The sequence below is a fragment of the Ostrea edulis genome, chromosome 1 (assembly GCF_947568905.1).
Source record: "Ostrea edulis chromosome 1, xbOstEdul1.1, whole genome shotgun sequence".
In the NCBI taxonomy this organism is placed as follows: Eukaryota; Metazoa; Mollusca; class Bivalvia; order Ostreida; family Ostreidae; genus Ostrea; species Ostrea edulis.
This window is the reverse complement of record NC_079164.1, coordinates 14,324,618-14,388,844: the sequence shown is the minus strand read 5'-3', so window position 1 is coordinate 14,388,844 and position 64,227 is coordinate 14,324,618. Positions and strand designations below refer to the sequence as shown.

Below are 64,227 nucleotides of genomic sequence, written 5' to 3'. Positions count from 1 at the left end.
TCGAAATTATCTAACACAACTCTAACGGTTCTGTATCAAATGATATGAAATTCATTAACCAGAGGTCACTGCTTCACAATTTTTGGGGGGGGGGGGCGTCATTTTCTATGAAATACATTGTAAATAGATGAAGAATTTAAAAAAAAAAAAATTTTGACATAATTACGACCAGACATTGACACATGTCAAATATGTTTTGAAATAGTCAATGCATGCTTCAAAACTTAGCGAGGCATTGGGATTTAGTGACTCTTGTTTATTGAATGGGGCATGACCCTGCTACGACAGACATTCAATTTCTTTCTTCTTCTTTTTTTTATGCTCAAAATTTCTGAAAATTTTTAAATGTTATATATCACAAAGAGGGGCTTGATAGCGAATTGAAGCAAATTCAATGTTCCAGCATATAACACAAAAATTAAGGCGTCTAATTTACAGGAAGTTACAAGAATTTATGTGAATCTGTTCAAACTGTGTTACACGATAGAAAACAAGATTATTAAACACTGAGTTCCGCGACCTTAACAAATTCCAGTTACGGCTACATTGACTTTTCACTCTGACGTATGACCTTCACATTTTAATGAGACATACCACCACCAGCACCCCCACCCCCCCCCCCCCCCCTCCTTGTTTTGCACCTGTCGGTTGGTCGGTCTGTACATAAGCCAAGCCTTGTCCGCTCACTATATTGAGAATCATTTGCTTGATAGAAATCAAAATTGGTACAATGGTATATCTTTAGAAGTAAATGAACCCTATTGATTTTCAGGTCATATGCTCAAAGGTCAACCCACTTTGGACATAGGAAGATACTGTCCGCTCATTTATCCTGAGAACCCTTATCTGTCAAGGAAGATACTGTCCGCTCATTTATCCTGAGAACCCTTTTCTTGACAGATATCAAACTTGGTACACTAAAACATTGTAAGGAATGAACCCTATTGATTTTAGGTTCACATGGTCAAAGGTCAAGGGTCAAACTGAATATATTGTCTCCTGTATTTTGAGAATTATTTGGTTGATTGACACCAAATGGTAAGCTGGTACATCCTAAGGAGAAGATGACCCCTATTGATTTTGAGGTGACATGGTCAAAGGTCAATCCACTCTGGATATAGGAGGATAGTGTCCGCTAAATATCTGGAATCGTTTGACACTACTATCAATTGAGTGATACATGTGTATAACTCTTCTCAATTTTGCACCACGGATGGCATGTTTCTGAAACATTTCTCGTTTTGTTAAGGTTCATGGCAGACAAAGAGACAGACGGACAGGAAGACACACATAATCGATGTTTATTTCCTGGAGGTTTAAAAGCAGAACACAGAACACAGCTTATCTCTCCTTTTGGTCTGTTTATTATTATGTTTTCAAAAAGTCTATGAAAAATGTACAGTTGATGACAACTTTTCTTAACTGGAAAATGTTTCGGAATAAAAAGAGGGTGGAGGGTCTTTTCATCATACCCCATTAAGATTGTTACAGATTGATGATGTCACACTTCCTGCCAGTTTGAAGATACAAGATTCATTTAAGAGACGTTAAATATTGGTAAAACAGAACTTCTTTGATCATTGAATTACGTACAATATATATATATACGTTATAACAACATGTACGTGTACACATGAAATATAGATGTACACATGAAATATAGATGTACAAATGAAATGTACATGTACAAATGAAATATAGATGTACAAATGAAATGTACATGTACAAATGAAATGTACATGTACAAATGAAATATAGATGTACAAATGAAATGTACATGTACAAATGAAATATAGATGTACAAATGAAATATAGATGTACAAATGAAATAATTATAGATGTACAAATGAAATACAGATGTACAAATGAAATATAGATGAACAAAAAGAGGAGGGAGATTTTAAAGACGGGTGAAAAAAATTGTTGTTGTTTTTTCTTTCAAACGGTAAAATGTGTTTTGCGTGATATGCTATGAATCAGTACCGAGGGTTTCTTGACACGACTTAGTAGGAACAATTTTATCAATAGATTAGTACCCGACTCCCGCAGGAAGAAAAGCCGCGGCTTTATTAACGATTTGATATAGAACCAAATATTGTATGACAGCGATGTTTACACCTTACAAATAATCATATTACCTTTCTATTTCTACAACAGTTCATTGGTTCTCTTTTTCCTTTTTGTCAGAGTTTCTTAAAGAAAGGATCTTAAAATGTGTTAAGTTTCGATTTAAGTGAATAATTGACTTTCAACAAAAGCGCTCCATCAGTTTGTTTGCATAATGATAGGGAATGTTGAATCCGATAATTTTGTTTAAACAGTTAAACAACAGTTTCCTTTCCTTTGAAGAAATGGTCGATATTCACAGCATCCCGCGGCATCTTTTCCCTGCCTCCCCCTTTCACCCATTGACATTTCTGCACGTGAGTTGTAGGGTACATAGAAACATTCTCTGCTAACTCACCATATTTCTAAGCAGTGCGTTAGTGGCCACGTTAATCAATAATTAAAATTTTCAAAATTAAACACATATCTATGCAGATATGCGTTTGAAAATTTTGTTGAAGTAAAGCCCCCCCCCCTCCCCCTGCAAGGATAAAATAAATTTAGCTAGAGGTCCAAATGAATAAGTTTTTAAAGTAATGATATTGATGCAAACAAATTAACCGACACGGTGTTCAGTTTAAATAATTCTAATTTCGCAACAGAAACTGTACAGGTCCTCTCTTGTAGCGTCTGTGTCCGGCTTCCCAGAGTTCAACAGGAGATGTGATAACGCAGGTATCCCAGTCAGCAGGTGCGCTGGAGATTCGCTTACGTGGCCGACTCTTTTAAAATCCTTTAAATCTTTTTAAAAAGTTGTCTTCACAACCTCATCCTTAAAGTTGCTTTTACCTTGAATAAGTGAAATTATGGAAATACCGACATTTTAAACCTACGCTTTTTATATATCTATTTTTTGTAAATGCACTAAGAAGGCGGTAATTTTCTCATGGTCGTCATCGTCTTTCAGATCGTGTAGGTTATGCACACAAATCGTATTATTCAATGAACAACCTCTACCATTGAATTTTCTTGCGGGGATACAACTGTAGAGTGTTTGTTCAGGTTGTAAAATATTCATGTTGTAATTCCCCATCTGTCTGTAGCCACTGTTAACCCTGCTGCTGGAACCACTGGTACTGTACTGAGATTATATGTAGACCTTGACAGACGAGATCATTTACTGGAACACAAGGCACCCGAAAAGGCTTACGTAAATTTTGTCACTTTAAAAAAAAAAAGTTCATCTATTTTATTGAAAAGTGTACTAAGATTTATAAAGAATACTTACATCCATTTGAGAGAGAGAGAGAGAGAGAGAGAGAGAGAGAGAGAGAGAGAGAGAGAGATTTTCAGTGGCTTCGGCAATCGGACAGAAATTGCTCTGGTTGTGTGGTTTTTCACGTTTCTCTAAACATTGAAGACCAATATATTTGATTCTATTTTTATGTAAACAATATGAAAATATAGCTACATGTATATGTACTTGTTTTCTATATTTCTACATTTCTTTAAATTTGCCATGAATTTACATTTTGAAGAAAAGTGCTCATTAAAATGATTTGCAAACAGGAAATTCGTTTAGATCTGAAAAGTCTGGGTTTGACCTAGAAATTCTGCACCCCTGGAGCAATTCGGCTGTTTTGAAGATCGAGTGGGCTGGTCAAACTGATGTTATCTTTCAGCAGATATAAACGGACAATCATGGTGACTGTTATGATGACCACGTTAGGGTTATAATCGATATTGATTAGTGTGTTTTATGGGCTAAATATTGTGTTATAATCTATATTAATTAGTGTTTTATGGGTTAAATATTGTGAGCACATCGTTTCCTCTTTGGACACTTGTTCTTATTTAATGTAGCCTCAACCCTACAGAACTGAAGCATGGCCAGTTATATGTTGCTATGCAGTGAAATAATTATAATTCATTTGTTGTGTGATTGATATGGATGCTTCGAAATATTTTATTTTCTAATGGACTACATGGAATGGGCGATAACTCGAATAGAACCTGTTACGTATGTTCGAATGGTTGTTGATTTTACCCTTTTTTGTTCTATTATGCTCCATGTGGAGCCTTTGGTGAAATAAAAAGTTTCAAAGTTTCAAAAAACTATAATCAACGAATCCTGGACTTGATTTACAGCAAAAATGACCCCCCCCCCCCCAAATATTATGATGTAACAATATTAGTAAAGTTTGCTTTAATAGCAGTAAGGAAAGTTTGGCATTTCAACAGTATTCAAAGAACAATAACCAAAAAAAAAAAAAAACCCACCAAAAGCTAGACCCCCCCCCCAAAACCCCCCCCCAAAAAACAAACAAAAATACCATAAACAAAAACAAACCAAAAAACAAAAAAAAACAACAACAAGAAACCAAAACAAAACCAAGAAAAAGCAAAAAAAAAAAAAAAAAAAAAAAAAAAAAAAAGAAGAAGAAAGAAAATAATTTTAAAAAAACCCCATCCGACATCATCCTCTACAGATATTTCCATCAAAAACGCGGACCACCGAACAAGGGTATTACAAGTAAATAAATTGGATTTTACATTTAATAAACACACCTTGGTTGTGGGTTGGGTTTTTTTTTATTGGGGGGGGGGTCCTTTTGTTCTAACACGGTAAAGAACTACTGCGGCGGCCGTAAATGGTCAAGCACAAGATCAAAATTTGTGACACTTCACCTAAAGCTGGTGACGTTAGATATTCTGTAATAGGATGTGGAAAAACAGATAATGAAATCTTCAATGAACTGAAGCTATTTCCTTTTGAAAGAACTCGGTTCATAAATAGTCTCGTCTTACAATGAGAAAATTAGACACGATTAAAAACCGATTCTGTAGCTAAACACTAATTCAAGAGAAAATTAGACACAATTATAAACTTTGATTCTGTATAACTAAACACTAATTCAAACAAAAAATTAGACACGATTAAAAACTATGGTTCTGTAGCTAAACACTAAAGAGAAAATTAAACATAAGACACTGTCCGCTAAATATCTTGAGAACCCTTTGCTTGACAGACATCAAACTTGGTACACTAGCACATCTTCAGGAGAAGATGATCCCAATAGATTTCGAGATCACATGGTCAAAGGTCAAGGGTCAAACTGGACATAGGGAGACAATGACATATGAATATACTGCTTGCTCAATATCTTGAGAACCCTTTGCTTGATAGACATGAAACTTGGTACACTGGTACATTTTCAGAAGAGGATGACCCCTATTGATTTTGAGGTCACATGGTCAAAGGTCAAGGTCAAACTTGCCATAGGAATATACTGCTTGCTCAATATCTTGAAAACCCTTTGCTTGACAGACATCAAACTTGGTACATTGGTACATCTTCAGGAGAATATTACCCCTATTGATTTTGAGGTCACATGGTCAAAGGTCAAGGGTTAAACGGAAAACAGTGATATATTGTCTCCTATATTTTAAGAATTATTTGCTTTAGTGACACCAAACTTGGTACACCGGTACAGCATAAGGAGTAGATGACCCCTATTGATTTTGAGATCACATGATCAATCCACTCTTGACATAGGAAGATATTGTCTGCTCAATATTTTGAATTGGTGATACTACTATCAATTAAATGATGCATGTGTATAACCCTTTTCAATTTTGCACCATGGGGGCATATGTGTTTTACAAACAGCTCTTGTTTCAAAATGAATTTAGAATACCTCTACCATCTCATCTTTTTCGTCAGCAAAAAACAATGTAGAACGTTTCGGAAACTGCCACGACGCCACAGTGACCTAATTCGTAGTGGCGGTAGTTATATAGGAAGTCCATCGGCTGTATATTTCTGAGCCGTAGCAGAACAGAAATATCAAAAGTTCTTGTTTTCGTGTTTGTTGCAGGATAATCTCGTTGGTCTCGAAATGTTGTTTAAAATATAAAAGCTTCGGCGTACAAGAAAACGCGATTATTTCTTAAAGCTTCTTCCCAAGAACCACTGAACCAAAAACGTTGAAATTTACATGAAAGCTTCCTGACAAAGAGAAGATTCTATTTTGTTCAAATCATGCCCCCCCCCCCCCCCTTCCCCGGGGTTAGGGTAGGGTAGGTCGACAATAAATAGGGGGTCAAAGTTTAACGTGCTGATATATTATAGAAATATTTGAAAATCTCCTCAAGAATCACTGGACCAAAAAAGCTTCCTGACATATCTAGTAGATTCCTTGGGGTAAGGTGGGGGTCACATTATGGGATAAAAAATTTATATGGCAACATACAGGACATTAATTAAAACAACTTATATTCAACAATAACTACATAAAAACTCTTACAAACAAAGATACATCGGTGGATCCAGTAAGTGCTCTACCAAGCCCCTATCTTTGTTCCTCATGAAAATATTAACAGCTGTGAAGGAGAAACTTCAAACTACTGTGCGACTACATATCCCAGAAGTGGTGTTAATCAAACTAAAGAACTTGAAATCGCAAAACTTTTCTCAGATCAACAACATCAAAACCTGTGACTTTTCAACACTTTACACGACCATTCCTCACGATAAATTAAAGACTAAACTTTTTGACATCATAGATAGTAGCTTCTTCAACATAAATGGAAAACGGAAATATTCATATCTAGTGATCAGTCATCCAAAAAATCTACTTTGTTAAACACCACTCTAATTCCACGCACAAGTATTCTGAAGTTGAAATAAAAAATATGCTAGAGTTCCTCGTTGACAATATCTTCGTGGTCTTTGGTGATCAGGTCTTCCAACAGTCTGTCGAATTTCCATGGGCACGAACTGTGCTCCTTTGTTAGCTGACTTGTTTTTATATTCATATGAAGCAAAATTTATTCAGAAACTTTTATGTGAGAGGAAAAAATCTCTTGTTGTGGCCTTCAATTCGACATTTAGATATATCGACGATGTTTTATCTATTAACAATAACTTTCATTCATATGTCGATTCGATATATCCCTGCAAGGTCGAAATAAAAGACACCACAGAGTTGTCCACTTCTGCTTCATACTTAGATATTTTGTTCAAAGTAGATATTAACGGCAAACTAACAACTCAAATTTATGACAAACGGGATGATTTCTGCTTCTCCATCGCCAACTACCCATATCTATGTAACAAAATATTCCATTATCACCTACATATGGCGTGTATATCTCTCAACTAATTCGACACACAAGAGTTTGTTCTGCGTATAGTCAGTTTTTAAATCGAGGCAAGCTACTGAAAAATAAGTTGATGGTACAGGGGTTTCAACAGTCTCGTTTAAAGTCAGCATTTTGCTAATTCTATGGTCGTTATAGCGATCTATAGTTTGCCAATACAACCCATCATTGGGTCAAATGCTGTCTGACGCGTTTCATACCGATTGTTAGACCGTTCGTGGCACATATTGTGATTACGGATAACTCCATTTACCTGACCAAGATATAGGGCTCACGGCGGGTGTGACCGGTCGACAGGGGATGTGTATTCCTCGTAGGCACCTGACCCCACCTCTGGTGTGTCTAGGGGCCCGTGTTTGCCCAACTATCTATTTTGTATTGTTTATGGGATTTATTAGATTGATCACTGTTCGTTATATTCACCTTTCATTCAAAAGCAACAGGGCCACACTCAAACAAATCCAAATGTTCCCAAGTTGTGTGAATTTAAGGTTTTTATGCTCCTGCGACTATAGTCGTCTTTAATATATGTAACAAAAGTGGCTTCCTGTATACAAAATATTGAATGGCTTGTTTATGGGACATTTTTTAAAAATCATATATATTTAAAACGCCAGTGCCTGTGGTCTGTCTATCCGAAACGTTAACCTTGCTCGTAACTTTAGAGTGTCAGGTGATAGGGCTTGTATATTTTATATGCGCGTTGCTTTTTAACTTGACCTTTTCTTTGAAACCAAAGTTTTTGACATTGTGACTTTGACCTTGAATTTGATCTACTTTAAAGAAAACTTAACCTATTCAATATTTCTTAAACTGTTTAGGCAGGTATTTCAAAATTCGCATAAAGATTCTTTGTGGTAAGACTTTATACATGTATTTCAAACATGATCTTTGATCTTGTCCTTGAAGTTTAAACCAAATAACCTCTAAATAGTGAGTGATAGGGCTATCATATGTCATCTGTACATTCTTTGAGACGGAACCTTTTTTGTATAAAAGTGTCTAACCTTGTGACCTTGACGTTTGACCTACCTTTGAACAATCTGGCATATCCTGAATGGTATAACTTTCATATTGTATATAGATTTCTTCTTGCAAATCCTTTCATTCATACCATGATCTTTTATCTTGTGACCTTGGAGTTTGACCTACTCACCTATTAGATCTTATTAGGGAGAACACATCCAAAGGAATTCTTACAGGCATGATAATGTTAGATTTACAACAGGCGTTTGATACTGTTGATCATGAAATTTTATGTAATAAGTTAGACATTATGGAAATTGAAAGTAACTGATTTAAATCATACTTAACAGGCAGGTCTCAAGTGATAGGTGTAGGGGCAATCTTTCTGACCATAGGGAAATTACGTGTGGGGTACCCCAAGGGAGTATTTTAGGCCCATTATTATTTTTATGTTACGTCAATGACATGGCAACTAGCGTCGATGAAGACTGCAAGTTGATCTTATATGCAGACGACAGTGCAGTCCCGTATTCACACAGAGATCCAATGGTCATTTCAATGAAACTTGGCAAAGTCCTAGAAAATTGCTCTGATTGGCTAGTAGACAACAAGTTGTCACTTCATCTCGGGAAAACTGAATGTATCCTGTTCGGCCCTAGTCGCAAGCTTTCTAAAGAAGTTTGAAGTCAAGTGTCATAATCATGTCATCAAAACAAGTAGCCACTCTAAATTGTGGAACTTTGACTCAGTTAACACACTCTGTGTAGCTGACAGAGTTAGACAACTGCGTCTTAATCATGTTTTTAATATTTTTCATGACCTTGCACCAAGATACCTGCACGAGCATTTTGTCAGAAACAACCATGTTACTAGAGCGGGCTCCAATTTCAATTTCATGGTTCCAAGGGTGGGGGCTTATATAATAGTTCCAATTTTTACCACCATGCTATCATAGACTGGAATTCTTTACCATTTGAAGTTAAGTCTGTTAATAATAAATTAAGTGAATTTCAAATCATTAGTTAAAACACACCTTGCACAAGAAGCCCCCCAGAGGGAGAATAGGGAGTTTGTATATAGAAATTGAACCTCATTCACGTTTTATTATTTATTTTAAATTTTTGATTGTACATTGATCTTACTCTATTCAGGCCACACTATATCATTTATTTACCAAAATATTTTACACATTGTTGTCCATGCGATCCAATTATAATTTATTTATCTATTTATTGACATAGATATATTTTTAATTTCTCAAGGACCTCATTGGAAATAAACAATACTTTTGCTTTAATGGGTTATCCTAGGTAGACTGTGATATATGTACATAATGCAGCAGTGATAATATCTTGTATGTGATGACAATACTGTGATAACACCTGGAATGCTAAGTTTTATACAATTGACATGTGTATTTATTTATTTATATTCTGACGATGTTTTATACAACATGATTGTTCTGCCTGAATAAAACTACTACTACTACTACTTTTAAGAAAACGTAACCTATTGAATATCGCCTGAACTATTAAAGGAAGGGCTTTCATATTCTGTATATAGATTCATTGTGGCAAGACCTTGTGATACCACGGTGTTTAGCTTTGTGACCTTGACTTTGAACTGTGACCTGCTTTATAAGACCTGACTTATTTAATATCTCCTGAACTATTTAGGTCAGAACTTTCATATTTTATATATACCATAAACTGATCATAAAAGCTGTCCAAAATCATAATTATAACATCTGAACTTTACAATATAATCCTCCTACTTCCTGAACTGTCAAGGTCAAATATATATGGCTATTAAAGGGCAAGGTCCTTTCTCAAAGTCAAACTAAATTTGCCACTTTTTTCGGGGTATAGTGTCTCGCAATATATTGAACAAGAGACCCACAGGCCTTATCGGTCATCTGAGTATTCGTTAAAAGTATCACTAGAACCAAGGGCTACGAAATCTAAGATAATTTTCCTGTTCTGCATAAATTAATATAATTTTTAATATTCAGCAGCAGTATGAAGTATGAAACAAGATGTGTTCTTTTAAAAAACACAAATGCCCTCGATAGTGCCCATACTGATTGCATTATATATTATTATATCAATGTTTAAAGTGGCATATAGGCCCGACGGGCCGGGTGTTTATTGATTTGTGTATTGTGATAAAATTGGATGTATGAATATATGTACACATGCCACTATAATAAATAAAATTACTTACTTACTTACTTACTGACGAAAGACTTTACATGATAAAATATGTTATATTAACACTATACATATACGACTATTTGGACCCGCTCTAAAATCAGAACCCGGGGGTTGCGAAGTTCACAATCGTGGTACACCCTTTTCTGCTTCTCTGTTAAAAATATGTAATTAGTTTTTTTATTCAGTATTGATCAGCAAAATCAAAGAAGCCTTTCAAATGATAAATACTTAATGCCCCAACCCTGATACCAAATCCCCCACCCCCGGGATCATCAAAATAAAAAAGTTAAGTAAAAGGTCACCTGCTCCTTCTAAATATTCATTCAGTTTTAACTTATCATCAATAGCATTAATGAAGATCTTGTTTAAATGTTTTACACATAAACACTATTTATCAAGTTTGGTCCCGCCCTGGAGTCAGAACCTCTACTACAGGGATTATGAAATTTACAACTTTGGTAGAAACCTTCCTGCTCTACATGACTACGCATTTAGTGTTTCTTATGCTACAGGACAAGGCAACTCGCCTTGCAACAGCATCAGTAGGAACGGGTCACAAGATCAACTTGAGGAAAACAGCAACACCACTGCCCAATGCCCAGTCACATTTGGTGGAGAGTCCATCAGAGAAGTCGAATCCTTCATTCACCCGTGGAGTGTGGTGGACAGACAGGATGGAACAGACCGGGGCGTCAAGGCAAGAATCTGCAAGACACGAGCAGAGTTCACCATGGTCAAGAAGATCTAGGCCTCAAAGGACATCCGCACGACCACCAAACTGCGGATCCTCAACTCCAATGCTAAGTCCATCTTACTATACAGAGACATGAAGACTGACTAAAACAACCCTGCAGAAGATCCAGACATCCCATAACATCTGTCTTATGCGCATCTTTAACATCCGGTGGCCTGAAAGGATCGCGAACGAGGAAGTGTGTAGGAGAACAGGACAGGGGAGATGGACTTACAAATCAGACAGAGGAAGTGGGGCTGGACTGGACACATCCTAAGGAAGCCACCATTCAGCCCCACACACCAGGCCCTGACTTGGAACTCGCAGGGTAAGAAAAAAAGGGGATGACCTTAACACTGGAGGCGATATGCGGAGAAAGAATTGAATTAAATTCGTGTGACGCCACATGGCAAAAGCAGCTCATAACCGTGTTTATTGGAGGACTGTCGTTGGTGCATGGTCAATGTTCCTTGTGGAACGACAGGGCCAAGTAAGTAAGTATGTTGCAATATTCCACGATCTGTCACGATCTGTAACTTTCATAATACTGTATAAGTATGCGAAAATGCCACGTTGTCATTAACCTCAACTTCCCCTCAATGGATGTGGGTTGCATTGTTCACTCTCTAGATGTTTAAAAAAAATAATGAAGTCAATGGTCGGTGGGGCTGTATACAGACATACCCGTCGGGATCCAATTGAAGCTCATACCACGATGTCTCTCAATCCTGCCGTGAAAGACATCGCTATCACAATCGCATCCTATCACAGCATAGCACATCGGTTCGTGATTAACGTATCTGTATGTACACGATCGTTCCAAATCGGGGACCCGGATCAAGATGATCATATTAGACAGAGGTCCAATCATGAATGTGATGGGGACGATCTTACCAGAACGTATGTGGTCGCATCTTCGTTAGCCAAGGGTTTTCGGTCCACTCCGCTCGGGAGCGGAGTGGACCGAAAACCCTTGGCTAGCGAAGATGATGTGGTCGTATCCGAACAGATGTCGCCTGTTGTGACCTTACCGCATCAAAGCGCAACAAATCGTATAAGAACGACAACTCGCATGAAATTCCAGAAAACCTCCGCAATCAGCTATGAATGGTTAATCATAGCGTTTGTAACGGATCGCACGACAGTAGGTGTGGTAGTAAAGGAGAAGTTCTTTGAAAATTGGTCAATTATTGGTAGGTTTTGCATGCCCCGCCCCTACAATCCCAGGCGCGCGGGAGTGCTGAAATTCACAATTTAAGTAATATTAAAAGTGTTCATGTCGTTCACGCACGGCGGACGGTGACGGACGTAGACCAACAGAGAACCGCTACTTTATATAAGTTAATTGTTGATACCAGGGGGGGGGGGATTTAAATACTAGGAAGGAGTTATTACCATGGACAACATTCTTTTGATATAAGAAATGTAATCATGAAATATCAAATTGGGTATAATAAAACTATCAAATTGGGTATAATAAAACTTTAAAAAACCAAAACAAACAAACAACAAACACCCTGGTAAACTGATCAATTACCTGCATAAAGAAATGTCATGAAAGGCAATAAATCCTGTGCTGGTATTTTTTTATTGTATGTATATTTTACAATAATTTCCCTGAATTTTATGATTAATTCATATATACAAATGTATTTATAAAATAGCGTTTTAAAAAACCCTGTTACCATTAAAATTATGATTCTTTTAATGTTCAGAGAGAGAGAGAGAGAGAGAGAGAGAGAGAGAGAGAGAGAGAGAGAGAGAGAGAGAGAGAGAGAGAGAGATCAAGTTTTCTATTTTTAATATGCCTGAAATATTATTTTAAAAAAGTGGTAAAATATACTTATTGATCATATCAAACTATAATAAGTGGAAAATACAGTATTTAATACATTTTGTCGAAAACCCATAATAAGGCGATGTCACGTGAGGGTGGAGCTACCTTAAAATTGATAATTTTCACCGCGGTTCTCATGAGTCTTAAAATTGTGGGTTAGAGAGAGAGAAAGATTTGCAAAAGTAAGAATTTATTTACAAATCTATACTATACCCATTATTTTTTTTTTTGAGACCCCACCAGAGCACTTGTGGGGTTATTTAACAATGTTCTCTTCGAAATTCTTCCCTTCGAGAAAGGTATTCGGAAAAACATATTCTCATCCGGAATGAGTTTTATAGTTAGAATTTGGTAACGTGATCGGACGATTACAAACTGATTTCTGAAAATGTCAACAGAGACCAGTGTTTTGGCAATATTGATATCTGTATTCGTGTTTTCTCACGATGTTCGGTGTAGGATTTTGAATCCCGTAATTTTGAGTAAGTTGTTACATATTTATCGTTTAAGATGAGGCGAAATAGTTTATTTTTAAGAAAATTGTGTGATCACTTGCAAGATTGTGTTATGTCACATGTGCGTGATGTATATTATGTAAGAGCTTTTAATAGAATGATGTGAAATCAATGACAACGTACAAAAGTTTTACAATGTTCTTATTCTAAGATATGGATATTTTTTGTGTAGTTATTAGCAAAACAATATCGTCTTTTGCGAATTTCCTCTGTTTTGTAATGTGCCTTGGGTTTTGTGAATTTTGTCCTATAAACGATTACGTGATCGTTGTTTGAACATTAAGAATAAGAATTGTTACAGACGATGCACTTTGATTTCTACGAGTAGGTACTGTTAATTAAAGACACGTAAAGAACTACGGGGTTATTTTGTGTTATATAGTGCTGATATGACTTATTTGTTTGCAGCACAGGGTTAGATATTTATATATAGATTGAGAACAAAATGGATAAGAAGCCCCTGTTTTTGCAGCTTTGAATATTGTAATGAATAATACAAAAGAATATATATAATATTAATATCAAACTGTAGTTTTACACTCACCTCAGGCTAAATTTCTGTTGTATTGATACAGATACAGAACATGACAATCTTTATTTTGCAACAAAACCTTATAAAATCTTATGCTCAGCGCTTACGACCTTTTAGAAGGGAGGAATCTTTATCATGCTGCACCTGCTATGACACAGGACCTCGGTTTTTGCGGTCTCATCCGAAGGACTGCCCCATTTAGTTGCCTCTTATGACAAGCAAGAGGTACTGAGGACCTACTCCAGGGTTTGACATTTACGTTTTTTAGCACTAGACCAGTCGAGCTACTTCATATGATTTTTGCTAGACCTGACCTTACATCCACTAGCCCCGACCAACTTTCCAGAAACTGATAGCTTCTTCATATTTAAATGTACATTAAGTTTGCATGAACTAAAACGTACTTAATTGTCTCAAAATAGAGCTTTAGTCTCGTCATTCAATTTAATGCTTTCATTTTCAAACACATTTTCTGTTTCTTTAAATTCTACCCAGCATGGAAATTCTCTAGTCAATTTAAAATAAAATGGCCTCAACTGTTTTTTAAATCTCTATTTCATAAGCCCTGCTTGGTTTCTTCTCAACCCTTTACTTTTTTTCTCTTGGGACATCTTTCCTTGAGGACGAGAAGTCGTATTTGAATGTAGAGACATTCCCGCACATATGTCAACACCGAAAAATGGCTGTTTACGATTAATTTGATAAACGCTTTCTTATATTTGATTCAAATAAACTGGGTTTAAAAAAAAAAAAAGAAAATAAATTCATCTAAAACATAACTTTACACACATTAACATCGAGTAGATGTCGTAAAACATCACTTCCGACCCCGTCTTATTTATTAGAACTAAAAATAGAGATTGTGTCATCGTGCGGTTCAAAATTGCTCGTAAACTCTACAGTTATTCTTTTTTAGTTAAGAATAAAATATCTTATGGTTTAAAGTAAAGTTTCTTGTGTATTTTTTCAACACGACCAGTCGGACTAGTAAATTGACATTTTACCCAACCGGACTTATCATTTAGTAGACTCAGTCGGTTGGACGTGCTTTAGTGTCAAACCCTGTACTCTAACTCGGATCCCCACAGAACTAAATAATTTGGGTTTCCAAATATTGCCTAGATGATGACTATGATAAAATAATCCATACTAACACCATATTATACAAAATAGTTCTTTCGTTAGCATTAGATCGACAAACTATTGAGTAGGGCTGCAACGGGTACCCGAAATAACCGAAAACCGCGGGTCGTGTTGTTCGGGTCAGGTTCGGTTCCATTTTTCTGTATTTCGGTTCGGGTTTGGTTTTAAAAATAGAATCATTATTAGAAATCCGTTTAAACGAAATGTTGTCAAAATCCTCAAAGGTGGCTGTATTTTGATCAATTGTTAAATGATGGCATTGTTGACAAAACTGTAAATAATGACAGTATATATAATATATGACAGACGCATTGAAAATACACTACAGGATCAACATTGTCAATGACAAAACATTGAAAACATGGATGGAAATGAGTAGAAATGACAATGCTGTTTCTAGTACCATGGATGTCGAGTCTAAACCTCAGTCCACGTTCCCGAGTAATTATTGTGACAAAATACAATAAAGATTTTTGATTTTAACTGTATATTAGATTTTTAAAATAATTATATAGACCCGAACCGAAATACCCGAAACCGAAGTAAAATTTTTAGAACCGACCCGACCCGAAATTTTTTGGAACCGTGACAGCCCTACTGTTGAGTCAGTATGTTGTCAATTGAAGTTCTGACATTGTTCTATTTTGGTATTTATTGCCATTTAGTGATATCACTAAGACTTGTTCGAGTATGTGATATCACATTAAATTTTTTTTTTGAAATATTCTTCCACTAGACTTGTGTCAACACATAAGTCTGATTAGAATTAGACCCTATGATCTGCTCATGTAGATCTGCTACACTAGTGATCTATGAGTGGATCATATAGGATCTAATTTTAATTAGATTGTACTTTCATTCACCTATCAAATCCCCGTTTGGATTGAAAATAGTTTCAGTAAAGGAGGCAATGTTAAAATTTGGAGATATAAGACCCAATTTTAGTGCAGAAAAAGTTGTGCTATGCCTTAATAGTTTTCTAGTTTTTTAAATTAGATTTATCAAGAAGGAAATTTCACAATATGTGTAGTTTCATGATACTGGCTTCCTGTATACTTTTTGAAGTTTTTTATTTTATTTCCCAGATAATTGGTACATCCATTAATTTCCAAGGCCAAAATATTTATTTGTATATATCCTGTTCAGGGTTTTATTCAGCTTTTTGATGTTTAACTTAATTCATATTTAAGGGGATCTTTTTTTTAGAATGCAGTTGTGAGCTCTCAGAGGAGGGGTGGGGGAATCTTCAGCTTATATTTTAAAACAGATATATATAATTTAATTGATTACTAAAAGTCTGATTATTATCTACATTCAATTGTAAGACTTTGATAATTATAGAAAATGACTTGGAATATTGTATATAAAAATTAATTTTTTTAAAAATTCTCATACAATTTTTATGTAGTTTCTTATGAGATATTTATGGTCAATAACACGAAGCTAAACCCCCGTTTTTAAGGTCAAATCCAAAAGATCCATGATTCTGGCTTCTAAATGCTGAGCGTTTGAAGAAGGAGCAATCACTACTTATGTTTATGTCTTAGGTTTGACACGGCCATGGCACAAGCAGGGCTCAAACCTGTGACTCCCCTGTTATGAAACGAGCGAACGCTCTGCCATTATATTAATTAACTATGCTCCCCGACCCAATGACTACGCGAATCTAAAATTGCATATGTTGCCAATCTCCATACTCACGCATGCCTTAAAACATTTGGTGATATACTACCATCACTTTTATATAAAATACATGTACTAAATATCTGTATACAATTGTGTAATTGTGATGAGAAATAAATTCAGTTCAGTTCAGCCACTGCAAGGATACTACACCTGTGGTGCAGGATACTACACCTGTGCTGCAGGGTACTACACCTGTGGTGCAGGGTCTGATTAACTTCTTGGTCTGACACTGTGACCTATACTCTATGTGTGATCAACGTTCTTAGTTTAGGTCCATTTACCAACCCCCCAAAAATTATGATGAAAAAAGAAATAAAAACCCACAACCAACTTGGATTTTTTTGCCTTGGTAACAGGAAACAAACTTGTATATATATTAGCTTAATTGCCATCATATTTTTGTTCAAGTGAATTGCAAATTTATTTTTTAATAATAACAGTCATTATTTTTATAAATAGACACAGAAAATACATAACTTTATACTAATAGGATGGGTTTTTTGTATGTTAAGGCCACATTTAAAAATATGTTTGTTTCCCCTCTCCCGACCCTAAATTTCAGAGGAAGGTCGGTAGGTAGGTAAAAAGTTTTTTTTTTTTTAGCTAGCAGAATTTTATTTATTATGAAATTCCCATAACCATTAACAATGCCCGATACCAAACGTCGTGAAGCACATCATCCATGTTTCCTCATCAAACTCGTATAGTCAGTTCTCGCGTAAATTCTGCTTTGATTGCCACGTTTTGCAATTAGGGAAGGTGTCGATATTTCGGACAGTACTTCATGTATTTTGGAAATGCTCATTATCTAACCACTAAACTTAGGCATTGGACTACATGTATACATATTGGTTGATTCGACGAACATTGGGTTTCATCAGAATTTTCTCTGCTATTTATGCCACATACTAACACTTAAATAAAGTTAGGGAGAATGTTGCAACTATGGACAATGGTGTTAGTTTTGGACACATGGTGTTATAAAATTGGTAAACTCGGTTGCTGTCTTTTATTTATGGTTCACTGACATTTTATGCTTTTGTTTTTTGCACATTATCTTAATTTGTATATGATAGTGATTTTGATTATATTTTTAAATGATATCGGTAGATCTAGTTTACCAGAAAACGTTTCAACGGGACTTGATTTTGCCGATCAAACAAAATGGATGCTGACATCAACCAATCAGAGCTGAGTTACACATGTACATATAATTAGGTGTTTTCCAGTTTGTAAATATAGCATTAGTTCAGAAATAAGTTAAATTGAGAATGCTTCTGATTGACTGTCAAAAATATCGCATCCGTCCGAAATATCAACACTTTCCCCTACTGAAGAACACAACTTGCACACTGGATGCCCCGAATTCTCTTGTTTCCTCGCTCCTCGTATAGACAACATTTCTCCATCTCGATCTTGCAGATCACTAGTCCGAATTGCGAGCCGAATTCAATGTTAAACTCACTTGTAACTAATCAATAAAACAATCATGATTCTTGTACTTATTAATATCGATTAAAAGAAAATATCAATCCAAAATTCGATATTAAACAGAAACCAACAGTTGTAGTCAACCGAATTTTCACTGCCATTTGAGCAAACGAGACTCGTGACTCAAAACAAAGCTCGACAGTTTGATAAAATGTTTTCAAGAGACTGTTTATGTGATGAAAGAACCCATAAAATCGATATTAGTAAGTACAAGAAGAATCGTTTTATTGATTAGTTATGAGTTTAAAATTGAATTCGGCTTGTAAGTATTTGAAATCAGCCAGAGAATGCCGCCTCCAGCTGGAGGCGGCGAAATTTCTAGATTTCGGACCAGAACACCTCCTGTATTCGTATTATTATTTTTTAATTTTGGATCGAAACCAAAGAAGATATAGAAAATTTTTGTCATTATAAAATACTGATCTGCACCAGAAACGACCTTGAAATTTTCTTAAAATTAAAAAAAAAAACTTCACCAGAATGGCGTAATAAAAACTTATGGGTCGGTGTGAATTTTCAGACTCGGTCGGGCGAGGGGAAACAAACAATATTTTTATTTTGGCCTAATGTAATTGTAAATTTTTAGAAAAACAAATTGAAAGAAAAATGCAAGAATTAGCAAATAATGAATTCTCCATGGAGCATAGAATACCTTCTAATAATGTGTCTGTCTATGGAACAAGGTCTGAGGTCTCAAGGCTGCCCTTAAATCCCTAGTGGGGCCAAGACATGGAATTGTGGGGCCAAGGTAGTGAAACTCCAAAAAGCTGCATAATTTTAATAAAGTGGCATAGTTTTTATGTGAAAATGCTGAATTCATAAATATGCTTTGCTCAAAATAAATCCTGTACATGTGTTCCTATGAAAATGTTGGTATTGAAATATCTTTGAATAGTTTTCTTTTGAGAATATTGGACTAAATATTTTGAGCACAGAGCATTTTTCTCAAAATTAAAGGATTAAAAGATATCTCAATAACAAGATTTTCATAGAAACACATGTACTAGATTTCTTCTAACAAGATTTTCTAAAGTTAATCAAACATCGCTGAAAGTATGCAACATAACTAGACCCCAAAATATGTTCAAAATTTGTTGAAAAGGAAACTAAAGATAGGTTTTTACTCTTCTCAAAACAATGAACAAATTTCAGCAGTCGAGATTGACACTTATCATTTTTGACTTCATCTCCAAAACCACGGGGCCATTTGCAATCAGACTTCCCACAAAGCATCCTTGGGTGAAAGGGATTTAATTTCATTCAAAAGAAAAGTCACACCGTCTTTTAAGGAGAGATATTATCAAGAAATGGAGAAAATTTGGTGGGGTCATTTGAAAAAATCTTTTCCAGAATGAAAAAAAAATGTTTTTTATGAAAGCTTCCTCAGTTATGATAATTTGAATATGTTCAAATCATAGCCCCCAGGGGTAGGGTGGGGCCACAATTGGGGATCAATATTTTCAAGAAAATATTGAAGAAAAACGTTTAGAACACACAAGGTCATGATTTGTCATATTTATATGCAAACATCCGATTGAAGTTTGCTCATATCTTGGCCTTAAAAGGGAGGGGGGAGGTGTTCAAACTTGACATTCGAATAGATATAATTTTTCAAAAATCATTGGCCATGATAAATCATAGTAATATATAAGTATTCTAATGTAGTACAGATTCATTTGATGAGGGATGGGTTTAGATACATAAGAATGGAGGAAATTTGAAGAAGATTAGAAAAAAGGTCTTTTCAAGGGTCACACTAAATCATGTCAATATACAGATGTTCTCAAGTTGAGATAAGAACAGGTTTGGAAGCTTATTTTCTGTAACCGTAATGTCTCCTGAAGTTCCTTACTTCTTACCCGTCAGTTTAGTTTGGAATTTGTTGTCTGTATTACGTGTACAATGATGTGGGTATAAGACACAGGTATTGAAAAGTAATGTGTTGCTGACCTCATTCTACATCTTAAAAATCTGTGCCTGTACTTGTATTCATTCAATGAAACAAATACTGCCTGATTTTAATGATTTCTAGACCCATGTACATAGTTTCAATGTCTCTTCTATTTTTTTTTTTAGTGCCTGGAGATGGGGGAACACAGTTTGAAGCCAAGCTGAACAAGACCACTGCTCCACACAGCTTGTGTACTCTGAAAACTAATGTCTACTTCAGCCTGTGGCTGAATCTGGAAGAGTTAGCTCCTATTGTCATCGACTGCTTCACAGACAACATGAAGTAATTCTTGTGCTTGATATTACAATTTACTGACATGCATGTTGGTGAAAGAGTGGAGTCTATTTCAATATAGTATGTGCATAAGGAAATGTGCAAGAAGTTACCTCTTAAAATGATTTACACATCAATATCTTTACTTGTAACTAGGTAACATGCAATAAGAAATGAATATTGAGAGGTAGTGAAGGTGTTTAAAACAATGGAAGCATGAAGTCATTTGTATAATGAGTGAAGAAATTACAAATGTCTTCCTGTTTCCTTGTGTTCAATTCCCAGTACAAACAACCCAAACATTATATATTCTGATAAAACTTATATACAGTTGAACTTTGGTACAAGGTTCGAAATTAACATATGCCCGTCAGTCTGTGACTGGTTCAAAGTCTGGCGGACTGACTGGGACTGGTTAATTTTCTAAAGCATCATTTTGGAAAATATACTTATGAAATCTTATAAACACATTCAGCTGGACTGGAGACATAAAAAGTTAGCTTCAAGCCCTGTGGTATCTCGAACACCGATATCTCGAATACCATGGATATGTTGACGTGATTCGGAAGTCCCAACTACTTATTCTATTTATAATTATTTTACCCATGATATCTCAAATCCTCAGATATTTATAAGTTTATTCTCTGTCCCATCAAGTTCTAGATAATGAGGTTTGACTGTATATAAGTATGGGCTTTCTTGTCAAGTTGAATGGTCACTTTGTGTGCAAGTGCCTTCATCAGGAAATAAAATCAATGAATCATTAAAGGTTTATTACAGACAAGAAAGAAAGAGTTACATTAATATCCATGGAAATTAGATGCGTGTAGTAAATTAGTTGAGTTTATATGAAAAGTGTTTATTTAAAAAATCAGAATGTAAGCTGCAAGATTTGTATGAAAATATATTGAATTGATATTATCATAATTTAGTACATCCAGTGAATGAGGGTGATCCCCTCTCACACCAGTCGATAATCTTAGGCCCCTGTCACACCAGTCGATAATCTTAGGCCCCTGTCACACCAGTCGATAATCTTAGGTCCCTGTCACACCAGTCGATAATCTTAGGTCCCTGTCACACCAGTCGATAACCTTTAGACCCCTGTCACACCAGTTGATAATCTTAGGCCCCTGTCACACCAGTCGATAATCTTAGGCCCCTGTCACACCAGTTGATAATCTTAGGCCCCTGTCACACCAGTCGATAATCTTAGGCCCCTGTCACACCAGTCGATAATCTTAGGCCCCTGTCACACCAGTCGATAATCTTAGGCCCCTGTCACACCAGTCGATAATCTTAGGCCCTTGTCACACCAGTCGATAATCTTAGGCCCTTGTCACACCAGTCGATAATCTTAGGCCCCTGTCACACCAGTTGATAATCTTAGGCCCCTGTCACACCAGTCGATAATCTTAGGCCCTTGTCACACCAGTCGATAATCTTAGGCCCTTGTCACACCAGTCGATAATCTTAGGCCCTTGTCACACCAGTTGATAATCTTAGGCCCCTGTCACACCAGTTGATAATCTTAGGCCCCTGTCACACCAGTCGATAATCTTAGGCCCTTGTCACACCAGTCAATAATCTTAGGCCCTTGTCACACCAGTCGATAATCTTAGGCCCTTGTCACACCAGTTGATAATCTTAGGCCCCTGTCACACCAGTTGATAATCTTAGGCCCCTGTCACACCAGTCGATAATCTTAGGCCCTTGTCACACCAGTCGATAATCTTAGGCCCTTGTCACACCAGTCGATAATCTTAGGCCCTTGTCACACCAGTCGATAATCTTAGGCCCTTGTCACACCAGTTGATAATCTTAGGCCCTACTGCGTGTCCAAATATTTCCTTTGTAAATGATCCTTGTATACTGTGTGTTTTCTCTAACTAGTGTAACCAAAATTTGAGTGGGTGTTTGATGATAGTTTATTTTATAGATGTACATATTACTCTGTATTGTAGACTTGTGTACAACAGGACCACCCACACAACAAGCAACACCCCCGGGGTGAACATGAGGATTAGTGATTTTGGGGGAACATCTACTGTGGAGTGGTTGGACCCTTCCCATATCTCTGTCAGTAAGTACAGATGTACCGAACATGCTCCAGGATGTTGTGACTCGGTATAAAGTTTAATATGTGTACTTAAGGTATTCCATGTATAATGACCATATCTCATATCTAATAAATGGATGGTGGAATATTTGTAATCATGGTATCATTTTGAAGGGTTATTCAAATAAAAATAATCCACCATAGGAATTTTCAAAATTTTGTTTCCTGCTTGATTTATTTCACCTAGAATTTAACATTGAAGTATATGGGAAAAGCATGTTTTATTACGATATTTTAAAAACAAATTATATTTTCACACTAATCTCTTGGTAGAAAGTTATTACACTTTCCTTTTATGAAAATATGAAATAAAATTAATCATTGACCACACACATTTTTAGAAAATTAGATTTTTCTTAATTTTACAAAGGGCAGACAACTCTTCCAAAAAGTCTTAAGTGCAAAAAAGGTCAGCTTCTAATCATTTACCAGTCATGTGAATTTCATCTGCTTCACTTTCATCATTATTTAAAAATAAACTTTTATGTTGATCTAAATCCTTCAGAATTGTTCATTATCCTTTCATTATACATGGAATACCTTAATTTGTTGAACACATACATTTATAGTATAGTCTTAGGACATTGTTACTTACCACGGTGCATGTACTTTGTATAAATGCTTAGTGCATGTATCAGATGGGGATGAATTGTTTTTGTTTAAAGGAATCTATGTTGTGAGAGTGGCCAGGAACTAAGAGTATTTATTTCCTTTGATTAATTCAAAATGTACTGTTTCTCTCTTAAATTTTTACTTTGGAGAGTATGTAGTTAACTTTTATTTTTACTCAGTAATTTTCAGTCACCAAAATGAACAATCAGATAGAAATATAAGCCATAGATGCTGATGTTTAGGCACATTTTTTTGATATTGAAATAAACACTGGTAAATACATTTAGGATGTGGGATTTTGAGGTTTTTTATAAGAAATATTCAGGTTGCAATGTTGCACATCAGAAAATTTTCTGAAACACAAAAGTGTATTTCTAAGAAAATAGAGAAATAAAAATCCCCCATCTCTGTACAGATTTGCTACATTTATTATTATGTACAGATTTGCTACATTTATTATTATGGTGTATAAATATGTTAAAATATTTTATTTACTGAGATTAGAATAAAGAATTGTATGTAAAAAGGAAAATATAAGAACATCAGGAAATCATGAATCGTATTGATTGTAAAGCCCATTGTTTGACTTTGTCCTGGTTTGATGGTAGTTAGATTTAAAGATATAACTGAGGGAGATAAGGAAGTGCTAAACTGAAGGAGACCAGTATGTTGTAAATTTAAATAAACAAAAGTCCCAACAATGTATTTTTTCTTTTCATTTAACTTTTTTTTTTACTCTCCAGAAGTAAACATAGATTAACATTACTTTCATCTTCTTAATATGCCCCCATCATTAATGCAACTTTCATCATTATATACTTCCAGCTTCTTAATATGCCCCATCATTAACATACAATGTGACTTTCATTATACTTTCGGCTTTTTAATTCGTCCCATCATTAACATAACTTTCATTATACTTTCAGCTTCTTACTTTGCCCCCATCGTAAATGCCTTGGTGTCTTGGGGTTACAAGCGAGGAGTTTCTGTTCGAGGGGTTCCTTTTGACTTCAGGAAAGCACCAAGTAAGACCGTATTGTGAAACATAACTAATTCACACTTTACATCAATATGTAGAGGTCAATGAAATGTTGAAGAAAATGTATAACTTATTAGAGAGGTCATGGAAATGTTGAGGAAAATGTATAACTTATTAGAGAGGTCATGGAAATGTTGAAGAAAATGTATAACTTATTAGAGAGGTCATGGAAATGTTGAGGAAAATGTATAACTTATTAGAGAGGTCATGGAAATGTTGAGGAAAATGACACGTAAATATTGAATGTAGTTGTATGTTTTGTACCTGTGTTAAATGTCCTTCAAAGAGTTGTCCTTCTTGCCTCATATACACTTTGATTCTTATAAAATTCACTTTTAAGATTCTTTTATTCCCTATGTGAAAAATTTAATTTGGAATCAATAGATTTTGGCCTGTCCATCTGTCTATGGTAAAATACTTTAACCTTGGTCATATCTTTTACACCATAAGAGATAGACGAGCTTTTTTATTTGGTATGTGTATTTCTTGTGGCAAGACCTTTCCATTGACAAAATCATTGACCTTGTGAGCTTAACATTGACCTTTGATCTGGTTCCACTTTGTTGTAAGCCGGAGGCATCAGTTTTTCACAAACACATCTTGTTCAAACATTGCAATAGGAAATCTTATATCTGCAAACGGCATAATGACCCTGCATTGTGATGTGGTGAATGTGAGCCAGGAACAACAACTCTTGGTAGAAATTGTACATCTTTATGTGAATAACGTTATAAAAGTAGATGTTCATAAGGTTAGGACCCAATATCATTGAAAACTAGGAAAGCTGTTCATTCAGAATCCAATATCATTGAACACTTGTAGATGCTCATAAGGTCACAATCCAATATCATTGAACACTTGTAGATGCTCATAAGGTCACAATCCAATATCATTGAACACTTGTAGATGTTCACAAGGTCACAATCCAATATCATTGAACACTTGTAGATGTTCACACAGTTAAAATTTAATATCATTGAAAACTTGTAGATGTTCACAAGGTAACAATCCAATATTATTGAACACTTGTAGATGTTCACAAGGTAACAATCCAATATCATTGAACACTTGGAAAGCTGTTCACTCCGAATCCAATATCATTAAACACTTGTAGATGTTCACACAGTTACAATCCAATATCATTGAACACTTGTAGATGTTCACACAGTTACAATCCAATATCATTGAACACTTGTAGATGTTCACACAGTTACAATCCAATATCATTGAACACTTGGAAAGCTGTTCACTCCAAATCCTATATCATTGAACACTTGTAGATGTTCACAAGGTTACAATTTAGCATCATTGAACACTTGTAGATGAGTTTAAGGAGCTGTACCAGAAGATGCAGGCGCTGATCGAGGAGACATACAGAATGAATAACAACACTCGTGTGGTCGTCTTGGGACACAGCATGGGGAACCCTACCTCACTTTACTTCTACAACATTATGTCCCAGGCCTGGAAGGACAAGTATATTGAGGCCCACATCAGTCTGGCTGGAGTCTGGCTGGGAGCTATTAAACCACTCAGGCTGTTTGCTTCAGGTGTGTGCATTTGATTACAAAGAGTTGTCTCTCATTGATATTAAGGCGTAATCAGAGACTGTTGTCAAACTATTCAAAGGTGGTGGAGTGAGTGTGTAGGTGTTAGGAATCACCACGTCCTGTTGTTGTTAGGAATCACCACGTCCTGTTGTTGATAGGAATCACCACGTCCTGTTGTTGATAGAAATCACCACGTCCTGTTGTTGTTAGGAATCACCACGTCCTGTTGTTGTTAGGAATCACCACGTCCTGTTGTTGTTAGGAATCACCACGTCCTGTTGTTAGGAATCACCACGTCCTATTGTTGATAGGAATCACCACGTCCTGTTGTTGATAGGAATCACCACATCCTGTTGTAGTTAGGAATCACCACGTCCTGTTGTTGATAGGAATCAACACGTCCAGTTGTTGAATGTGTACAGTGTTAGAAATCACCACGTCCTGTTGTTGTTAGGAATCACCACGTCCAGTTGTTGATAGGAATCACCACATCCTATTGTTGAGTGTGTACAGTGTTAGAAATCACCACATCCTGTTGTTGATAGGAATCACCACGTCCTGTTGTTGATAGAAATCACCACGTCCTGTTGTTGTTAGGAATCACCACGTCCTGTTGTTGTTAGGAATCACCACGTCCTGTTGTTGTTAGGAATCACCACATCCTGTTGTTGTTAGGAATCACCACGTCCTGTTGTTGTTAGGAATCACCACGTCCTGTTGTTGATAGGAATCACCACGTCCTGTTTTTGAGTGTGTACAGTGTTAGAAATCACCACGTCCTGTTGTTGTTAGGAATCACCACGTCCTGTTGTTGTTAGAAATCACCACGTCCTGTTGTTGATAGGAATCACCACGTCCTGTTGTTAGGAATCACCACGTCCTATTGTTGATAGGAATCACCACATCCTGTTGTTGTTAGGAATCACCACATCCTGTTGTTGTTAGAAATCACCACGTCCTGTTGTTGTTAGGAATCACCACATCCAGTTGTTGTTAGGAATCACCACGTCCAGTTGTTGATAGGAATCACCACGTCCTGTTGTTGAGTGTGTACAGTGTTAGAAATCACCACGTCCTGTTGTTGTTAGGAATCACCACGTCCTGTTGTTGTTAGAAATCACCACGTCCAGTTGTTGTTAGGAATCACCACGTCCAGTTGTTGTTAGGAATCACCACGTCCTGTTGTTGTTAGGAATCACCACGTCCTGTTGTTGTTAGAAATCACCACGTCCTGTTGTTGATAGGAATCACCACGTCCTGTTGTTGTTAGGAATCACCACGTCCTGTTGTTGTTAGGAATCACCACGTCCTGTTGTTGTTAGAAATCACCACGTCCTGTTGTTGTTAGGAATCACCACGTCCTGTTGTTGTTAGGAATCACCACGTCTAGTTGTTGAATGTGTACAGTGTTAGAAATCACCACGTCCTGTTGTTGATAGGAATCACCACGTCCTGTTGTTGTTAGGAATCACCACGTCCTGTTGTTGTTAGGAATCACCACGTCCTGTTGTTGTTAGGAATCACCACGTCCTGTTGTTGTTAGGAATCACCACGTCCTGTTGTTGTTAGGAATCACCACATCCTGTTGTTGGTGAATCATATTCTGCTGTCTTCATCTAAACTTTTGTCTTGGCCATCACTCTGCTATTGAGAAACACAGCTTTTACTTCATACAGAATGCTTTAACATTCTGAATTATAATGTGTTATGAATTTATAGTTTTTCTGTGTCTGAGTCTGTGTCGCTTTTGATTTTTTTAAAATTCTAGATTTGGCTTTCTGTCGCTGGTGTTTCTTTTCCATTACATTTAGTAATGATGACTCTTTAAATTGTTGTCAAAGTAAGCAAGTTTGTCAGAGTTTGTGTCTCAGAAGAAAACAGCTTCAGTACACAAAATTGAATGGAATTGTTTCTGAAATAACATTTATAGATCTATGAAAATCTTTTTCTTATGAACCAAAGGCCAAGGGTACAGATTGTCAAATAGATATGCAAACGCTTTGAAGTAGTGTAGTTTACCATTGATTATATATTTTGATTAAAAAAATTTCAATATACCAAGTTTACATAATTGTTAAATATCTGCAAATAACCTCATGAAACATAGGCTGAACTTTGTGTGCTCCGGACCCTTTGGTGATTCAGTGAACAATATGGTCCATGGACCTCTTTATTTTTGAAACTCTGAAATATTTTACAGCGCATGGCTAACATGTTACGCAGGAAACGTGATATTGATCATTTTAAGGTGGGTCCTTAGTCCTGGATTTTTGGGGTTTAGGTAGCATTTTTAGGTCACCTGAATTCATTCAGGTGACCTATTGCTATCTGTTTTTGTCCGTCGTCGTTCGTCGTGCGTTAACATTTGAACATTTTCAGCTTCTTCTCTGAAACCCCTGAACCAATTTCAACCAATTTTGGCATATAGCATCTGTGGGTGGAGGGGAACAAAAATTGTGAAATTCGTGGTCCCTGCCCCCCCTGGGGCCTGAGGGGTGGGGTAAAAATCATCAAAATGAGTGTAATTTTAAAAAATCTTCTTCTTTACTCCTGGACATCAAGAAGCCAAACTGTGGGCATAATTATAATGAGCGTTGAGCCCTCTACCAAAATTGTGAAATTCATGGCCCCTGGGGCAGGGGTTCTTGTGTTAGGGTGGGGCTCTATTGGTCATATAGTGAAAATGTAGAAATTCTTTGAAAATCTTCTTCTCTGTCTCTGGGTATTAAGTAGACAAACTAATAGCATGGTAATGATGAGCAAGGATGCCTCTTTATACCCCCCGCAACAAGTTGTGGGGGGGTATACTGGAATCGGGTTGTCCGTCCGTCCGTCCGTCTGTAGACGCAATGGTTTCCGGGCTCTAAAGCATTATCCTTTCCACCTACTGTCACCATATCATATATATGGACTACCCATGGGATGAAGATGTTCCCTATCGATTTTGGGGTCCAAAGGTCAAGCACACTGGACATCGAAGTAGCAATATGGTTTCCGGGCTCTAAAGTGTTATCCTTTCCACCTACAGTCACCATATCATACATATGGACTACCCATAGGATGAAGATGTTCCCTATCGATTTTGGGGTAAAAAGGTCAAAGGTCAAGTGCATTGGACATTGAAGTAGCAATATGGTTTCCGGGCTCTAAAGCGTTATCCTTTCCACCTACAGTCACCATATCATACATATGGACTACCCATGGGATGAAGATGTTCCCTATCGATTTTGGGGTCAAAAGGTCAAAGGTCATGCGCACTGGACATCGAAGTAGCAACACTCAGAAAAGAGGTAGTTTATACCTATTACCAACACCCTTTGGGAGATTGGGTTAAGCGTTGGGTATTCTTAGTGAGCATTGCTCACAGTACCTCTTGTTAAAAATTGTGAAATTCATGGCCCCTGGATCAGGGGTTCTGGTGCTAGGGTGGGGCTCTATAAGTCATATAGTGAAAATGCATTATTTCTTTGAAAATCTTCTTCTCTGTCCTTGGGTATTAAGTAGACAAACCAATAGCATGGTTATGATGAGTAAGGATGCCTCTTTCAAAATTGTGAAATTCATGGCCCCTGGGTCAGGGGTTCTGGTATTAGGGTGGGGCCCTATTGATCATATAGTGAAAATGCATTTTATTTCTTTGAAAATCTTCTCCTCTGCTGCTGGGTATTAAGTAGACAAACTAATAGTATGATAATGATGATCAAGGATGCTTCTTTCAAAACTGAAATTTATGGCCCCTGGGTCAGGGGTTCTGGTGCAAAGACGGGATTGACCACATAGCTATTCAATGTTTCTTCCATCCAAAAGTAAAATTCTTATATTTAAACACAAACCTAATTCAAACATTGGAAGGTTGTTACATGATACTCAGGTGACCTATAAGGCCCCTGGACCTCTTGTTTTGTTTGGAATCAATAAATTACCATTCAGAGTAATGAAAAAAGGTAAAACAGTTAAAGATTTCCATATTAATTTTCATTACATACACCACTAAAGTCATGTACCACGATGTAGATTTTTATGAAATTCATTGGAAACAGTTATTTGTTGTTATTTTTTAAATATAAACACAACAAATATTTTTTGAATTGCATTTATATATCGAGAAACATGTCAATTACTAAAGCACATGTCATTTTCAATATGTTCATCAAGTTTTAGAACAATATGTGCAAAATTATTGAATTAGCGTTATTCTCCAAAATGTTAAAAAACAAACAAATGTGGACGCATTTTCTTTATAGCATGGTTTACATATCATTTTTTCTGTTTATATTAGTAAAGTTACATCTGTTATAGTTATTTATGGGGAAAAATCCATACCTTTCCTTAATAATTTCAAATCTATAGCTTCCAGATTATGTATACCCTCATAAAAAAACTGAAGTCTGGCACCATACAGCTGAGCTATTTAAAATCACTCGAGATTAAAATTTTATTTAATTTCATGAAAAGACACAGATAATGATTCTTTATCACCTTGGTAAAATGTTTGTCAAAAATAAAGGAAATCTATTGCATTATGGACTTGATAAATAATTTAATGAAAACAGAGTTATTGTCCTTAGATTCAATATTTTGAAACATATCATTGACTATTCAAATATAACTAAGACTTCTGAAATATTTTATGGCTAACAAGATTTTTTACAATAACTATTGAAAAAGATTCCAACAAAATTTATGTTCCTGTCATTGAATCATTGAATTTGCAAAATCCTATGATGTCACAGGAGTGTGGAACTACGTTAAGAGAACACATGTCCACACTGGAAATTCTGTAAAAATATTACTTTTTTTGGTGGTGTAAAATATTCATAACTAGTTCTAATTGTAACGGGGACCGTTACATATGTTCCCCAAACCTCCCCCAATTAAAAAGTGATGTCCTTGTGAATCTATAGCAAAAAATCATTTTATTTTAGCCTTTAATTACATGTAGTACGTTCAATATGGTCATTTCAGTACCAAAAAATGAAAGAAAGCGTTGCACGCGCATACACGCGCACGCGTGTATGATTCCGAAATTTTGTTGATGTCGTTCAACAGGCATGTGTATCATATACCCACAGTGTGAATTTCATAACGTTTCCACCAAATACAAGGAAGTTATAGCGATTTTAAAATCGTCCAATCAGAATTCAGCACACGTGCATGCACGTGCTGAGCAGTAATTCTAACCACAGCAATTTGTAAGCAGTACCAAGACACATCTAAACCATTAATATCAATAGAATTTGATGAAAAACAAAAACGTTATCGTCCTTTAAAAATTGAACATTTAAAAAACGTTGCACGCGCATGCGCGTGTGCGTTGGCATTTTTTTGTTACACCAATATATAGATACACATATTGTCTACGTATGCTGTGAATATCATCTTATTCGCTTCATAAATAAGAGAGTTACAAACGTTTTAGTATTATCCAATCAAAATGAAGCGCACGTGCATGCGCGTGCAAATTGGTAATTTCGACCATGGAAATCAGTTAAGGGTCTCAATATCTACCTATGATATGAATTTCAAGCCATTTCAATGAACAACAAAAAAGTTAGACTGATTCCAAAGTTAGCGTACAAATTTTGTAATGCGCGTGCACGCGCATGCGTGCGCGTGCTGACAAAATAACTATTATATTTCATATGTACAAATGATATACTATCATCCTATTTAGGTTTTATATCGATTCCTTCAATATTCTGATTTTCCATTTTTTGTATCAAAATTGCAATGCACGTGCGCGCGCGTGCATGCACGTGCAGACAAAATGACTATCACTATGCACATCTACAAACGCTATACTATCATCCTGGAAAGTTTCATATCGATCCCTTTTGCAGTTTCTGAGAACACTACCGGACAAAAAAGTACCGGAGAAAAAGAATAATAATAATAATAATAATAATAATAATAATAAGAAACAGAGTAAAAACAATATGTTCCCAAACTTTGTTTGGGGAACATAAATATCGTTTGAAGTATTAGAATTTTCCAGAGGGGTCTTTGCCATTTGGACCTCCCCCCCCCCCCCCCCCCCCCCCCCCCCCCCCAATCGTTTGTCACTGCATCCTGAACTAATGATGATCCTCTTTTAGCTTTCTTTAGGTTGGCAACAGTGTGTTCTGATCCTGGTCTGAGGTTATTCAGGCTAGGTCTGAGATTTAAATTTCTGTTCTTGACCTTGTGAAATGCTGGGTTTGAAGGACTTTGCACCTGTGCACCTCCTATGTTGGGCAGAACATTCACGATGGTTTAAAACCCTATGTAAACATACACAGCATGAAGTGGAAGCTTAATGATTGTTCTCCTTCTTCCCAGGTGACAGTCTCGGTGTGCTTTTTGTGAAGCCCCTCAAGGTTCGTAAGGAACAGCGAAGCATGCCCAGTACTGCCTGGTTGATGCCCTCAGACAAGGCCTGGAGTCCTGACGAGGTTCTCATCATGCGGCCAGGGAAGAACTACACAGTGAAGGACTACCAAGAGTTCTTTCAGGACATTGACTATATGGATGGCTGGTACATGAGAAAAGACACTGTCAACCTGATTCGTGACCTTACACCGCCAGGGGTCAAAGTTCACTGTCTCCATGGAATCAATGTCAAAACTCCAGGTAAAGTACAAAATCAAGATTTGTAGCTCTTGAAACTTGCGTATATAGTTTATGAATTGAACACAACTTGAAATATCTGGGAATATGTAGAGGCAAAGCTAATCTGAATTATGTATACATTAGAGATAATCTGAACAAAGTTTTCAGAATTTATTTCAGCATTACACAGTAAAGATTGGAATAAAGATTTTGAAAACATCAGCATTACTAGAAGAAGTTGTGACTAAAATAATGTTATGCTTAAATTTCGTTATAGAAATGAATGCATATTCTCGTGTTTCTGTCTGGGAATGTAAGTGCCTTCTATGTTATTTTAGGAGTGCTGGTATATGATAAGTCCAGCTGGTACGACTCTCAACCAAAAATTATACCAGACAACGGGGACGGCACGGTAAATATCCGCAGCCTGCGGGGATGTTTGTCCTGGCAGAAGCAGCAGAAACAGCAGGTCTTCCATAAAGAGTTCCCCAAAGTAGAACACATGTCCATTCTGCAGGACCCTAATATCATTCAGTATCTGAAACAAGTGTTAGTGGGCAGTTAATGGCGGACCATATGATGTCTTTTCGGCATTTTATTCATTTTGATGTCTCGCTAAATATTTCTCAGTTTTGTTTAACTTAAACGGTCTAAACTAATATTCAACAAAATTTGTTTATGGGTTTAAAAACAGAACTCTTTCTGTGGATTATACGAAATTCTTTTGATGTATTGCTGATCAATTGTAAGTCATGGGTTTATTTGCTCTGTCAGCTTTTAAAGGAAAAATATCTGTTTAATATGTAAAAAGACTTTTTTGATACTATTTTGAGAAATAGTGTCTGTGCCAAATTCTTTTAGTTTCGATTTTTACATTTGATGGAGTGTGGTTCAGATGGACTAGTCAAATATGTATGTACCTCTTCACAAATAAATGCCTCAGTTAACTAACTTTACAAGCAGGTGAGTGAACTTACGGAGTACAAGATAGTTTTTATCGATTGTGATGTAACATTTAACTAAGATTGACTTGTTCTGATACATGCCTCGTCCTGTGTGTGTTAGTCTTATGAAACACCTAACTAATTAACAGATGAATGAATCACTGAGAACAAAAGTTACAGTTCTTACCAATTGTTGTGTAACAATTACGTTAGTTGGAAATGAACCTAATTTTTACTGTATAGAGTGACCCTTGCATGTTTACAGGTTACTTTTATGGTGCCTTATTGGCATTTGATATTGAGATATCTATGTTATGTGTATTTTCGTGCCCGGTAAATCTAGATTTGTGAAGATATTTTGCGCTTAAGTAATTCCATTCTGTTTCAATTCTACAAGTGTGAATCGAGGAAAAGTCATTTTCTTCAAGCATAGTTTCATTAATGTCAATGATAATGCAAAAAATTGCAGTGTGTTGACAGTGCCTATTTCCTTGATATTAAGTGTTAATTAGGATATTTTGGTGATTAGTAAATCTACACCGGTTCAAGGAAACTGGAGGTGGGACTCATTTCCACCACGAGAACTAGTGCAATGTCGGTGCTGTATTAGAACTCTTACTGCAATATGCATTATGAAAACCTTCATGTATTCATCCTGCAATTGATCATTCTTCCCAGTATTACTCGATATTACAAAAACAATGCATTCCACTCCACATGCAAGCATGTAGTGTTCTAACATATAGGTTTATTCATCTGTAAGAATGATTTATGTTCCTCAGTTTGAAAATTCTGTAACCCCACATCCACCTTGATGAACAAATCTGATCAGAAAGAGACGTAGAAAAGAGAGATGTTAGGAAATTGTGCAATCAATTATTGAGACAATATCCAGTTGACAATACCCGGAATTTCTAAGTTACACTGCATGTTTATTTTATTTACATTTTGTGATCATATTCGCTTGACTTGCATTTATTCAGTGTCAAGTCAGCTTATTCTCAGTATATGTACAGTGTGTATATGTGTGTTTATTAGGAATTTGTATGTATGTGTGTGTGTCGGGATGGATGTAACAGACAATTGATGTATACCAAGTGTGTAAACGTATTTATTTACTGTAGGTGTACTTTTTTCAATGAGGTACTAATTTTCAAGATGTTTGTGGTCATCAAAAAACCTGACTTTAATACCAGCTGAGTTCAACTATGTATAAATCCTTATTTTAAATCTTTCAGAAAGGTTTTGAACAAGTAAAGGTGTTGAATAAGTGAATTGTGATTTTATTCAATATTATAGTAGATGCATGTCTCCTCTCTGTGTTTTCGTTGTACAGGTGTAGTAGTATGCTAAAATAGCTCAAACATAAATTGTCACAATTAAAATTATACATCAGTTACAAACACGACATTCACATATCATGTACATGCATTCTGAACCGTAAAGTAAAAGCACGTTAAATTGGGCACATTGCTACTCGGATCACCTCCATTTTAAGCTTATCATTGATAATCAGTGAGAGATAAACCCAAGCACACAAAGACTAACTATTTTGATCTTGGTTACTCAAAGAGTAATTTAAGGAGCTCACTATCTCAAGACTTATACATTTTATGACCCTGTCACAAGATGGCGATTCAGATGTTTTGTGAAATTACTTGTATCGATCGATTTGTTTGTATATATATGTAGCTCAGTGGATAAGTTATCAGGTTAGAGGCCCGCAGATCCTGAGTTCAGATCCACGTGTGTCTTTTGTGTTATTTATTGAAATAGATTTTTTAAAATAATTTTTTTTAAAATCCAAAATTGCATATGTTTTGCCTTTTTGACATATATACTTATTACATATCATCATATCTTTCATGATTAAATCATTTCATGCTGATTTAATAAACTCTTTCAATGTGTAGTGAGCCACCTTAAATGTATGTGATAAAAACAATCATGGTAAAAGTAAAAGCAATTCATGCAAGTTGGAGTAACTGCTGGGTAAATAAAATTCATGCCAAATCCTGGATTTACGGTACCAGTAAGTTGAGATAGGTGTGATGAATGATTAAAAATGAATATTCTCACTGCATACAAATCTGGAATTATGACCCCCGCCGACAAAAGTATACCTACAGTAGTTCAATAGCTTGTTTGTAAATTTTGAGATGTGGGATACAGTGGTGAAGGGAACCAGTTTACTAAAGGTCAATTTTACATGATGAAATTTACGAACAGGAAGAAATATGTATAACCACTGTGTTTGCTCTCAGTTATAAGATCTGTATTGAAACAGGTTCAGACTAATTGTATGTGCATTTGTCATGCCTTTGCTATTTTCATGATCTATGATGTGTAGTATTCAAGGCCCCGGTGCAAGCTTCCTTTTGATTTTGATTTTTATGTGTGACCTTGACAGATTCTGGTAACCTCTGTCCATGAGAAGTTTTATATAAACCAAGGAGTTATATATGACTGCAATAGCATAACACAAGCTCGACTTTGAGCTGTGGATCTGAGATGAACCTGATTGCATAATTTTGTATTCTAAATTCCACTATATCGTACTATTATTCTTCATAACTTGTTAATTATTAGAAAAGATTTGTAACATTTGATATTTTCGTAATTGTGTTTGAATTTTGTTCTCTTCATTGTGTTATAAATTTTTACCAGATGAAGCGCGTCTAACAAGGCACTGCCTCCATCTGTGATATTCTCTCTATGTGTATTTTTATTTCTGTCAAAGGTTTGAATGTGCCATTTTAGAGGAGAGTTTTATTTTGGAGAAACAAAGTGAATATAAATGAACGTATTGACGAAAAACGTACATTTGGCTTACCGAACCACCTAAACCTTTTATATCAAGTTGGGAGAGAGGCAAACAAGTATCTTTGCAAATTAAGCCTTATATTTGAAAGCAGACAACATTGTATCCCTTCACTTTCTCTCGTGTTATGATTTTCTTAATTTAATAATAATCAGACTGCTATCGTTCAATTTCTTTTTAAGATTATGGCTACATAAAAGGAAGATTTTGAAGTACTTTTTAGAGTTTTACATTGAGCATTATGGTTATATTTAGTATAGTGACTAGAAATACTACTCATCATTAGCTATTGTTAAGATTGTATGAGAGAAAAGGTTTTGTGAAATACAGGTCTAATGTATTGGAATGCTCATTAAACTGCATAACATGTTTAAATGTTAGTTTTATTTTCATTAGCTATATTGTGTTCTGTTGTAGCTAATTAAGCCACGACTCATGTGACATCACATGCATAGGTCTAATTAAGCCATGACTTGCGTGACATCACGCGTTCATGACATCACATGTTCATGTATTTAATTAAGTCATGACATCACATGTTCATGTATTTAATTAACCCATGACATCACATGCTCATGAAAGGTGAAGATAACGAACAGTGATCAATCTCATAACTCCTATAAGCAATACAAAATAGATAGTTGGGCAAACATGGACCCCAGGACACACCAGAGGTGAGATCAGGTGCCTAGGAGGAGTAAGCATCTCCTGTCGACCGGTCACACTCACCGTGAGCCCTATATCCTGATCAGGTAAACGGAGTTATCCGTAGTCAAAATCAGTGTGCCAAGAACAGCCTAACGAGCAGTATGAAACACGTCAGACAGCATTTGACCCAATGATAGGTTGTATTGACGAACTAGATCATTATAACGACTATAGAATTTGCAAAATGCTGCTTTAAACGAGACTGTTGAAACCCCTGTACCATCAACTTGTTTGTCAGTAGCTTGCCTCGCTTTGAAAAACTGACTATACGCAGAATAAGCTCTTGCGTATCGAATCAGTTGAGAGATATAAACACCATATGCTGGTGATAATGGAATATTGCTACATAAATATGGGAATTGACAATGGAGAAGCTGAAATCATCCTGTTTGTCATACAGTTGAGTTGTCAGTATGTCATTAATGTCTACTTTCAATAAAATATCTAAGTATGAAGCAGAAGTGGACAACTCTGTGGTGTCTATTATTTCGAGCTCTCGGGGATATATCGAACAGACATATGAATTAATAAAAGTTATTGTTAATAGACAAAACGTCGATATATCTAAATGTCGAATTGAAGGCCACAACAAAAGAATTTTACTTCTCACTTAGAAGTTTTTTTTAATAAATTCTGCTTCACATGAATATAGAAACAGGTCAGCTAAGAAAGGAACACAATTCGTACCCATGGGAATTCCAACAGACTGTTGAGAGACCTGATCACCAAAGATCATGAAGATGTTGTCAATGAGGAACTCTAGCATATTTTTTATTTTAACTTCAGAGTACTTGTGCGTGGAATCAGAGTGATGTTTAACAAAGTAATTTTTTGGATGACTGATCACTAGATTTGAATATTTCCTTTTTCCATTTTTGTTGAAGAAGCAACTGTCTATGATGTCAAAAAGTCTGGTCTTTAATTTATCGTGAGGATTGGTCATGTATAGTGTTGAAAAGTCATACGTTTTGATGTTGTTGATATGGGAAAAATTCTGCAATTTCAAGTTTACTAAAAGTACTTTAGAATTTTTTAGAATCCACAGTTGATTAACACCACTTTTGGCATATGTAGTCGCACAGTAAGTTTGAAGTTTCTCCTTCACAGCTGTTAATATTTTCGTGAGGAGGAAAGATAGGGACTTTGTTGAGCACTTACTGGATCCAGCAATGTATCTTTGTAAGGGTTTTTATGTAGTTTAGGAATCCAGTATAGGTATGGTAACTCATATTCATTCAACCCATTGACTGGGATATTTAATCTGTCTAAAACTGAAGCACGGTTTTGAAGAATTTCATCTTTTGAAAGGGCAGTTGGAGTATAAGTACGATTACCAAAAGTGGAATTAATGCCAAGTTCGTTTAAAATACAGTTGTAATAATGAGCCTTACAAACAAAGACAATGTTGTTGCAAGCTTTGTCAGCTGGAACCAAAACATATTCTTCATGTAACCTATCTAATTCTTTTCTCACTTTTAGTTTACTAAACACAGGAGGATAGATGGTACATACTTTTGTTTTGATATGTTTAATGCGGGATTTCAATATTCCTCTTAAGCTTTTAATCCATTCTGACAATGTATCAAGTTCTTTTTCATATTTAGCCCATCGTCTGGCATAATCTTTGACATAATTCATAATAGAGAGGAAGTTCTGCCGCCAATTAAAAGACCGAGGTTCTCTGTATTTAGGACCTCTTAGAATAAGTGATCTGAGGTCCTCATTTTCAACTATATCAACATCACCAGTAATGACATGTCCAGCTGGACTATAGTTGAAAGAAGATGAAGAACAAGAACACGTTGGTGGATTACGTATAAGATGGTCTATATCTAGCCACTGCAAAGTTTGTTTATAATCAAAAAGTTTGGATGCAATAGTAGAAGTATGTATAGCTGTAGGAAATACAGGGTGTAGACTTGAACTTGAAATAAGTTGGAATACACGACTGAACCCTTTTATGACGAAGAATATGACATCACATGCTCATGTATTTAATTAAGTCATAACATCATATGTTCATGTATTTAATTAAGAACAATGACATCACATGTTCATGTATTTAATTAAGTCATGACATCACATGTTCACACATTTAATTAATTCATGACATCGATCACATGTTCATGTATTTAATTAAGTCATGACATCACATGTTCACACATTTAATTAATTCATGACATCGATCACATGTTCATGTATTTAATTAAGTCATGCCATCACATGTTCACACATTTAATTAATTCATGACATCGATCACATGTTCATGTATTTAATTAAGTTATGACATCACATGTTTATGTATTTAATCAAGTCATAACATCATATGTTCATGTATTTAATTAAGCCATGACATCACATGTTCATGTATTTAATTAAGTCATGACATCACATGTTCATGTATTTAATTAAGTCATGACATCACATGTTCATGTATTTAATTAAGCCAGGACATCACGTGTTTATCTATTTGATTAAGCCATGACTTCACATGTTCATGTATCTAATAAACCCATGACATCACATTTCCATGTATTTAGTTCAGTCATTTGTGTGTTATCACGTGTTCATGTATCTATTGTGTGACATCACATGCTCATGTATCTATTGTGTGACATCACGTGTTCATGTATCTATTGTGTGATATCACGTGTTCATGTATCTATTGTGTGACATCACATGTTCATGTATCTATTGTGTGACATCACGTGTTCATGTATCTATTGTGTGACATCACGTGTTCATGTATCTATTGTGTGACATCACGTGTTCATGTATCTATTGTGTGACATCACGTGTTCATGTATCTATTGTGTGACATCACGTGTTCATGTATCTATTGTGTGACATCACGTGCTCATGTATCTATTGTGTGACATCACGTGTTCATGTATCTATTGTGTGACATCACGTGTTCATGTATCTATTGTGTGATATCACGTGTTCATGTATCTATTGTGTGACATCACGTGTTCATGTATCTATTGTGTGATATCACGTGTTCATGTATCTATTGTGTGTTATCACGTGTTCATGTATCTATTGTGTGACATCACGTGTTCATGTATCTATTGTGTGACATCACGTGTTCATGTATCTATTGTGTGTTATCACGTGTTCATGTATATATTGTGTGACATCACGTGTTCATGTATCTATTGTCTATCTACAACTTGTTCGTATTTATACCATTATATGTGGTTAATATTGTGTGTAGCATATTCAACTTTGTCTCATTTAAAGATTGTGTGCTTATTGACTATTGTATATCCCATGGGATGGCTGCTGGAATATTTTCTTTATAACAAAAATTCTGCCCTTGACATTTGATGATATCTTTATTTTGTTTGTGTGTCTATTTGTTTTACGTTCATTCAAGGTTTTTCTCCTCATATTTTAAGTCGTCACCAGCTGCACAGGGCCGTTGCAGTGAGGGTTCTTTATCATACTAAAGCCTACCGCGACATTGGAGCTCGGTTTTTTTAAAGGTCTCATCCAAAAGAACCACGACTCACTTCTAATGCCGAGGGTTTGTTTAAGGAGCACTCTTATTCTTACGTCATAGAACGAACACGGCTAAGGCACAAGCTTGGTTCGAACTCATGACTTCCCAGTCACAGTGAACGCTCCAAACACCGAGCCAACGAGGCTGGTGCATTTTTTAAATGATCATTGTTCATGAAATGGTAGGAGATTAGGGTGTCATATTTCTTGTTTCATTTAATTAAGTACCTCTACTTTTGAAACTTTTTACTTACCTTTCACCATGACTAGTGCCCTTTATAAAGAGTTAGTGATTTAATATTCCACTTTCACTCTACATTGGGTCTAATTAACACAATTAATAATATACTGAAGTGGATTTCTGTATTATATCCTTTATCCGACTCTTATTGATGTATCAGGCATGTTATATTGCATTAGGGATAACACACATGTATCAACTGGGTACTAATGCTTACATATGAAACTTGAAATACCACCAATGAGTGTATTACTCCCAAGAATTGCTCTTCACTGAGCATTGTCTTTACTTGATGTTACATGTTTATGCCCGGTTTGGTAATAAATACTATTCTATTCTATTCTTATATCCACTCTATTTTGCGAGACCCATATAATGCCACCAAACATTTAACCTTGTGACATTGATGTAATGCCTCTTAACTTACCTTTCAAAAACTTTAAAATTACACATTGATCATAACATTCAAAATAGATAGAGGGTACGATTTGACTAATAATTTTTCTTGTGAAAATATTATAGTTGCAGTTCTGTAGCTACCAAAATGTATGACCAGGATAGTAATGTTTTACCTACTTTTCAATTGCCACTGTATATAAAATGATAGGCAATAAAGCTTTCGTATATTTAATCTGTGTGTATACCTTGTAAAAAGACCTTTCTGTCTATTTTACCATATTTGACCTTCTACCTAGACATCGTTCTTCGACCAATCAGAAATGACTATTGCCAACAATATTTGGTCCCGTGGGAGTTAGGGTTAGAATAGGCCCTAAGTACACACCCTGCTTGTCATAAGAGGCGACTAAATGGGGCAGTCCTTTGGATGAGACCGCAACAACCGAGGTCCCTTGTCACAGCAGGTGTGGCACGATAAAGATCCCTCTCTGCGCAAAGGCCAAAAGTGCTGAGCGTAGACTTTGCACATGTACATGTTTTTTATGTAGCGAAATCGTTAACCTATTCACTGTTTTTTGTTTTTGTTTTACCACGAATGAATAATTAGTTGCATTAAGCTTTTGTTCACAACAAGTAGACTATATCGGCCATGACCCTAACACGTAAAAATGGAGAAAAACAGATCATTCTCAGAAACGTATAAAAATTCTGCCTGTGACAGATATTTGAATAAATTATCTATAAGTGGTTTCATACTCTGTCAATATAATTTTTTTAAACACATGCACTACTCTCGTCACGGAGTAGATTCATCACACAGTTCTTCACAAACCCCTCCCTCCCTATATAAACGCACTTCTGTAGATGACAACGAAGACTCCCGAACAAGACTTTTAACAGGTAAACATTTATTGTTTACAATATTTTGCATTTAGTTTTCCAGAAATTTCAAAACTTTAAGAATATGTAAAAGAGGTATTCCATAACATATTGTCAAAATGAAATATGTTGAAGTTGCAATTTTGGCATTTGTTAATATACACAGCAAGGAATGTTCTTAAATGTATTTTACTGTTTACTTCGCAACATTTCATTTTTTACAGGGGCTAACTAAGTCCGAACATTTTGTTACAGATCTATTGTTATTTTTTGGTCATTTGAGCTATAGTGTCTCTGTTTCAGTTGCGTGCAGATAGCGTAGTAATACTCTATTGATAAAATGGTGTGTCATTTGGACCAGTAGTTGTAGCACCCCCCCCCCTCCCACTCTAGTCCCTCCTCCTTTCAGTAGAATGATTTTCCCTCATGGGGAAAAACGTGACTTATAGAATTATCAACTCATCTTCGCTAGCTACACTCACTATAAGCTCACGGAGTACCTTACCCCGCTATGACCAAGTGTGAACAGAGACACTAGGCGTGGTTTGGGACGATGACAATCGGAGAAAAGTCGAGTGATGTACCGATAGGGATGATGAAAGTGTACTTTTTCTCTCGTGGTAAAAAAAATTGTCAATGCGTAAAAGCAGCTCAGTTTTGGCTTGTGGAATTTCTGGTTAGTATCATCCAAGTCAAAGGTATGATCTTGGACTAACGGATACACACACACACACACAAAAAAAAAAATGTCGAAAGTATTCCAAAGCATATATGATGCAGATTTCTCTCCGTCTCCTTCAAAGTCAAAATCATGAGCTTCATCAGTCTTCAGATCTTCGCTAGCCAAGTGACCAGTTCACTTATTCTCATCTTCATACTACCTACAAGAACCAATCACGCCACAGTCCATCTCCCTTATCAGAAAGAAAATATTGTGTATCAATATGATATCAGTCGAGAAAAATTAGAAAAACTGCGTTCTTTTTCAATATCGTCAAGGTTCCTCTTCCTAACACACAATTTCGACCTGTGGGTAGATATAGGTAGAAAACTAGATTGTTTTTCAATCAACGTCTATTTTTGCTCTCAATACTACCAGACTTTCATTTCATAGTTTAACTTCCATATAAAACGAATTGTCGCTTCGTGTAACAAACTATATGCATGTATCTAGCACAGGCACTCCTCATAAGCACATCCCTCTATATAAAGCGTGTACGAAATGTGTTCTTTCTCTTGGGAACCAAGTGAAACAACGCTAGATTTTAGAATATTTAATGTATGATATGCCACCAAAATCAACAAACCTTAAAAGACACGGATACAAAAGCACTGTATTCATCTTAGATGTTTTATTAAATGTGTGGAACCGGAGACACTGAAGTTTCTAGTAGGAGTTATCTCCCTGAACTTTTCGTTATGAACTACTATTCCCAGTAGCTCAATACGTCTTTCTATTGTGAAATTTTGCACCATCTTTTCAGATTTACCATGGACAGAAGAGAGTTGAGGAATTATGTTGACATGCCACATTTTCACCCAGAGAAAAATGTTGTCGAAGGAATAGATCTGTACAGAAATGGAAGACACATTCACGAAATTAAACACGACATCGATAAACACCCGGAACCAGCGAAAATCCGCACCCTCAGTGTTGGATCAGACGGGGGGACCACCTCGCCCATTGTTGGATCCCCCTCTTCAGTCATTGGATCAACAAAAAAGCATTTCCCGGAAAAACATACTGTTTGACCGCACGGTTCTACGTTATAATTAATTTGTGTTACATGTATGTTTAATCCATTTTGATCACTTTTAATAAATTTTTTAATATATCTATGTATACACTTTGTAATATATAGGCATATAAAATTTAGATTAATTAAAGTATGCGTTTGGCATTGTATATACTGTATATGTAAAACTGTTTTGTTGGACAAAAATGTTCTTTGTATTGAAAGAAGCAAATTTTCCAACAATCTTACTCACTTTGTTTACGTCCCATTCGAAAATGTTTCACTCACATAGAGAAATGTACATTTAAATACGCTATATACAAATCTATTACTTTCCAAAATATAGACTATGGGGTCCAGTTTACATCAGAAATAAATAACATACCCTGTATCCTGAAAATGTGACAATTTCTCAAAATGAAAAGTTATTTCAGTATATAATAGTCAATTGAAACGTAATATACTTTTTGCCGAAATGTACGGGGGTGGGGGTGGGGTATAGAGAAAATAAAAAAAAAATCACCATGACTGTCGTAAACAAAAGAGAACACCGCCGTTCAGTTTTTCCACAATAAACTACAGACGTCATCACAGTTTATCGCGCAGCTAGGTTAAGGACTTCCATAGTAAAATGTACTATAATCATGGGGTGAAATTGCACCTCAAATTCACAGGTATCATTACACTTGTTACGGTTAAAAAATTAATGAATTTGATCTAAGTATTCTCAAACATTTGCGTATTTCAATGGGGGGTTTGCCACTTTATAGCTCACCGAGCTTTGCTGATTAGCTCACCTGAACTTTTCAGATCGAAATGTGTGCGTTGTATGCTTATCTTTCTGTACTCTATGTGTAAACAATGGACCCCATGGGAGTTAAGAAAAACGATTCCGGTGATTGTCTATGTACAATGTGTCCATGAAAAGTATTCGCATTAACTGTGTACGAGGGGGGTGTTTATAACAAGCATTGATTATTTTACCATTAATATCTCATTAAAACACTGATCAGATATGGAATGGGGGGTTAGAACACCCCCCCCTTTCGTAAAAAAAAAAAAAAAATAATAATTAAAAAAACGCATTTTAATGGTAGACCCCCCCCCCCCCCTTTAAAAATTCCTGGATCCGCCCCCTGCTCAGTGTTGTGATCTCTGTATATTTTCGAAAATAATGTATTTGATAGCTGAAAATTGAAAATATTGAATGAAATTCGTTCACAAGTTATCATCTACAATTTTCTGAAAACTTCGTATATCTGTATATGAAACATGATACCTCTTGTGAAATGAAATCATTATGTACATATTGTTAATTTATCCTATTTCCCGCCAATCTTTCCTTCCCGTCATGCAATGGTGTAAATAAAGCGTCTGAAGAAAAGTTGTCATCCACTCAATCATTTGAATTTGATCTTTAATGCTAGAATTCTTTGGAGTGGTGAGTCAATTTTCACTGTATTTTTTTTTAAATAATATTTCATAAATGATTATCTTAAAGTTAAGGATAAATAATGAGCACTGATCAACTGTGTGCAGATTTCAGAAAGAGGGGGCCGGGGGTGGGTGGGTCGGAATATTTATAGGATGTGCCACAGGGATAATGTACTCCCACCACTATTTCATTCTAAGAAATACCTTTTTGCATTGATAAAACACCCTTTCTTTATTACCAGGACTTCGGCTGCAGCAAGTTCAGCTCACAAACATTACACAGCTAGTCTTCGAAATGAAGGAGTGGATCAAGCAATTTTTAAACAACACTTTTCAACACCTTGACTAAACGGATTTAGACCCCCCCCCCCTCCCCGCCGAAAACATTCAAAACAAAAGTAGCATTCTAGTTTGATTCCCCTCAAATTTCTCAACTTCCCACAATCAGGCGCGTAGCTACGTTTACGTCAAAACGCCCGGGCGTACACATAAAAAAAACCCCACCTATTAAATGCTACAAACATAGGTGAAAAATAAGTGTCTGCAGTATCTGCGGTACATTAGTCTCCCCCGGACCCCCTACCAGGGCCCTGCCCTGGACCCGCTGGGGGTCTTTCAAGAGCGGCCCCCAGACCCCTCGCCGTACACATTAATTAACTCAGGCTACGCCAATGACAATGCCTTAGGCCTCCCCTGGCCTGAGTGGATACGAGAAAAATAATTCAGATTATCAAAGCATTATTAATTTATGTATAGGTCTATAGCAACTAACCAGTAGGCCTAGAAGTTTTTATCGTAATGTCTTCCTTTAATTGGGCGCTTGTTTATCAAGTAATCAGTCTCCTTCGCCTTTTATCTCCAATATTTATTATAGTATTAATAAAATCTAATTTCAAAGCACCCCCCACCCTTTTTTTTTTCAAGGTGGAGCTACGCCGTTGTTATCAAAAGCTATTTTGGATAATTACAAATACATAGCACATATATTATATATACATTTGTAAAAATGGAAAGATTTGGCAGATTATTATGATTTATCAATCAGTCAAGTTACTGTTTATAAATTTTTGAACAATGATTAATATTACAATAAATTTCCTTGATATCTTTTTTGTCTTACGAAATCTCATTAGGCATTGGCCTATCAAATACAGTCATGTTCACGTGGTTTTTTCTTCTCTGTCAGTATGTTCAGAACAAAACATGGACCAACGAGAGTACAGAAGTTACGTTGGCATTCTGCACTTCAATCCTGGGAAAAACATCATGAATGGGGTTGACCTCTACAAGAATGGACGATTCGTAAACCAAATTAAACAAAAGATAGACAAAGAAATGTCCAGTGAGATCTCAAGAGTTCGCACAATGAGCATAGGATCTGGCGAGCCTGCCCCACCCCCAACTGGATCCTCCTCTGTTATTTCACAATCCTCATCCACCACAAGTTTGCCGTATTAGTTCAGTGTGTTTTCCCGTTCTCAGTAGCTCTGTGTGTTTGACATTTGAATTTCTATATTTATTTGTTAAGTTTCAAATGGACCTCATTTATATAGAGCAATGTATTTTAACAATAAAATGATTTTCAGTTTCATATTTCTGTTGACAATTTTAATTTGGGACAACACAAACTAGACATAATAAGTATTCTTAAAAGTAACAGGGGGTACCTTCAACGTTTTCACCCCTTCCTACTCCCCCCCCCCCCCCCCCCCCCCCCCCCCGAACTACTTTTCTTCACAGCACGTATCAACACTTCGCCGCGAGTTGCATCCCTTTGCGGGAAGCCAAATGGGATTACCGTAGTCTCGTTTTCCCCAGACTAGATCGCTCTCGAGACTTTGCACGAGCTCGTGCAAAGTCTTGAGAACGAGAGTCTGAGGAAAGTGAGACTAAGTGTAATTAGAAATGTCAAAGCTACAGATAACAAAATTACAAAGGCCCACATAGGAAAATGCAATTTTTCACCACAAGATGGCGCACATTCACGTCTATTGACATCATAACGAAACAGTATGTCACTACGCGGAAAATGTCCTGCTATTTTGTAGTCTACTACCCCTGTCAAGTCTATATGTATCAATCTGCTTGTCACTTAATTATTTATTGATTTTCTTTGATAATATCATATAGAATGTACACTGAATATTAAAGAGTATGCTTTTAAGTCTTAATTTCAAATCCAGCTAACATTTGAAATAATTTTCATAAACAAATAAGATTTTCAGTATATGTTTTGCATTTTAATTTTTTTGATAAACCTGCAGTTTTTTTTATAAACATTTCTGATGGATAAATCTTAAGATATAAGTAATCAAAATTTTGACTGAAGTCTTGGGGCCTGGTCTCCAATTTTAGTTGAAGATGAGAATTTATATTTGCTGATATTTTGTGTAAAACCACGAAAGAAAATTTGTATCTCTGTGAATCTTAATGGGGGATAGTACAGTTTACTTTGGTACTGATTAAATCTATCGTTGTTTGCGAAAAATATTCCCAAATTTGACGATATTTGACATCTTTGGTCAAATATTAACGCTGCTAAAACAAGTTTAACACCCTCTCCGTATTTTTCAGGTAAATCTGACAAAGTTTTTTTTTTCTCTGAAATTCATTTTTATTTCAATAATTGGGCATCGAAGCGATTTTTAATTCAAGTACAAACCTGGTCATGTGAGTAATACGACACTAAACGACTCTGGAACATTAAATATTCTTAATTTCGTCTAATTAACAAGTTGCCACCCCTTTAAAAAGAACTGCAATACATGGACCATATAAGCATGTGTTTCTAGAAACACAAACTGTTAATTAATATTCTAGGTTGAAATGAATAATAAAACAGATTTTAAAATGTTATTGTTGAATTTGTAATGAAAGATATGGAATATTGTCATAAATGATGTCCATTTTAAGATATAAACAAAAATATATTACTAATTAATTTGCTGAGTTTATTACTAATTAATTTGCTGAGTATATTACTAATTCCTTTGTTGAGTATATTACTAATTCCTTTGTTGAGTGTTGTTGAGCGTTTGTTGACAATACATTATTAATTTCTTTGCTGAGTATATTACTAATGTTTTTGTTGAGTGACAAATATTTATTTATGAGGGGAATGTTACCTACATGTTTTAGATTCTTCAATGATAACTTCAAATATTCGTAACGTTGTCATTGTGTTCATTATACTTACAGAGCTTTTCCATACAAATCTCCTAATGGGCTGTATTCACTGTTCCAAGGTCTCTCCTGAAGTCAGAAATCAGGACATAAATGGAGAGAAGGCAACACGTCGTGGTGGAATATGGAGGCTAATTAGGAGATTTCGTAAGAACAAAATTCGTCCGACGATGGATGTTATTGCAAGGAGAGAGTCAAAGGTTTCATTTGATGTCATCGCTCCGAACAATCCAATCCCACATCTAAATGTCCTTGTCCCCCACATCTAAATGTCCTTGTCCAGGACAATCTGAAAACCCATTGCAGAATGATTTACGACAAAACAATCTTACCCCATGGCACAATGATGTACCCCAGGAAAACCTTATTCCATGGCACAGTGATGTACCACAGGAACATCTAGTCCCATGGCAGAAAAATGTACTTGAAGATAATCTGGGCCCTTCTCAGAATGTTGTACATGTACTCTAGGATATTCTACGTCCATTTCCGAGTGATCATGAACTTCATGAAAATATAGCCCCGCTACAGAGTGATGTACTTCAGGATAATTTAAACCTCTTTCAGAATGATGTACTTCAGGAAAATCTAGTCCCATGGAATAATAATATTCTTGAGGATAATCTAGGTCCATCTCAGATCATGTGCTTCATGTAGTCCCATTGCAGAATAATGTACTTCATAATAATCTAGGTTCGTGTCACAGTGATGTTCTGCAGGCTACTCTACACAGGGACGATCTCCAACTAGGTCAGCAGCCAGGAGAGGAAGCTTATGCTGACTTGGGCGACAAGGAAGTTGACCACGCCCAGGAAACAGCTACAGATAGTGTGTGAGGCTGGTCCTCTGGATCGGTGGATTGTCAGTGCCTATCTTGAGGGTATCCTGCCTTCATGCAGCGATGAGGACAATCATGACGGAGTGAAAGCCGCCCAGTAGATTCACTGCAACAATACACATCTGTATCTAACAAATTACAGTCGATTCTCAAAAGACCCGGATCAGTCGTACATGGTAGAAAATCGGAGAAAAGAGTGTCATTCTCTGCATCTACCGTGGACGTTAAAACACCAGACCCTGACGATACCAGTGAAATACCAAGGAAATTGTTAGTGGAGATCCCGAGCTGTGGATGTGTAGGTTGTCGCACTGGATGTGAAGAACCGGATCCTCCACAGGCCATCGCCAGTCCCTCCAATGGGTCTAATTTAAAAAAGCCGCAAATTAAGTTAAGTCTACCGCGTCCGTCCAGAGTGCTATCAACTGATCGAAATGAGTTCCAGTCCGTCCAAGTAAAACCAAGAACAGGTCGACAAGAAAGTTCTGCTGCGTATAAAAAACCAGTCAGCAAGGTAACTTGTATTCATTAAATATTTCAGATTTTTGATAGATAAGATATGGTTCCGCGTCAACACTATTTTAGTAATCACTATGTCTGTCTGTCCGTCAACATCGACATTACAATATATCGACATTTGTAACGCAATATCTTCTTGGTTATTATGTCTCCCCTCTTTCAAGGGAGACATAATTGTTTTTAGCTCACCTGAGCTAAAAGTTCAAGTGAGCTTTTCTGATCACCCGTATTCCGGCGTCCGTCCGTCTGTAAACTTTTAACATTTTTGACTTCTTCTCAAAAACCACTGGGCCAATTTCAACCAAAGTTGACACAAAGCATTCTTAGGTAAAGGGAATTCTAAATTGTTAAAATAAAGGACCAGGCCACCTTCCAAGGGGAGATAATCAAGAAAAGGTAAAAATAGGGTAGGGTCATTTAAAAATCTTCTTCTCAAGAACCACTGTGCCAGAAAAGCTGAGATTTATACGAAAGCTTCCTGATATAGTGCAGATTCTAAATTGTTAAAACCCTGGCCCCCGGGGGTCGGATGGGGCCACAATAGGGGATAAAAATTTTACATACAAATATATGGGAAAAATCTTTAAAAATCTTCGTTTCAAGAACCACTGAGCCAGAAAAGCTGAGATTTATATGAAAGCTTCCTGATATAGTGCAGATTCTAAATTGTTAAAATCCTGGTCCCAGGGGTCGGATGGGGCCACAATAGGGAGATAAAGTTTTACATACAAATATATAGGAAAAATCTTTAAAAATCTTCTTCTCAAGAAAAGCTGAGATTTACATGAAAGCTTTCTGATATAGTGCAAATTCAAGTTTGTTAAAATCATGGCCCCCGGGGGTCGGATGGGGCAACAAGGGGGGAGGATCAAAGTTTTACATACAAATATATCGGAAAAATCTTTAAAAATCTTCTTCTGAAGAACCACTGAGCCAGAAAAGCTGAGATTTATATGAAAGCTTTCTGATATAGTGCAGATTCAGGTTTGTAAAAATTATGATCCGCGGGGGTCGGATGGGGCCACAATAGGGGATCAAAGTTTTACATACAAATATATAGGGAAAATCTTTAAAAATCTTCTTTTCAAGAACCACTAAGCCAGAATAGCTGATATTTACATGACAGCTTTCTGACATAATGCAGATTCTAAATTGTTAAAATCATGGCCCCCGGGGGTCGGATGGGGCCACATAGGGGATCAAAGTTTGACATACAAATATATAGGGACATTCTTTAAAAATCTTCTTCTCGAGAACCACTGAGCCAGAAAAGCTGATATTTACATTAAAGCTTCCTGAAATAGTGCAAATTCAAGTTTGTTAAAATGATGGCCTCCGGGAGTAGGATGGGACCACAATAGGGGTTCAAAGTTTTACATACAAATATATAGAGAAAATCTTTAAAAACCTTCTTCTCAAGAACCACTAAGCCAAAAAAGCTGATATTTACATGAAAAGCTTCCTAACATAGAGCAGAGTTAAGTTTGTTCAAATCATGGCCCCCTGTGGTAGGATGGGGGCCACAATAGGGGATCAAAGTTTTACATACAAATATATAGGAAAAATCTTTAAAAATCTTCTTCTCAAGAACCACTGAGCCAGTATAGCTGATATTTACATGAAAGTTTTCTGACATAGTGCAGATTCAAGTTTGTTCAAATCATGGCCCCTGGGGGTAGGATGGGACCACAAGGGGGGATCAAAGTTTTACATACAAATATATAGGAAAAATCTTCAAATATTTTCTTCTCAAGAACCATTGGGCCAAAGAAGTTCACATTTACATGAAAGCTTTCTGACATTGTGTAGATTCATATTTGCAAAAACTATGGCCTCCAGGGGTAGGTTGGGGCCATAATAAGGACTAAGGTTTTACATGCAAATATATATAGAAAGTCTTCTGATATGGACCAAGGTGACTCAGGTGAGCGATGTGGCCCATGGGCCTCTTGTTGTACTTTCCGTCTGTCTGTCACAAAATCTCGTGAACGCTTCTCCTCCTATATGGGTTATCGGATAGACTTGAAACTTTGCACAATGCTTCATTGCCATTTGTAGATGTGCATAATGTCGAAACAGGAGGATCCAATTATTTTTCTAAAAGTTGTAGAGGATCTAAGAGAGCGGAGGGTGTAAAATAGTTTGTGAACACTTTTCCTATATGGGTGATTGGATAGACTTGAAACTTTGTACAATGCTTCATTGCCATTTGTAGATGTGCATATTGTAGGGACGGGAGGATCCAATTGTTTTCCTAAAAGTTATAGTGGATCTAAGAGGGGTGGAGGGTGTAAAATAGCTTGTGAACACTTTTCCTTCCACATGGCTTATCTAACAGATTTGAAACTTTGTACAATGCTTAATTGCCATTTGTAGATGTGCATATTTGTGGGACGGGGAATCCTATTATTTTTGCAAAAGTTATAGTGGAACTAAGAGGGATGGAGGATGTTAAAATAGCTTGTGAACGCTTCTCTTATATGGCTTATCCGATAGACAGGAGATCCAATTGTTTTCCTTAAAGTTATAGTGGATCTGAGGGGTGTAGGGTGTAAAATAGTTTGTGAACACTTCTTATTTGGCTTATGGGAGTTCATAATGTCTATGCTCATGCTTTCTCCTCCATACCATGCAGTTTCATTTGGAGCACTTCCAATTTGGGGAGCTGGGGGAGACATTTCTTTTCATATTTAAACAATCTCTAGTGTTATGTATCACGTATATGATGCAATAAGAGACATTGGTGCAAACACAAAATCGATGGGCCGATTTAAGGCTTTAGGAAGTGTAAGAACTAAAAAAAATTATTTAATTCGCAATATAAAGGTCAACAGCTTTCCAAAGAATAAAGATTTGTTCTTTATCAGAAAGAAGGGGGAGTGGAACCCTCTCTCCCCACCCCATAAAACGTATACTCAATTCATTCTTACTTCGCAATGAAGTTTACTTGAATTAGTCTTCTACAATTAAAATGTAAACAATATGATGTAATCTAGATATGATGTAATCTACACATTTATTTTAACCACCCTTCAATGTATGAAAATAGTCATAAGTATGCCTGCAGCGAATTATTTTATTTGAAAATTGATCGTTTGTATTACAATGCCGTTATGTACATTATCGCGACTCCTTACACTAACCTTGATTTATTTATTGAATATTTTATCTCTTTATCTTGTATTGCTCCTCGTTCCACGTAATGTTGGAGGTTTGCGGTGCATAAGTTTGCATGATATAAAGGTCTTTTAAAAAATCTATCAGTAAAATATTAAATCACTATGATAGAAATTTTATAATGAATTGATCGAAGATTTTTCATAAACTTTACTTGCATATTAGTAAATGATCATGTGGCGCTAGCTTGCAGAACTTGTATTATGACGCCATCGTTATATAGACTTAGACGTCCTTGATGAATCTCGCGATAGTACGGATCACATTCACTGGTAAATCAGTTTTATATCGCAGGCATTTAAAGCATGGATATTACCCCCCCCCCCTTTTGATATTTTTATTGTGTTGACACGTCCGAGTCTCAGTTACGGAAAAAGACGAGCGCGTGATCCGATTGGGGTTTGGGGTTGAAGAGACTTGTAGTATGGCATCTCCCTGATCTACTGTTCGCTAAAATTCCTTAGGTGACGCTGCAATTGATTTGAAAATGTGCTACGAAACGGGGACCCCATGTTTGTTTACAAATTTTTGTTTCATACCTTGTGTTTTCATTATAGCGGTGGAAGGTCAATCTCTAAATCTTGCAAAAAGCATGAAATTATTACATAAATCGAAACAAGGATAAGATAGACAGGGAATTCACCCATTTCAGAAAAAAAATAATTAAAAAGTGGGGTTGAGTGTAATATCAGGTGCCTGTGTTTTATATATCACATCAAGAATAATGCGTGTCTGTTAATAAAATGGTATTTATTTTTTACACAGCAAGAAACAGAATTACTGTAAAATAGCGTTGATTTCTCGAGAAGAATTTTAAGGTTTGAGGGCAAAAAAGATCATTTCTGTTATTTATTGAACTATAGAAATGTTTTTGATTGTGACTGGTTCACGATTTTTGATAAAACTATATTTCATTTTTGATGGTAAACATTAAAAATATAACTCATTTCATATTGACAGCCAAAATTTTGACCTTCTGAATGCAAGAATTAAAGCAATATTTTAGCCTTAAATCTGTGTTATGTAAACAAAGACTCGAGTCTTTTTATGTATACAAACAAACAAGTGAAATATTGATTTTGTAATATAAAGCATCTTTATTTTGCATAGTCACAAATTTTAACTTTTAGATGACACATTTACCCCATAACTGCTACGAAATCTTTGTTTACAAAACAAATAATAAACTCTCTATAATGAGCTTCTTTGATAATGTATAACCTTAATTTTTATGTGAACTCTTTTAAACACATTAGACAGTAGACTTTGATCATTAAAAGTGAAAAAGAAAATTTTGGGGGAAATCGTGAATCAGTCCCTTTAATATGAATATTGATTGTTTGAATATTGTTTAACGTGCTACGCCAGCTGTGGCACGCCGCACGAGGCATAAATTTTTGCAGTCTCATCCGAAGGACCACCCCATTTAGTCGCTTAAAGTTAAAGTTTCAGTTTTGTTTCATTGCAATTTTCTTCTCTTTGTTTTCCCTCTCTTGTACTTAAATCAGATCACCAGCAAATTACCCGCCCCCCTTCAATGTTGAACAGAATTTAAACCAATGAAATAAATCAGAATTTTCACATCACATATTTTCTACCAATCACAAAGTGGGGGAAGTGCATTGTCCAAAGACTGTAAAATACTTCAACTATGTATACCGTCTTCCAAGGAAGACAGTGGGTTAAAGGTCAAACACATTTCACTTATTAATATGAGGTTGTGGTGGAGTTTTAAAAGGAAAGGTGAAGAAACGCATGTTTTAATATTGAACTCATACGTTTTATGTACTTGTTTTCTAGTCTGCAAGGGTGACCTACATGTATAGTCCCATAATACCCACGTTTAACTCATATTGGGGTGTCAGTGAATCGATTCCCTATGATGGGGTAAACAAAAGGACGAAGAAAGCCCTGGAGGAGATAAAGACTCGGAGAGCCCATCCTGGTAGAAACATACGCCAAATTACATACAAAGGATTCCTGCTGGGTGAAGGATAGTCGTTCCTTGGGCGGGAAATCACGGGATTCTACCAGCGCGTGGAGGACAAAGCTGTGGTCAGGAAAGTCAACGAGACCGTCACTCCTCCGTGATAATCGAGGAACCACGGACTCCACTCCCAATGAACAGGGATTTTCTCCTCAATCACGTGCTAGTGCCATGATGCCATAATGGGCTTCCATATCGAATTTGTAGTTATTCATTTCTATTATCAGTTGTAAATTGTCGAATTTGTAGTTATTCATTTCTATTATCAGTTGTAAATTGTCGAATTTGTAGTTATTCATTTCTATTATCAGTTGTAAATTGTCGAATTTGTAGTTATTCATTTCTATTATCAGTTGTAAATTGTCGAATTTGTAGTTATTCATTTCTATTAACATTTTTGTGCAAGAGTTGGTATAAAGTACACTAGAATAAAGTAAAGTGTAAAAAAAAAAAAAAAAAAGGGTGAAACTTTACTCCGGACAAAGGTTTATAACATACAGATGTTTGGTTTGGGCATTTAAGGCCATACACGACGTTTTCTTCTTCTTCTTCTTTTTTTTTTTTTAGCTCACCTGAGCTGAAAATTCAAGTGAGCATCTCTGATCGCCTGTTGTCCGTCGTCTGTCTGTCTGTAAACTTTTTAGATTTTCGACTTCTTCTCCAGAACCACTGGGCCAATTATAACGAAACTTGGCCAAAAGCATCCTTGGGTTAAGGATTTTAAGTTTGTTCAAATGAAGGGCCATGCCCCTTCAAAGGGGAGATAATCACAAAAATAGCGTGGGGTCATTTTAAAATCTTCTCAAGAACCACTGGGCCAGAACAGCTGAAATTTACGTGAAAGCTTCCTTACATAGTGCAGATTCAAGTTTGTTAAAATCATGGCCCCCGGGGGTAGGATGGCGCCACAATAGGGGATCAAAGTTGTACATAGAAATATAAAGGAAAAATCTTCTCAAGAATCACTTAGCCAGAAAAGCTGAGATTTACACGAAAGCTTTTTGACATACATGTAGTGGAGATTCAAGTTGGTTAAACCCATGGCCCCCGGGGGTAGGATGGGGCCACAATAGGGAATCAAAGTTTTACATACACATATCTAGGGAAAATCTTTAAAAATCTTCTCAAGAACCACTAAGCCAGAAAAGCTGTAAAAATCATGTCTCCCAGGGGTAGGATGGGGCCACAATAGGAGATCAAGGTTTTACATACAAATATTTAGGCAAAATCTTCAAAAAACTACTTGGCCAGGAAAGCGGAAATTTACATAAAAGCTTTTTGATATAGTGCAGATTCAAATCTATTAAACTCATGGCCCTCTGGGGTAAGTTGAGGCGACAATAGGGGATCAAAGTTTTACATACAAATATATAAAAAAAAATCTTTAAAATTCTTCTTCTCAAGAACCACTGAGCCAAAATAGCTGAGATTAAAATGAAAGCTTCCTGACATAGTGCAGATTCAACTTTATTAAACTCATGACCCCTGGGACTAGGATGGGGCCACAATAGGGGATCAAAGTTTTACATAACTAATAAATAGAAAAAAAATATTTAAAATTTTTCTCCTTAAGAACCATTGGGCCATAGAAGTTTACATTTGCACGAAAGCTTCCTGACATAGTGCATATATTCAAGTTTGTAAAAATCATGGTCCCCAGGGGTAAGATGGGGCCAAAGTAGGGGGGTAAAAATGTTACATACAAATATATAGGGAAAATCATTAAAAATTTTCATCTGAAAAATCGCTGGGCCAGAAACGTTTTATGTTTATCTGAAAGCTTCCTGACATAGTGTAGATTTAAGTTTGTAAAAATCATGGTCCCCGGGAGTAGGTTGGGGCCACAATAGGGATCAAAATTTTACATGCGAATATATAGGAAAAATCTTTAGATATGAGTCAAGATGACTCAGGTGAGCGATGTGGCCCATGAGCCTCTTATTTTCTAAAACTATTTTGATATCGATATGAAGAGTTCTTGTACGATCTCCGAAAGAAGTTTTATTAGCCTGGTTAGATCGCGTGACTAGTAATGCTTGCAAGAGTCCTTGGTTCGATCTCCGATTGATCAAAGATGTAATCCATAAGATTTCTATTTGCCACAGCCAGGAACTATTAAAATAAGCTCTGTAGTAATCATTAATGATACAATATCCACTAATGATATAAAGCTGCATTAGTGGTTTGGGGTCGGTTTTACAAAACAACTTACGACAAAGTCGCAAGTCTTTTAAAAATTGTATTACAATGTTACTACTTTGAGTGAATGAAGTAAAACTTTTCTGATGCTTTAAAATTGTCAATATCTAAAAAAAATATTTTGCATTTGGAGTGAATGATCTTAGAATAAACTAGAAAATTTCAGTATGTAAAGTTGGTCGTAAGTTCTTTTGTAAAATGCGCCCCGGGATCCTGACCACTAATAATATAATTATATCATCAGTGAACTACCCTACCGTCCACTAATGATATTATTCAAAATTTATTTCATTAATGGTCAAGATCCACGTCCACTAATGATATAAAATAAAAATGCCAAAATAAGTACCCTCCTAACCCTAATGATATAAAATCTGAGATTCCAAAAGTGGATGGTCTTGCAGCAACCATTACTGCTGAACTATCGATCGCGGGTTCGAGTCCAGAAGTTTTAAAAAAAAAAAAATTCAGATTGCTGTCTACTAAAACTACATTGTTTGACTAAATAAAGTAAATTTGAAAGTTTTCAATTTCAAAATTTTGCTGTACATATCCTCCGTTTTTCCTCCACATATTAAATTTCTCTGGTCTGGCATTCCACCTCGAGGGAAGGGGTGTAACCTGAAGTACTTTCAATTTGGGGATCTAGGGAGACATACAAACAAATCATATTTCCTGTTAAATCTAACATTAGTAGACTTCAACATTGAAAAAATAATATTTTATCTCTCTCAATTTCCAGGATTTTTATGGCATCTTTCAATGTTAGTTTGATGCTGACTGTACAGATAACCCGGTCAGGTTTTCATGAATTTATTGTATCATCAACTTGAGGCTGAAAAAGAAAATTATGTAAAACACAACTTTTACCTTCGTAGAATATATGCTAGTATTTATGTTTCTTGGTCACCCCGAGTCACTCAGGTGACCTATCGCTGTTGGTCTTCGTACGTCGTCATGCGATGTACGTCGTCCGTTTACAATTGAATATTCTTAACTTCTTGAAAATTGCAAGGCCAATTGTTACCAATTTTGGTTCCTGGGTCGGGGTTTGAGGCCATTGGGTGTGGTCAATATGGCCTTTTAGTGAAAATGTATTAAATCTTAGGAATTCTTCTTCTCAACTCAAATTCATTTTTGAGAAAAATCAAATGCATAATTTTAATGTGACCATAAAGTGAAAAATATATCAAATCTTAGAAAATCTTCTCTACTTTCATATACATTTGAAAAGAACTAAATACATAACTATGATGTCCATGAAGCTCTCTACATGAATTGTGAAATCCATGGTTCCTGGGTCAGGGGTTGAAGCCCTTGGACAGGGCCTATATGGCCAAATATAAAAATGTATAAAAATCTTATTTTTTCTTATCTACTTTCACAGTTATGGGAGATAAACTAAATGCATTATTCTGATGTCCATGATGTCCTCTTCTCAAATTGTGAAATTCACGGCCCATGGGTCGGGTCTAGACTTGTGGGGTGGAGGTGTCAAAATGATTTATATGCTTCACTTCCATTTTTCTTTTTCTGTAATTGAATAGGAATTGTATGCATATTTTGAAAGATCATGAACATGTGCACAATTATTGAACGACTCCATACTGAGGCTTAAATGCACATACGGTCTATAGTACTCAGGTGACCGGTAAGGCCCATGAGCCTCTTGTTTAAAACTGACCTGAATACAGCAGGGTTCTGGAGCGCCCGTAATCAAGTTAGAGAGGATACTAAAAGAATGTTGTTGATGATAAGGAATAAAGCAGTATACTTCAATATCTACAAAAATTTTGATATTCTCAAAGGGTCCATTGGTGAAAAGGCAATTTTACTATAATGGGGGTGTTATAGAGAATGTAAAAGAATTCAAATATCTCGGTATTATATTTTCTAGATCAGGGTCTTTTTGTAGAGCTAAGAAACATTTATGTGAACAAGCCCAGAAAGCTATGTATGGAATTATAAGGAAAATTAGATCGTTTGATTTACCAATTAGTTGTCAATTTGACCTGTTTGACAAAGTAGTTTTACCAGTTTTAATTTATGGATGTGAAATATGGGGGTATGAAAATTTACAAGTTGTAGAGCGCATTCACTTAAAATTTCTGAAACACATTTTTCAGCTGAAAAGTTCTACGCCCTCATTTATGGTATATGGCGAAACAGGTCGTTTCCCAATCTATATTAATGTGTATAGCAGAATGATTTCATACTGGGCTACATTATTGCAAGATTGTGACTTTAAAATTGTTAATGTACTTTATAAATTTTTGCATACACAATATCTTAACGGTACTGTTAAGAACCCCTGGTTTGAATGTATTCATCGAATTTTAAACATGTGTGGTCTTTCAAATATATGGAATCAACAAAAGAACATAAATGGAAAATGGATAACAAATACTGTCAAACAAAGACTTAAGGATCAATTCATCCAAACATGGTCGAGCGATATGTTCAATTCATCTAAAGGTAAAATATACAGAACTTTTAAAATAGACTTTGGACCAGAAAAATATTTAGAAAAATTGTCAAAAAATTTCAGAACTATTTTTCGTAAATTTCGCATCACAAATCACCGCCTCCCTATAGAGACTGGTAGATGGATTGGTATTCCATATAATGAAAGATTTTGTGTTTTGTGTAACGAATCGAAAATTGCAGACGAATTCCATTATATATTAGAATGCAATGCTTTGTCAAATATTAGAAAAGAATACCTACACAGTAGGTATTACACAAGACCTAATTTTATTAAATTTCATGAAATTATGTCAACCAGTAAGGTTAAAACACTTAAAAAACTCTGTATGTTTATCTAAAAAATCTATGAGTTGGTCTGTCCTCCTTAATATATTTTGTAAATACTTTTTCAATACATGTATATTGTATATTTGTACATATTCTGACCTTATTCTTACTCAAATGTATGTTTACTTACTGCACCTCATGTACCATGTATAATGTGGTTTGAGTGAATAAAATGAACTTGAACTTGAACAGGTCATTTCTATTTATTCTCGCTTGTAGGAGATTAACGGAGACAGGCGAGCGTCTGGTCGCATGACAATCGGAACATCCTATTCCTCGGAAAAGGCCGAGTGATGTTCCGATTCAAGATGGGAGGAGGCACTGTGTGACGGCACAATGAAACAGTTCGACACGACGGGAAAATGTCATACTATTTTGTACACAGACATTCGACGGTTTAAAAAAAATCTAAAACTAAAAACAAAATGTTTTCCTATAAACAAACTATATATACTCGTCGGTTATGCGGATACTAAGAACCGGTGTTGAAGCATAGACCCCCCCCCCTCCCGGAAAAACGAACCCGGGATAGATTTTCCCCCATAGGAGGAAAAGGCGCCCCAGCATATATTTCCCCCCTATGTACAAAGTCAGTATAGAGTTTCCCCTTGGGCGGAAAAACCGCCCTGGTATAGACCCCCCTCCTGTTTTCGGATTTCATCAACCGGAATCTTCGACGTTATTCATAAAATAAACGAATATTTTTTGAGATGTTGAAATTGGGTTTACACACTGAAAACTTTGAATTGCATATTGTAAATACAATATGCTTCCCAAAAGACTATAACGATGGTCATTCTCAATATCATTAGGATTTTTCGTAAAAAGTCGACTAAAAGATATACAATTAAAGTATCTGAAAAGTAAAATAGATGCACTGTATAAATAAAAGTAATTTAATTTTCCCGTTTATTTGAATTCGAAATTTTAAAATTAAAAAAACCAATTAATTTTTTCCCAACTTGACTATTTCAAATGTTAGATAGGGGCCAACTAGTAAATAACGACAAAGACTTGAGATGTCTGAATAAATTTTGATATACCATTACACGATTTGAATAATTTCCATTTTTTTAAAAAAAACAACAACATAAGATGATGATTGTGATACACAAGACCGTGCTCAAAATTCAAACAAATAATAAGAATTCCTGGGTCTAGATAAGCAAGAGAATTCTAGTAATAGAACTGGAAACGGATACTTAGCTAAAATGTAAGAAGGGGGGGGGGGGGGCGTACTGTCATATAAGGGGGAAATTCTATACTGGGACGGTTTTTCCTATGGGGGAAAATTGGGCCTGGGTCAATTCTTCCTAGGGAGAAATTCTATGCTAGGTCCATCTTTCCAGGGGTGGGGGTGGGGGTTCTATCCCGGGCCTGTTTTTCCGAGTGAAAGTCTATGCTACAACACCGGGTAGGACACTGTCGTTTTGGGATAAGTGCAGAATATTCACTCTCAGCGATTGTATGCGATGCTCACCACAGAAATAAATTGAACAATCATCTTTGCGATAATCGTGCCTTCTAACCGAATTTAGAGTGTTGTAAGTGGATATTCAATACACGAACGTTTTATTTTCAGACGTTTCTGAGAAATCGACGAGTTTTTAACTTTACTCGACTATATCTATTGAAGGACAGCAATATTCAATTTCAAATATTTCTAGAAATCTATATATTATGCGATCAATCGTAACAACTCGATTATTTCCATATAACCGCAAACAAACCATTGGTTACGGAAAAGGACGAGCGCGTGATCCGCTTGATATGCGATATGGGTTTTCGTTGATATCGGCTGTATTGCGAAGAGCAAAATCTGCATAATCATTACCAAGTATATATCAATCTAATTAAAATTAGATCCTATGATCCGCTCATCTACTATCGCTACACTAGTGTAGATGAGCGGATCAATCATGTTATAAGAATATATATTATAAGATATATTCTTATAACAACGGGAGAAGGAAATTGGGCACAAAGGAATGCGGGTTACCTAAAGTTAAAGATACTGTGGGGTTACAGCCGTGTCGTTTAAAGTCAGTATTTCGCAAATTCTATGGTCGTTATAACGATCTTATTTGCCAATGTAAGATATCATTGGGTGAAATGCTATCTGACGTGTTTCATACCAATTGTTAGCCTGTTCTTGGCACATTGACTTTGACTACGGATAACTCCGTTTACCTGATCAAGATATAGTGCTCACGGTGGGTGTGACCGGTCGACAGGGGATGCTTACTCCTCCTCGGCACCTGATCCCACCTCTGGTATATCCAGAGTATCAGAAACAATGTATATGGTTACATGTTACGAGTGTATCAAATATCTAATATTATATACTACTACAGTCTTATTCTCTTATTGCGTATTTGCTATATAAATACCTATAGGATTCCCCAGTACTAAGGGCAAACCTAATACATTTTATGTGTCAATACATTATACATGTTGTCTAAACATAATTTTTGAAATCGTGAAAATTAAATTGTGTTTTCTTTCCCTTTTTCTGGGTATCAGAAACAATGTAAACGATTATACGTTACGAGTGTATCAAATATCTAATATTATATACTACTACAGACTTATACTCTTATGTATTATTTTCTACAACCAACAGTTAGCAACTGTACATGACTCTGACCACAAAACAAAATACGGGAAGCTTAATACGAATTGATAAAGTTCAACAAAATTATATGTTCATGCACCTGAAAACATTAATTCATCGTAGCAATATGCTACTGGAATACATAACATCTTATCCACTCAAACTGTTTAACGGTTATTTACCTTGTTTGGCCTTTAAGTTTTTCTTTTAAAGCTTTGCAAAGTTCACAACGGGTTTTCACTCAGAAAAACATACAAGTTCTCGTTAGCAACATTGACTATTAAAACACAGGCATTGCATGCTGTATTCGGTGTGTTTACAGCAAGTCCCATTCACAAACTAAACAGTGTCCAGGTTGGAAGCTTATTTCAAACTCGATACATTGTAATAAACAGCGATTTGACCTGAAACATTTATAAAAACTAGAAGTGTGTTTCTAGATGGAAAACGCAATGTGAAAAAAAATTGTGTTTGTGAGGGATTCGAACCTGGTCGTATTCTTCTTCTTCCAATTTGCTGGTGTCCTCCAACTCATTGAATATTCTGCCAGTTTAAATATTAAATAAAGAACACATCTTTACATATCAATTTCGACTACCTTACCCATTAAACCAAGCAGTAAACCCTGCATTTATAATGAAAATTAACGAAAAGGTGAAGTTGAAAATAATATCAGTGAAGTCGTTTCTACTTTTTGAATTTTACAAACAAACAAAAATGCCCGCGTGAAACAAAATTTCAAAGCGACAGTTGTTTAGTGGAAAACTCGAAGAACATATACATGCTAAATTTATTTTGTTTCACGGAGGCAGTTTTTCTGAAATTCGGGGATACCCCTCCATTTTAACGCTAAAAATCATATAAATCGCTTATTGCTTGATGTAAACTCGAATTATTTGGGCTAATTTTTGTCAATACACGTCTTTTAAACTTATTTTCAAAAAATGTTTGAATCAACACAAAAGTTCCAATTGGTTTCATCATATATTTGAATAACTTATTTTTTCGATCTTTCGTACAATACCTTTAGGGAAATTAACGTGATACATTCAACACCTTCAAATTTTAAAATTCTTAATTAAATCAAAGTTGTTGCTTATTTGATAGCATTATTACGTCGTGAATATGACTTTTCCCAGCCTTTTTTTTTTTTTTTCTTTTTCAAAAAGTGCTTTATAACTGTTAAATTTCATCCAGATTATTGCTAAGAAAAAGGTGTGCTCATCCGTCGAGCAAAATGAAATAAATATATATTGTGTATTAGGCCATGCCAATTTGTAATCTAGTTCGTCGGATTCGCCGTTTCTATTTGTAATAAATCCAAATTATAATATTATCAAAAAATAATATCCGCTCGCATGTTTAAAAATATCCGTAATTTCCCCCCCGACTTTTTACAACAAAAGCACAAATGACCTTGATATATGTGCTGACAAATGACAGAAGCGTGGGCTCTCGAGAAATTTCCTAACAGTGTAATACGGTTAAGTTATTCATGATGTCTATCTTAATATGTACGATACTTCATAACACTGGATTGGAAGTTATTCCTTATGCTGGAATCGAACTGGAAGCCGATGAAACTTTTGAAGCGCTATTTGATGCCACTATTTAGAGAACATCGACAGCGTACGATTGATTGTTTGATTATATAATGACTAAAGTCTCTCTTGAGAATATATCACTCACATGAAGACGTTACCATTGTCGGTGAAGGGCTGCAAAATTTAGGCCTATGCTCAGCGCTTATGGCACTGAGGGATCTTTATCGTG

The 64,227-nt window shown here is 35.9% G+C and overlaps 1 protein-coding gene and 2 long non-coding RNA genes across 4 annotated transcripts; all 3 read left to right on the top strand.

The window, feature by feature from the left end:
- Nucleotides 1–11,306: 11,306 nt before the first annotated feature.
- Nucleotides 11,307–36,597, top strand: LOC125660951 (phospholipase A2 group XV-like). 2 transcript variants are annotated; one of them, XM_048892804.2, is made up of 7 exons: nt 11,307–11,449; nt 20,402–20,558; nt 22,514–22,632; nt 24,207–24,305; nt 25,642–25,869; nt 32,188–32,478; nt 32,796–36,597. In XM_048892804.2, exons 1-7 carry the CDS (start codon nt 11,347–11,349, stop codon nt 33,020–33,022), a joined length of 1,224 nt encoding a protein of 407 aa, XP_048748761.1. In that variant the 5' UTR covers nt 11,307–11,346; the 3' UTR covers nt 33,023–36,597. The 2 variants fall into 2 exon arrangements, with proteins under 2 accessions (XP_048748761.1, XP_048748762.1); XM_048892805.2 differs by lacking the exon at nt 11,307–11,449 and adding an exon at nt 13,285–13,440.
- A 5,260-nt stretch (nt 36,598–41,857) lies between these two features.
- Nucleotides 41,858–43,840, top strand: LOC125661007 (uncharacterized). The gene is made up of 2 exons (XR_007364621.2): nt 41,858–41,974; nt 43,438–43,840. It is a non-coding gene; the product is annotated as an uncharacterized LOC125661007 (long non-coding RNA).
- Nucleotides 43,841–44,834: 994 nt separating this feature from the next.
- Nucleotides 44,835–46,714, top strand: LOC130051220 (uncharacterized). Its single transcript, XR_008799633.1, has 2 exons — nt 44,835–45,130; nt 46,310–46,714. It is a non-coding gene; the product is annotated as an uncharacterized LOC130051220 (long non-coding RNA).
- Nucleotides 46,715–64,227: the final 17,513 nt, after the last annotated feature.

What these genes read in the sequence shown, in the direction of transcription:
- LOC125660951 (XM_048892804.2), top strand. Translation starts at nt 11,347, where the DNA reads ATGGACTTACAAATCAGACAGAGGAAGTGGGGCTGGACTGGACACATC. An exon ending in CCTGACTTGGAACTCGCAGG is followed by an intron (nt 11,450 to 20,401) that starts GTAAGAAAAAAA and finishes TTTTTTTTTTAG; the next exon opens with TGCCTGGAGATGGGGGAACA. An exon ending in TGACTTCAGGAAAGCACCAA is followed by an intron (nt 24,306 to 25,641) that starts GTAAGACCGTAT and finishes GAACACTTGTAG; the next exon opens with ATGAGTTTAAGGAGCTGTAC.